General features: G+C 41.9%; 1 protein-coding gene and 1 pseudogene across 1 annotated transcript; both read right to left on the bottom strand.

Moving 5' to 3' along the window:
- Positions 1–333: 333 nt before the first annotated feature.
- Positions 334–41,729, bottom strand: LOC147436248 (gibberellic acid methyltransferase 1-like; annotated as a pseudogene).
- On the bottom strand, positions 15,691–16,767 carry LOC147436249 (uncharacterized). Its single transcript, XM_086489171.1, has 3 exons — positions 16,142–16,767; positions 15,947–16,048; positions 15,691–15,845 (listed from the first exon to the last, which is right to left on the bottom strand). The coding sequence occupies exons 1-3, from the start codon at positions 16,559–16,561 to the stop codon at positions 15,801–15,803; spliced, it is 567 nt and encodes a 188-aa protein (XP_086345297.1). The 5' UTR covers positions 16,562–16,767; the 3' UTR covers positions 15,691–15,800.
- Positions 41,730–72,089: the final 30,360 nt, after the last annotated feature.

The raw sequence follows: 72,089 nt of genomic DNA on the forward strand, positions 1-72,089 counted from the left end.
TGGAGTATACTCTGTGATGTAATTGTGATCTAAGAACAATAAATGGAAGATAATATGAATATTCAAAAAAATTTATGAACTTGGAATTGGTTATATGAACCCATAAAATCAGTTTGATTTCAAAATGTCATTATACAATCAAGCCGAATTGGTGTAACCAATTAACTCTGATCAAAAAAATTATTGAGGATTATTGAGTTTCTTATTGATGTGCGTACACTCTAGGGCTTTGAACAACCACAATAACTATTCCTAGGAAGGCCAACAAAAAATATGGACACATATGTGAAGGTCAATCACAAAAAAAGAGTGGAAACTATAATGGATTTCACTCTAGATGACCTTGAAGACTTGGAGGGCTATTGAAGAAGACCAAGGGTATACCCAATAGGATTCCACACTTGATTGATTTGGTAAGCTAGTTTTCAAAAGAAGTTCAAATCTTTTAAATATAGCCTCACATTTTGTAAGGCCAATATGTCTCTCAATCACATTCCAAAAATATACTTTTGTAGTAGTCATTCATGTTGGTTGCCCACTTGTTAGGGTCGTGACTCCATTTTCGCCAATAGTTGTCTCCAACGGCCTCTTCAATTACCTCCAAGCTTTGTATTCTAAGATTTCGCACTTCCAATACTGCATTTATGATCTCTTGAATAGTTGGAAGATATATTGGAATATTAAAAGTATCCAAATCACTTTAATTTGTTCTAATTTTCCCTACAGATTCCAACAATTTCCAATGAGAATTTCTTGTGGACATTTTATGTACATGCAAGAGTAAAACATGCAAACCTTGAAACACTTCAAATGTGCTCTAGCTTTTTAAAAAATTACAAGTGACATAAGAGCAGATAGTCTTTTAAGTACCTCTTGGATCAATTGTTGCCAGGAGAGTTCCAAATTCTTGAAGCAACTCTCTTCTTGCATTTGATGGGGAGGAAATGAATTGTCTCGACAAGGTATAAGTAGGATCATCATGCCACCATTCACCATCTCTTCATTCCTACATCTAAAGAATACTTTTAGGTCTTGCTGCCATTGATGAGCATATGCCCTCCCTGCAGCTTCATTTGCAAGTGGTCCATCTACCCAAATATTTTCCTTGTTCCATTCCATAGTTCCTGGTGTTGAAACTGACTTTGGAGTCTGAAAATTTGGAGCATATTCCTTATGGCATAGATACATATTTGCTGTGTCATAGATTGCAATTTTTTAAAAAAAATAATGGCACGGAGATGCAAGTTTTCAAGATAGCCAAAAGGGAATTTTTTTTGCAAAAGATTTGAAAATAGAAAATTATTTACATGATAATTTTTGTTCACTTTCTTTTCCCTTTTTTTTCTTTGGGGGGAGGAGGAAGATTGAGACCCTTTTTTTTGTTGCAATACTATCTACAATAGAGAGAGTTAGATGTATTTAACAACAACCACTATACATAACTCCATGCTCAAATGAGGAGCCATGGAGACATGAAGTAGCCACCCACCAAAACCAAGTATATAAACCCTAGAGATACAAGAGTTATTACAGGAGCCACTCAACCATAGAAACTAAGATCCGTAGAAGGACAGAGGTATTGCCTCGATCACTTGCATGTCCTGCCACCATCATTGCAGAGGATGCTGCAGCTTGATCAGGCTACCACCAAGAAACGAACCTCCATCTAAGGGAGCCAGTAGAGCATGTCATATACTAGAGACAATGCTGTAAGCTCACATGACATTTATGACAATTTATTGCCTCTTTTCATTGGTGGACAATCAAAACAAAGAATGTAAGCTCACATGACATTTATGATAGTTCATGGACTATTTTCATCGGTGGACAACCAAAACAAAGAATGTAAGCTCACAGGACATTTATGACAATTTATTGCCTCTTTTCATTGGTGGGGACAACCAAAACAAAGAGCAAAGAGCATACATAAGCCGAGGAGAGACCAGCACAGCCAACATAGAAGATCCTTGCATCATGAGGACCCACCAACACTCCATCCTTTTGAGCTCATACGTTGCTAAAGGGGAGCTTAGAGCTATACTGCCCCTGCAAACGAGATTCCCCACTGCCAGAGGGCATGTGAGGGCTGAAATCAAAAGCATTGGCTACCAGTCATCCTCCAAAGGGAGGTGGGAGTAGCAGACCCTCTTGCATATCAAAAAAATAGGGACCCATGAGCACCCCTGCTCCGTGGCCTTGCAAACTACAAATTGCAAACACAGAGGGCCCCGCGAACCCTAGGAGTCCTTTACAACACCCAAGGATTTGTTGATTGATCCTTTGTTATTTTGAATCTAGTACTATGAGATGCAATTCAAGCCAACATATAAGGTTGATACTTGACTCTACCAAGAGCCTCAAGTGTTAACCATGCTGCATTGCCATTATAAAGATGTTTTTCCTTATTTTCCCATAAAAAATTATAAACGTTTAGATTATTCGTGCGTACACGTCTAATAATCAAGAGAAAACCTTCTCTAGTTTGTAATGGAAAGGAAATGTGAGCACTCCGTCTCTTTGTTCATCTACATTGCATACACAGTCTTTGAGGAAGACAAATTTTTTCCACTCACTTTGAGGCGTTTGTGTGTGTGTGTGTGTGTGTGTGTGTGTGTGTGTGTGTGAGAGAGAGAGAGAGAGAAAGAGAGAGAGAGAGAGAGAGAGAGAGAGAGAGAGAGAGAGAGAGAGAGAGAGAGAGAGAGAGATTATTATTATCATCCTTGGATGTCAAATAGGACCAAAGATACATATGATGTACTATGTATGAGGCTGATAAGTGATTCTCAATGCTCCATGATTGTGGTAGAGCCCACATCATGGCTTGAAGAGGAAAGTGTGTAGGTCTAAGTCATGACTGAAAATGTGAGGGAAGCAAGTTTGAATGTGAGCAAAGGCTCAACACTCTAGTAGTGTGTGGTATCCAGACTCTCGAACTTCAAATGAGCATAATGCGCAGAGTTGATTTGACTCTTCTCCATTGCCCCAACACCCTGTCTCACATCAAACGGAGTGCAGCTAGGCTGAATCGTTGTAATAGTATTGTTGATCGTTGGGTCAACAACACCATAACTCAAGTTTCGTACCAAAGTCTTATCTTTTGCGAGTTATGAAATGTTGCGGATTATGGCTATAAATGTCATTTGTAATGAGTAGTTATTCTAGTTTCAGAAGCCGGGGTGCAATGGCACTTCCAGATTGTAAATACAAAGCCATTTGACCCTTTCAACCCCATTTTTGGTTAAACCTAAGGTAGCCTTAGTATATAAGGTACCTAGGTCATTTTGTAAGAGAGGACTTTAATCATAATCAAAACTTTAGCGCTGCCTTCTACTGTGTGTGAGAGAGAAAGAGAGTGAGTGTGAGCTTTATCCTCTCGCTACGCCCGGCTCGCTCAACACATTGGAGATCCGACTGCACCATTTTTGTAGGCTCGAGGAGAGCTACGCGACAACGCCAAGCATTCCACGTGAGACCAAGCGCACACGCCGACGCATCTACGAGCTATTTGTGTCCGTAAGTGTATCAAACGATGTCTGTTTTCTGCGTGCTAGTAGTCCATAGAATCGTGGCGACATAAGCTACGCATAGGTACTCATAAATTTCAGTTTCGGGCACTTTCAAAATTTTGCTCTGTCATCCTACGCGTTTTCCGCAGATGGGTTTAGAGTGAGGATTTTGAGTGTAGAAGCTTAGGGACATGTGTATCCTAGTGAGGGGATGGTGTTCCTTAAGTTTCGTACAAATCTGGCATGATTAGGTGAGTTACCTTCCGTATGTGTGTATGTGGCTAGGTGGTGTAGTTGAGAGCAGTGAAGTTCTTGATTGTGGTTTAGTTGGCCTTCCAGAGTGTTGTATGTGTAGGATGGTCTCAGCCTGACAAGCTAAAGAGATTTCCTCCGTGTGCCTATCGTGTCAACTGTGTCCTCGATTGAGATTATGTTGATCTAGGTAGTGTTTGCATGCACTTCATGGGTGTGTGAGTGGCTCTCCCTCCAACAAGTATGTTTCACCCCGACAAGGGGATAGGATGAAGCATATAAGGTTTAGTATGGTTTCCACTTTGGATGAAGAATATGGTTTTGCAGTTTGGGGAAATATGGGTGGTGTAATGTCGCAAAATTCCTCCCAAACCAAATACATTGGATTCCCATGCTCAAGATGTTTCTTTTATGCGTCTTTTCAACTTTTTTCTTGCTTTCCATGCAATTGTAGAAAGTCAATGTGAGGGGTTTTGATGCATCTTTATCATGTATACCACAACCCTATCCATGCATATGGGAATGGGATCGTGCTAGCTAGGGTGGATGAAAGATAAACCTCGTGCACACAAGTGAGTGTGTGCAGGCTAGGTTGTCACTCAAGCGAATTAGGTTCCAAGATTAATCAACTTGGATGCATAAACACGATCTTGAGTTGTTGCTAAGCCATCACAAGCTCACCATAAACAAGAGAGATGTAATGCAAAATAGACTTGTGTTTATTCATTCATGAAATGAGCTTTAAGCAGCTCTACAACCTTGCACCACTTCATATAGGATAATTCCACATTTTCTCTCATAGACTCATACCCTAGGACTCTATGACAAAGCTCACACCTTAAAATCCTCCCCTTGAGGTTTGGACTAGGACAATACAATGAAGGTTCTTTATAGACTAAGGATGGCACATGATATCCCCTAAGGATGTCAATACAAGAGGAACCCTCCCCTTGAACTTTGGGCTACAACTTGATGAAGAAAGACAACGCTCCAATCCAGGAGCACAGACAACATACATCCCCAATCTAGGAGACTGTTGTGGGAGCGAATCACACCACCCATAAAGTGCATTCAACACAACCTAGATCAACATAATGTCAATCAAGGACATAGATGACACGATAGGCACACGGAGGGAATCTCGTTAGCTTGTCAGGCTGAGACCATCCTACACATACAACACTATGGAAGGCCAACTAAACCACAACCTAGAATCTAACTGCTCTCAGCTACACCACCTAGCAACATACACACAAATGGAAGGAAACTCATCAAATCATGTCAGAATCGTGCGAAACTCAAGGAACACCATCCCCTCACTAGGATACACCTGTCCCTAAGCCTCTACACCCAAAACCAAAGCTCTAAACCCATCTGCAAAAAATGCTTATAAAGACAGAGCTGAATTCTGAAAGTGTCCGAAACTGAAATCTACGAGTACCTATGAGTAGCTTATGTCGCTACGATTCTAATGACTACTTGCAGGCAAAAAACAGAGTCTTACAAGATGGCGAGCGAGTTTTTTTTAGCGATGAAAAGAACGAGCGAGTTCCTCAATAAAGTTATTTTTGAGTTCTTGTGTCATTCTAGAGGGTCGTGTCTCGAGTTTGGATGTGGGAAAGCTCCCATTTTGTCAAGATGTTTGGCCATTGGCCGTGTGTGTGCCTCTCTGTAATCGAATGATGCAATTATTTCTACTTACTTGTAGACCTTGCTTTGGTAAAGAACCTTTGGGGGTGACAAGGTGGGGCAGTGTTACTTGAGTGGGAGAGCTAGAAGCACTAGGGGTAGGGGCACTCTTAAGGCAATCTTTGAAATGATTGCAATTGCAAAAGCCAGTACAAATTTCAATCTTCAATGCAATATCTTATTTGATTCCAAACATCTTGAAAGCTGGCTTAATTTACAATGCAAGTTTTCAAAATTGGCACTAGCTTAAAGGAGAGTCCTCGCAGGGTTGCTCTCTTCTCTCTCTAGATGATCCTACTAGAGTTTAGACTAGTGTTGGGTTACGTTTGTGAAGTCTTGTTCACCACAAGTTCAGGAGTATAAGTACCACGCACTACTAGAGTGCTCAGGTTTTGGTCACATCTAAACTTGTTTCACTCACATATTTAGCCATGACTTAGACCTACACATAGCCACAATGCGGGCTCTCCATTGCAACTCTTATCACCGCAACTTTGGAGAATCGAGCATCACTCATCAGTCACACACATACAACATCACATGTAACTTCAGTCCCATAGGTCATGTTTGACCTCCGAGGTCGATAATAAAATCTCTCTCTCTCTCTCTCTCTCTCTCTCTCTCTCTCTCTCTCTCTCTCTCTCCCCAAGATCATAGGAGTATCCCCCCATTTCCCCATATAGTTTTATGTAATTACAACATCATGGTTCTCCCAAGGAATTGATACTCATAGAAAAGAATACTTTATGTATCAACCAATGGAAAAATTTGTAGAGAAAAAAATAAATTATTTTTCCTATTTTTAGCCAAAAAAAGAGAACGCAACTCTAAAGTCTTTGACCTTTAGGCCGCAATCCCGTTCTGATAGTTTTTTGGCTTCTCTAACATGCTCTGCATGTATTTTTTTCATAGAAAGGTGATTATATATATATATATATATATATATATATATATATATATATATAAATCATGGCACGTCCAAATCCATCATCAGTGATGACGGGATTGCCATGTGCTAGAATCGGTTCGCTGTGACACGGATTGGCTTAGACTAGTAACAAGTGCTCAAAGAAAACTTACGTTTAGTATAATTTCGCTTAAATTTTTGAAATTCACCTCTACAATTTCAACTTAAGGAGAGGAAGCCTACAAATTTTAATGCAAAAACTTTCAAATTTATTTAGTTTACCTGTACTATGTAGGTTTTCCAAGTTAAAAGTTTTTTTTTTTCGAGCAATGGACTGGGGTGTCGATTTTATGCTGGAACCAGTCCGCGCTGGTGTGGACTGCTTTCGACACGTTTCAATAGGGGAGGTTGGAGTAGCAGAGGTTCTAGCAATGGACTGGGGTGTCGATTTTATTAAACAGCAAATACCCAAAACATGATGGAACCAGTCCTCACCGGCGCAGACTGGTTTCAACATGTTTCAACAGGGGAGGCTGGAGTAGCAAGCAGCCAGTTTCAAGTCCGATAGGGGGCTGCTTGAGTAGGTAGGAGGGTTGCACACAGTCAGAATCCGCCACCCCATCCCGTGCGCAGAGTGGCAGCCTCCGAGAGACCAAGGCCGAGGACCCAACTCGAGAGACATAGCTATACGCACGCGCACATACACAAGCACACACCTTCATACTGAGTGTGGATATGGAAGCTTAGTAGAACTCAAGAATGCTGCAGCATTGCGAGAACTCAGAGGGAGAGCTCCATGAAGACTTAGTGAAGCAAGGACACTCGCAATGGAGCAAGGACTCTCGCCTTACCCTGCTTACAACCTCATATTCTGGAGAGAGCCTTTGATATGACGGTCCTTTACAGCCGTTGTAGTCCATTCGAGAAGCACAAGCAACTGCCTTCTTCTTGCCAGTGGGACCCGCAGTTCTTCTTCTGTGACCTGCCCTCCACATGAGTCTTAACTCCTTGGGTGGAGAGGGATGTGGTCTTTGGTAGCACGCTGCAAGTTGCCAAAATCTGAGGGGAGAGAGAGAGAGAGAGAGTCAACAATGAGCAGGAAGAAGAGCGTTTTGAAACGCTAGGTCACCAAGTGAGGGTGACGGTTCAGGTTGTTTTAACTGAGGAACAGATCCATGCATGCACAACGTGCGTTTCAAATAGGTTCTCTCTCTCTCTCTCTCTCTCTCTCTCTCTCTCTCTCTCTCTTATGCGACACTATAGTGGGATGTAAAGCTCTTCTTGGCTAGCTTATGCAAAGACCTTGAAGAAGAAGAGGATATAGCAACACAGGGGATATTTTGACCTTGAGGCTGCCAGCAACCGTTTCATTGCGTGGCTTCCAATCCTCCTTGTTGAGGCCATGGACAGGAGAATGGGCTACCTAGAGACTAAGGGAGTGTAAAAATTGTTTCGTGAGCTCCACAAGCAAAGAGATCACAACTCGAGGGTCCATGGATACATCACCACTCCTAAGGACACAAAAATTATTGATCCTGAGAGGAAATTGATGAAGTGGATAGAGAGAAATGCTACTATTTAAAAGTCCACTAGACCCAAAACACGTCTCTATTACTACACTTTTCACTTTTCATGAAGGCTTTCGTGGAGATTCACTCCAGCTTTCCTCAAATCAGTACCTGCATGTTATTTGATAAGTTGCCAAGGTTTTAATGAGATGCAAACATTGAGCATATAGCTTTAAAAAAAATGAAAACATTCAAATCATGCTAGCATATGCAAAATGTAGCTATATACGTATTTTTCAGTCACTAGTTTTTGCACATGAGTTTTTACAAAGTCTCCTCGTATTGAGCTTTCATGTGCTTTGCTATACGGGTAGCGAAAATGAAGAAGCTTGTGGAGCAAGGAAAGGTGAAACATCTAGGGCTATTCGAGCCTTCAACATCAACCATACAACATGCCCATGCGGTCCAGCTAGAGTGGTCTTTGTGGATGTGTGATGTGGGGAATGCCAACCATTTCCATACATGCATGCTACATTTACTATGGTAGTCAACCGCGAAAATGGGTGAACATGAAAGAATAAGAATTCCATTTCACATTGCTCCTTTTCTCACATTAATTGTAGTGAACTCGGGATTGGCATAATTGTGTATAGCCCTGTTGGTCAAGGATTCTAACTGGCGTGAAAATTATAGAAAGCGCAACATAAACAAAATTTTGCAAGGCATGCTGTCATTAGGAAGAGGATGGGATCTAGGAGGGCCTCTTTATTTGCCATGAGCTTATGGAAGTGATTAACATTTTGACAAATAGGTGTGTGTATGTGTGCAAGAATGGTGGGTGTGTAAGAGATGTGTAAGAGTGGTCAAAGGATGCACTTTTCCCCCGAAAAATGAGATGGGCAGTTTTATGATTTTCGGCCTTCCATAACTCCCACATATGATCTTTGATTTGAGTGGAGATTATAGATCTTCAATTCTATGCGTCAAGCTCTTTCCATAGATATGCTACATGATATGGTTTTACCCGCTAGATTTTAAATCCCATTTTCGGGGGAAAATTTGAATTCAAATAAACTAGCCGTTTAGCTTGTTTGAATTCAAAAGCTCTCCTTTGATACTTTCTTAATACTAAAGGTATGACTTCCTTAAACTGCCAAATAAAGAGGTCCTCCTAGATCCCATTCTCTTCCTAATGGTTATTGGATAAGCTTGTCGAATGTTGATAAAATGCTGAATAGACCTTGTAGAATTTATTTATCAAAATTTATCGCAATCACAATTTCTTGCATTGATTGGCTTGTAAATTGTGTAGCTAAGGATGTAAGGGAGAAATCTTGAAAATTATTAGATTTTGTTTCAAAAATTACAAGACTTAACTTCAAATAAATTGTGTCGCTAAGGATGTAAGAGAGAAATCTTGAAAAGTATTAGATTTTGTTTCAGAAATTACAAGACTTAACTTCAAGACAAGGGTGCACGCTTGGGCAACTCTCACTTGCTTTGGTTCTATGACTTGGGATTTTTTTAGATACTCAACATGTAAGGAGTTTTGAGATTTTGAAGCCTCTACTACTTCATGACAATTTTAGATGTACGACCCTTTTGGGTCTAGGTGTTGGGTGGTCGAAGCCAGCATGACTTGATTATTTTCTTCAATATATCTTAATCTCACATTAATGCCAAGGGTGCTGCTCATATTTGCTGGGAATTTGGCTTTGCTTGGTTTTCTTTGCTCTTTGATTGGAAACCCTCCAAAAAACAGACATCGTTTGATATACTTATGACCACGAGTAGCTTGTAGATGCACGAGCGTGTATGCTCCGTTTCACAAGGAATGCTTGGCATTGTCGCGTAGCTCTTGCTGAGGCTAGCGCGATGGTGCAGTCGGATGTACAATGTGATGAGGAGCGGGGAGTAGCGCCAAGATGAAGCGTACGTTCTCTCTCTTTCTTTCTCATACACAGTAGACGGCAGCGCTAAAACTATGATTATGATAAAAGTTGTGTGCCCTTACAAAAATGACCTAGGTACCTTATACCTAAGGTCACCTTAGGTTAAACCTAAAATAGAGTTTGAGAGTCAGATGGCTTTGTATTTACAATCTGGAAGTGCCATTGCACCCCGACTTCTGCAGTTGGACTACCTACTTATTACAAATGATGTTTATGACCATAATCTGCAGCATTCCATAACTCTCAAAGAATAAGGCTTTGTTGAGTTATGTCGTTTTGTTGACCTAGCCGTCAACACTCCCCCCCTCCACGATCATGTCGTCCCTGACATGACCTGGTTGTCGATGTCGGTGTCGTCTTTGTTGTCGTGATAAAAGTATAGGATGTAGCCTTTGCATGAGCTCGTTCGGTTCATCCAATTCAATGTATATAGTCTTCACATGATGAAGGAAAATCATAATTGAGGACGAACTTTATGTCTTTCACATCCATGCTCCGAGTTGCAACATTTTTTTCTGTCATTATAGGTCTATTGCTAGATCTAAATTCAAAAAGAACCCTATCTCATTCATCTTGACTCTTATCATCATGCACGATAGAGAAAGCTCCATCCAACACTTGCTCCAGTGAATCTGTCAATTCTGAGTATTTGTGATGTGAGTTCTGAGAAACAACTTCTACAATCTGTAGAATTGAGTGATTGGCTTTCAGATCTTGTGAGCCAATGACAACTTTGTAAGGATTCTGTAGAAATTATCTGGCTAAACTTTCAAGTACTTTAAGCCAAGTTGTACTTTCGAACCCTTGTGTCTGCTCTTCGTCATTGAGGACTTCTTTATTCCTGCATCAATGTGATCAAAGCCGCATTTGCCACTGCTAGCTTTTGTGTGTTGTGTAAATCATTACACTGCTTCTACTTGATACATGACTTAATTAAAGCCCGACAAACCCTAGTTAATTCCCCAAGTTAATAACTTGCATCAAAAGGGCTTTAGTCGACATCATTCATCATTGATGAGCTATCATTGTACCTTTGTCTTTAAAACTCATATACATTATGTATAAGGTATGTAGGTGGCTATCATGGCTTCAAATTTGAAAAACATTCCAGCTTTGGCTAGGGATCATACTCGAATTTATTTATTTTTTGTTTTTTTGAACCCTTAGCTTGTATTCTCTATTCATAGCCTCCTGACAAAGTTTGGCTTGATTCGGACTTGCGTTTGGCTTTCCACGCTTAACTTTTTGGATTTCAGTCTCAAGAATGACTGATGGGCACTCTGGCACCTTTTGCTCTTGTTAGTATTGTTAATCCCTTTTGTTTGTTTGGATTCATTAAGACACATACAAGATAGAAGATTACAATATAATGATATACGTCCTATATACGGACTTGTAGTCTCATGAAGTGTCTGATAGGCAATTTTACACTTGATGGGTGCTTTTGTTTAGTTGATCACCAACTTCCTTTGTCCTTGTAGTCCATCCCAGATTTTTATCCTCATGTTGTTGTTGAAGGTTGATCAGCATTCCTTCTTACCTCTGGCATTACCCATTGTGCGTATGGCATTTGAGACATGCTTCCTGAAGTGTCGTCATTTTCTTAAACCTTCTTCTCTTTGTACTGCTTTTTATCTCTTTAGTCTATTCTTCATCTGGATTATGGATTTTTCCTGCCTTTTTTTTCCTTAAGAAAATCTAAAAAATAACAAAATAAACCAAAAATCAACTCAACTCAAAAAGCAAAATCATTTTGATAGAATTCTAAACACTATGTACACTGTACAATATCCCTAGGGGCTCATATATGGCTTTTTTCCCCATACTCCTCTTGTAACTTTAATATGAGGGCATGTACTCTGAATTTTGTCAAAATATGTCACAATCAAACGCAAAAGTTCAATACAACTTACAAAACATTGCCCCCGAATATTTATATATTAGGTCCACATTTAGAATGCCTCCCCCCTCCTATTTGGAGTCCTCCTTGACGACAGGGTATCACCAAGGGTATGTGTTGTGCTTGGGCAACCAAAAATTGTGCCTATACAGGCCTTGTAATGTAGCCCTATTATGCATACACAGTAAATGCATGGAAAATATTTATGTTGTGCAAGATGTGGGTATAACCAATTTGCTTATTGGCATTTGGTGACGAGGCTTCCTATTCAAAGCAATGTGATTTTTGTCGAAGCTCCTGTGACGTTTACTTGATGGAAGGTTGTAGAGCTTTTTTGAAGGCTTACTTATCTGTTTGATGCTTCTTTGGAATCCATTGGAATCCAGTTAGCCTTATTGTTGGTTGTCGTATTTGGCATGGTTCCTCAGAGTGGGCTCTCTTCTAATTGTACCGTAGTTGTAGGAGGAATTGAAAGAACTCAAGCGACAGTGCATTAGCAACATTGTTTTTGGTTTACTTTGGGACCCACTTCTTTGTGATTTTTGGTTGTTTTGTTGGTGCTGCTCGTTTGGGAACCCATACTTGTCCCTGCTTTGTTTGTATTTGAAGAGACTTCTTTGGGATCCACCTTGTCTTTGTGTGAGTCCTCAGCGATCTTTGCTTCAACTCTTGTATTCTTGGTCGAGGAAGAGATCTAGACTTTGGGAGTTGATATTTTAACTGTTTTGGAATCCAAATGAACTCGTGATCTCTTTGTGCTTGAATCAACTTCTTTGAAACCCAAATCTGTGTTGCAGAAGCTTGCGACTTTGGGATTTTTTGACCCATTCTTGCGGAATTTGACTATTTTCCTTTTGGCATTGAATCTTGTGATTTTTTGATAGAGTTCGTCTTCTTGATCCATGCCTACTTTTGGCCAATCTGGCTCTTTGGTATCCATATTTTTTGAACTTTTTGGGTCAGACTTGTTGTTCTTTTCCTTAGCCTTCCTTGGTTGTTACTGAAGCTGCTAGTGATTGTGATGACCTGAGTTGTTGGTAGGGGATGTCGTAAGAATCATCACCATCGCTGCTAGTGGTTGTTACTGAAGTTGCTAGTGATTGTGACCTGAGTTGTTGGTAGGGGATGTCGTAAGAATCATCACCATCACTGCTATCCTTGGCAAGGTTACATTCTAGCACTTTCCCTTTGTGGTTTGAATGTTTATGGAAAGTTACTGTCTCTTTGCCCTTGGATTGTTGTTTCTGGGATGACTTTGGTATTCACTTGATTAGAGCGTTGGTAGCTTGTTGACTGGCTGTGTTCTTCTTGGTTGAGTCTTTTCTTTCTGTATAGGAGGTGTTAAGTATGGAGCTTGATTTACCCCTTGTAATTTTCTGTGTTAAAAACGCACATTTGTAAGGCCCCCATTATGAGGAGAAGCCATCGTGCGTGAAGAAAAATAACTCGTCGGAAAATAAAATCACTCGCTGGAAACCAAAATTTTGACGCCTAGTCTCGAATATTCCTTTTCGTCGGAATATTATGGCCGGACGGTGGCCAGAAAGTGGTCAAAAAACGACCGGTCGGTAGGCCGTTTGGACGGTGGTCGGTCGAAGTCAATGCCCGATGGCCAGTGGCCAAATTAAAAAACAGACTTGTCTTCTCAAGGGCGGCCACGATTGGAGGGTCCAATTTGGACTTATCTACACTAGGGCGGCTAACATGGCTGCCTCTCATGAGAGAGGGTAGCCCTTTTGGCCCATAAAAGGAGGCCATTTCTACACACATTTCATAGTGTGAAGTTGATACAACAAGGTGGGTGTGAGGTGGTGAGAGTGAAGCAAGGCGGGAGCTCCAAAAGGGTATAATCCCTTTGTAACCTACTTCTTGTTTTGAAGTACTAAAGCCATTGAGTGGCTGCTTTCCCATGGACGTAGCCCACATTGGGTGAACTACGTATATCATGTGTACTCTCTCTCTCTCTCTACTCTATAATCTCTTGTCTGTGAAGATTGTCTCTCTCCATTAAGTAATCTACTCAATTATCTACTTAGCTACGTCATATTTCCTAACAGGAGCCACATATGAGGGTTCTTGTTGCGGTTGCTTTTCCATCGCAGATTTTGGAATCCACATTTGTTGCGCATTATTCTTGTAGTGATGACATTGGTTCTTGGGTTTCTGATTTAGACAATCATAAAACCACACATTAGTTAAAGTTTTGTGCTTATCACCTATTGGGTCGTTCAGATTTCCGTTGTCGGTATCTTCTTGAAGCTCCAAGTGTTCTACAGAGTCATAAAACTCGTCTTCTTCTTTGTCTTTGTTTTCCTGGATTACACTCACTGCAAAGTAAGGAACGACATCAAAGCCATCTTCATCATGGAACTTCATTGTTGGACTTTCATGAATAGCACACACATCTAGAGTAGCCAAGATGTGTTCCCATCCATGTGGCTCTAATTCTTCCTCAAGAAAGGGTTCTGGGATATAATCCTCATCTTCAATTTCCCTTTCTAAGATGCCTTCCTCCCGTGTTAAGCTTCCGCATTGTGAAGCTCCACATATCCACAGTTCTTTAGGCTTCCCCAACCATGCTGAAAGTTCTGATCCTGCTATAGTAGCGGAATCAAACTCCTCCATAGGTGTTCTTGTCACACCCATGTAACTATGGTCTTTCAAATTTATCTTTGTCGTGGTTTCCATATTTCTCAAGTAGATATGGTCATAACCCCAATCTTGGACCATTTTCAGTTGTCTCATGAATGGTCTTCCTAGAATGATATCATACTTGTTCTTCTTGCCAAAGTCAACAATAGGAAAGGTTTGCTCATATTCAATGCCACAAGAAGTAGCAACTACTTTTTCCAGTAGTCCCATGGGCCTTTCCATGTGTCCGTCTGCAAATTACAGTTTCATCCTTGTAGCCCTCACTGCTGGTTTTCCCCATGTTTTCCAGACCTCTTTTGTTGCGATGGAAACACCGGGTCCATTGTCAAGGATTGCCATGGTTTTCACACATTGGAATTCCACGGGAAGAGTTGTGCTTCGATCCGTTTTCTCCCTCATAATACTTGCCTACCTTGTTTAGTGGCACTGGCCGAGTGTTTAGCTAAGGCATTTCAAGCTCTTTGATTTCTTCCTTGATTTGAGTCATTGGTTGTTTATAATACCAAATTTCTCTAGGCATTTTTCCATAGTAGCCCACATCTTTGGTTGTATTCTAAGAAACTCGGCTAAGGTTATCTTCATACAAGTGATTGGGGTAGATAGAATATCTATCATCCCTTTTGAATCTATGACCTTGTTCGGAGACAACCTCTATGATGGGACTACAACAACATCTGACTTGGACTCATACTCTCCCATATAGGAGGGTAGTGTTCTTAGCGAATGGGGTTGACTATTCATAGACTGTACAGATCCTTTGTCTCCCCAATATGATTCCACTTCTAGCACTACAAGAGGTTGTGTGCTCTTGTGACGCTGTTAGCGACGAAAATACACTGGGTTTTTATAACCCCCGTCGTCGCTAAAACCGTCGCTAAAACCGTCGCTACAAGCGTAGCTACGAGAGCGTCGCTATATGCGTCGCTATAAGCGTCGCTATAAGCGTCGCTATATAGAGACGCTCATAGCGACGCTCATAGCGACGCTCATAGCGACGGTTATAGCGACGTTTACACAGAAGACTATAGCGACGCTACAGAGCCATAAATAGCGACGGTTATAGCGACGCCCGCGAGAATTTTTTTTTGGTGGCAGGGCATTGAATGCCCTGCCACCCATCAACCATATTGTACTTGATTCACTTTTTAAAAAAAGTGCAAGGGTAGATAATAAACCCAAAATAGTCACCCACAAGACGCATTGTTTGCAAAATTGACAATTGTACACATCATAGGCAAAATGAATTGATTGGCAAATGTAATAATGACAATTGTACAACATCATAGGCATAAAGAATTGATTGGCAAAAGGAACTGCGGTGACAAATGTAATAATATACATGGTTCAAAAAGACGTATAAAATCCGTCTCATGATACATAAGCTATGAGAAACCCTAAACTAATGCTATCTAGCTGCGGCTAAACTGACGTCGTCTAGTCAGACGTCTCATCGCGTCCAAGCGGCGTATCTGTCGGATTCTGCAAAAAAAGACAATAAGACAGCTTTCAGTAAGTATAAACATATAACGACATTTATAAAACAATACACAAAATAGAAAAGAGTAAACCCTAATACTAACCATGCCGCCGCGAGAACTGAGAATGTCCATCAGGGCGTTTAAGCCCTTCCTGCCTGCGTACTCGTGCTCGTATGGTGTGGGATCACGTCCTGTCATCGACCACTGTCAAAACATACAAAGATTTCATTATATTAGAATTAAAAAACTCATAAACCCTAAACTATCGAACATAAAGAGCAATGTGAAAACACTTACAAAATCGGCCTCAAATGATGTCCATCCACCGCTCCCCAAGTGGTGCGAGCTCCTTGCCTCTACTCGCGCTCTGGCTCCATCCTTTTGTTGCTTCCACTTGTCGCGATTCTCGCGCGCTGCTTTCTTCGCATTCTTCCAATCTTCTTTGGCCAGCCAATCTGGCCTGTTCCACCCATTCTTGATTGCTTTTTGCACTTCGGAACGCTTGTGTTTGCAGTATTTGCGCATTCGAATCTTCATCAGGTCTTCATTGAAGCGCTGATCCCATGTTGGAACGGGAAACTCATCATGAAGTATGCTGATGACTCTGTTTTTTAAATCACTTGGTACTTCACTCCATTTGTTTAGTATGTAGTGTCTAAACAGCTGAGAGCAAAGACCACGCATGCGCGAGATCACCTTCTTGCCGTCATCATCCATGATGATGCCGCCGCTGAAGTCGACGAAGTAAGACAAGCCCTCTGGCCGGTGACGCGTGAACCTGGGTGTCCCGGCAGGGGTCTCTAGCGGCGTGTCGATGGGGGTACGGACGTCAGGTGTCTCCACCGGCGTCTGGGCCCCGAAGCGAGGAGTGTCGAGTGGGGTGGCTCCTGGCGGAGTAGGTAGAGGTGTGTAGCTTCTAGGAACAGTCAGTCGTGCAAAACCTGGCGTAGATGGCGATTCTGTGGCTGGTGTGGGGGCGGGCAAAGAAGGAGAGGGTAAAGAGCCTCGTCGAACACGAGGCGGTATGGAGGCATCGGTGGCGGAATCCCCACAACAACCGCCACCGCCACCACTAGAGCGCCGGTGTCTTGACGAGTGTGAAGCTCGTCTCGTCGACGCCGAAGCTTCGGAGCGCGCCGAATGCTCCGAAAGAGAGGGAGATGTGGATGGAGTAGGAACGCGCGATGATGCGCCAGAGCGATGACGCTCCACGTACCACTGTCTCTGCTACGGTGACAAAGAAGAAAGAAACTCCTCATCATCCATACCTGCATTAAACACACGAATATTTAAACTTAATATTGAATGAACAGAGTAGACAATGACGCAAAGACCATTAAATACAATGACGTAATGACGCATATAAATACAATGACGCAATGAATTGAGTGATAGAAGAGGCAAGTCAAAAACTCAGAATTTTCAATCAAAAGATGTGAGCGCGAGTAGAAAAGAGCGTTATACACCATGGAAGGTACTTAGAGAGCCAGAGCTTTTACAACACGGAGCAAAATTGTTCAAATACAATATTTGTGGCTTTAAGAGATCTCTCTCTCATCCTCGCATAACTCAGCATAACTTCCTATATCTATATAGAGCTCTCCGTTTAAACACATATCCTCTGTTTCATTTTGTAGCTCCTCTGCATGCACCCCATATAGAGTAGTAGCATCTTGATGCTCGTCTGGCACCACCGCAGCGGCTTCTGATTGAGCATCTTCTCTGATCTCCTCCATTGATGCCGTTGTGATTGGCACATGGTAGCCTTCATACGTCCTTGCACTACGAGGGGCTACCTCTATGACGTACCACCAGTTTGATGTAGACTTTGTAGGATGAAATATTACCTGCCAGAGCCACATAACTTACATGAGAGCTTTCAAGCACATAACTTGTAAAAGGGGGATGTTAACTATTTACATACTTACTTGTTCACAATGCTCGGGTAGTACGAAAGTGTCTCTTAGGTCAGTCCATTTCTTAGTAGAATCCACCTCAAGAAAACCAGACTCTCCTCTACGCACAGTAGCGTTGCGACCCTCCATGATTATCTTGAACCATTGCACGTCGAACAAGTCGACAAAAAATCCTCTGTAATCGATCCTCAAAATCTCTTGCAGCGTGCCGAAGTAAGTGAGTTCCGCCACCACAGGATCTACATCAGAGGAACGTCGTCGACTAGACTGTTCAAATTTTGCCATGATTCCACAATCTTGAGTAAAACGCTTTTTGTCGATTCGTTCCACCCTAAAATGTCGACCTTTACACCATGCTGCTGTGTATGACTTATACTACAACGAACAAAGATTATGAGTGGCCGTTCAAACGTTTATAAATAAAGTCACTTGCTAGTCGTACATTGCAAACTTACCTTGGTCGCGCAACCCCGAGAGTACTCCCACTCTTCCTCAGTCACTTCGTCACCGCATTGTTGTGCACTTTTCAATTGGTTGTGCAACCATCTTAAGCTCATGAAGGTTGGTAGGCTCTCCAGAACCGCTGGATAGTGCATCGGTGGTCGTCTTCCCCGTCTCCACTTGATTCGTGCCCTTTGTCGCTCTTGCTTTGCATCCTCATATTGTGAAATCCACTTTTGCATCACTGGATTGTGAAGCATGCAAAATCGGTTGATTTTAGCCTCTAGATCTTCCGTCATCTTCTTCTCAACACCGAGATTGCACATGACAATCCCAGATATGCGCTCATCATCTATGGTTCGCCATAGCGTGTCCCGGGCTTTATCAAATCCGTCTAGCCACTCTCCAATGTACACTAGGGACTCTGATACCAACCAACCTTCTGCCATGCTACCCTCCGGACATGCCTTTTGACGCACATATCCCTTAAGCGTTTTCATGAAACGTTCTAAGAAGAACATCCATCCGTCGGGGCCAGTATGGTAACTCGTACCATAGAGATAGTCTCTTCATCCCTGGAGGCAATCCGTCATCGCACATCTCCTTCTGCTCTAACCATGCTTGTGCAGACATCCTTGGTGGCTCTCTTCCCAAAAAGCCGTCGCGTAACACATGATTCTCTGGAAGATACGCTTGATGACCTTCGTAGATTTGCTTCTTCAGTGAGGGTGCCCTACGTGCATTCAGTCTAGGTCCACATGTGACACATGCTCTATATCCGCTTGTTTGAAGCCCTGCATGTATACACATGATAATAGATCAACTATGGGAAAAAACAAGATTTACAGTGTCTGAGTGAGGAGTGTCAATAGATCACCTGAGCATTCTGTTAGCCCGGGATAGTCATGCATGGTCCACATTAGAATTCCTCTGATCGAAGCATTCCGTCGTCCTGTGTGTCTGCTCATATCCACCACCTCTATGCCAATCCACAATTGTTGTAGCTCTTCCAATAGTGGACGAAGATACACATCCATATTCCCCACTTTATATCGCCCTGGCACAATCAAGCTTAGCCATAGGTGCCCCTTCTTCGTAGTCAACCACGGGGGAATGTTGTAGTTGACGATGACAACGGGCCATACACTGTAAGATGTTGATCTTTGACCAAATGGATTTACGCCATCCATAGCAAATCCGACCATGTTCCATCTATATGTTTCCAGGCTGCGCAATCTGCAGGAATTCGTAGCACACCATCCGAAGATTTATTCTCCTCGTTCCATGATGCTAGGGTGGCCATGGACTTACATTCGAAGAAATGCTTGATGCGAGGAAGCAGAGGAAAATGTCGCAAAACCTTTTGTGGAATTTTTGTCCCGTGGAGATCTACTCGATATCTTTCGGAGTCACATTTCGGACACTTCTCCATGTCTATGTATTCCCCTCTGAAAAGAATGCAATCATTAGGACAAGCGTGGATAGAATTGTAATCCATCCCCAAGTTTCGCAAAATCTTTCTTGCTTCATCTCGGGAATCTGGCATCACATTGTCAGCTGGTAGTATGTGCTCTTTTAGCAATCTACACAACATAAAAATACGATACAGTCGTGTAAAAATCTATCAGATCATTATACATTTAGAGATTTATTAAAGTAAACTAATTGTAATAGATCACCTGAAAAGCGTTGTGACGCTAGTGTCACTCCATCCAAACTTTGCCTGCATGTTGAGAAGAACCAGGAGTGCTTTCAATCTAGACATACGTGCTCCATTATACAACGGCGTATCGGCTTCACTTTTCATATCATCATAGATAAGCCTTTCTGAATCCATGATCGTCTCGATCATTTCATCAATCTCGGGCTCAAACATTGCCTCGTTGGGAATGTGCTCTGCATGATCATCCCCCGAGCTGTCAGAGGCTACATCTTGTGGCCTCACATATGCTGCTTGACCAAAGCGCCTGCGAACACGTCTATTGGGTTGCAAGATTGCTGCTTGTTGGCCAGCGTCAGAGTCCGACGAGTTATAATTGGCAACAACTCGCTCTATAATAGATGGATCGAACTCGCCAAATTCACGAATGTGCTACAAAGAAACACGTCTTGTCCGTCGCACAGCATGCTTGCATTGATTACAAGGACATAAGACCCTCGTTGAGAGATAGGTGTTTCGGTTGGACGGTCCCACATCCTCGTCACTACTCATAATGAGGATAAAAATCTTATAACCTGGACAACAAATTTAATATTTTATTGGCATTCTTCGTCTTATCTCTCTCTCTCTCTCTCTCTCTCTCTCTCTCTCTCTCTCTCTCTCTCTCTCTCTCTCTCTCTCTCTCTCTTTACCTCACATTCTCTAGTCATGTCCAATCCCCGCACACCTCGGTCTAGAGGTGCACGGAGATCAGAACCACCGGGTTATAATCTCGTCTTTATTGGTCAATACCTATATTTGTGGGTACAAGAAATCTACACACCCACGTCTACATGATACTGCATGTAGTGGACAAAACCCCTTTGCCTCTTCTCTAGCTGTAGCACTTCACAGCATCTTAACATCTTTTCACAGTAGAGTAGATCTTTTCATTGTTCGTCTAACTCTAAATCCTAAACCGTAAGTAATTCTTGCGTGGACTCGATCTAACGTAAATAAGCGTAAATCTAAATAAACGTAAATCTAACTAAAAATAAACCTAAATCTAATTTAACGTAAGTCTACATCTAACCTAATCTTTAACGTCTTTTGGGATAGTTTCCTACGACATTAAAACTCTCTTCTTCTTGTGTGTGTGTGTGTGTGTGTGTATGTGGGTAAACCTAAATAAACCTAAGTCTAATCTAATATAACATAAATCTAAATCTAACGTAAATTATGTTATATTAAAAACAAAGAACTAAACTAACAGGGATTATAAGAACCTTAAAACTGATTTAACACATAATTTTTCACATAACTCGGCAAGAGTTGGCATTCTCATCACTAAAGATGTGAGAGTTAACTTCCGACGGTGACGCTGCCTCATCTCCATCCACATCTGACAACAGCCATTGGCCCTTTAGACCGTTCTTGCTCTTGTTACTAACTTTGAAGTTGCTGTTGAATGACTAGAGGTTGTCTAGATGGTCATTGTGTCGGGGATGTAGTGACTCTTGCCGCCCTGAAGATCCACCTTCTTCCCTATCTTCTGAAGACATTTCACCAGTACTTTTGGATCGACGGAGCCCACCATGAGTGAAGGCAGCAATACCCTATATTCCATTCAGGGCTTTCTTCACCCGCTTCATGCAGACATCGCAGTCTATGGAGACCTAAATCTAATCTAATATAACGTAAATCTAAATCTAGCGTAAATAAACATAAATCTAGTTAAAAATAAACCTAAATCTAATTTAACGTAAGTCTACATCTAACCTAATCTTTAACATCTTTTAAGATAGTTTCCTACGACGTTATAACTCTCTTCTTCTTGTGTGTGTGCACGTGTGTGGATGTGTGTGCCAATAAAAAGAGATAAATGGTATAACCTTTCTATCACCCATGCCAAGTATGATAGATTGATTATGCCATTTCCCTCTTGAATAATAGGTCTTGAGTTCAACTCCTCGTCGGCTAGATCTTTAGGTCTTTTAATTTTAATTTGTTTCGTACGACGTTAAATTAGTTTCTCTCTCTTTCTCTCTCAATGTGTGTGCGTTTTTTTGGATCGTATGCATGTTTTCTCTCTCTTTTCCTCTCTCAATGCGTGCGTTTTTTGTTTATGCATGCTCTCTCTCTCTTTTCCTCTCTCAATGTGTGTGTGTGCATTCTTTGTGTATGTATGTGTGTGTGCGTTTTTGTTTTTGTTTGTACTCTCTCTCTCTCTCTCTCTCTCTCTCTCTCTCTCTGTCAAAAACACTATGTGTGTGTGTGTGTGTGTGTGAGAGAGAGAGAGAGAGAGGGAGAGAGAAAGAGGGAAAGGGAACATGAGAATGAGGAGAGGGAAGGAGCATACCTGGCTCTCCTTCCTCTCCTCGTGTGTGTGTGTGTGTGTGTGTGTGTGTGTGTGTGTGTGTGTGTGTGTGTGTGTGTGTGTGTGGAGAAGAAAAAGAGAGAGAGAGAGAGAGAGAGGGAGGGAGAGCGTTACCTGCTCCTTGCTTGAGGGCGCCGAAAAACTCAGATCTGAGATCTGAGTTTTTGGGCGCGCTCGGTTATTTTTTTAGCCCAGCCGGCGTCGCTATGAGCGTCGCAAATTTACAAAGAAATTTGCGACGCTCATAGCGACGCCGGGAAATTTTTTTTTGAGCGTCGCTAATATGAATAGCCTCTTGTAGTGTAGGCTCATTTGAGATCCAATCTCAATTTCCTCTATTGGTGGAAGAGACACTCCTCTTCCGTCACCCGATTGGTTTACTTGTCTACTTAGATCAATTCCTTCTTTGGCCTCTCTGACTTGTTTCCACAATTCATCAACACCATCTATTTCTTTACAGCTATCAGTTATAGTTATATGAAATCCCTCAGCAGAGTTATCTGTGGTATTCAACACTATCCTTGGATCTAATGCGGGGTCTTTGAGATTTGATCTATACTCATGATTGGAATCTAGCTTTTTTCCTTCTTGTCTTGGTGAGATTACTTGTGTAGGTGGGACAGGGATCACACCCTCAGGTTTTCCAATTGGTGGTTCTAATAAATCTTGGGCTTTTTGAATCATTTTATTGCACATTTCAAGCATGTCCTTTTCTAGGAACGCATATATATATGTCATCCATCTTTGTTCTGGGTTTGGTTGTTTTTGAGCCGTGTTTCATAGTCTTTTAGGAGGTCGTCTAAATGCTCATTAACCTTCTCGACCAACACTGATCCTCTTGAGCTAGCACTTCTTGTCTCACTTTTCGTTGATGGTTCTGTTGTTGAGGTTGAGTCACCTCTGTAAGAGAGGTGCAACCCTCTCCTCGTGTTGTCTTATCTTCTCTTCAACTTAAGTAAGCTTCTCAGCTAGGGATTTTTGCTCTCATTCCTTACGTGCTTTCATCCTAGCCTTTCTAGCTTTCCAGCTATTCTGTTTGCTCTTAGTTTTTTGACTAGGTGCAACAGTCTTTGGTTCACCCGTCTCTAGACTCGCGTCAGTTTTTGTTTTCTCTGTCTTTGGGTTCTCAACAGCTTCCTTTTGAGCTCTCTCTCTCTCTCTCTCTCTCTCTCTCTCTCTCTCTCTCTCTCTCTCTCTTAACTACTTGAATTGGTATGACGTTGTCATTTTTCAAGCTACTGGGTAGCTGAACAATTCCTGAGAATTTCGTCGTGATCTTTCTGACTCGGTTTGGGTTTTTTGGACATTCAAGGATCAAGCCTGAATGATGCCACAATCAAGACAATATGTGTTCACTTGTGTGATCTCCGTCTGAGGACATTGTTTAACCAAGTGGTTGCCATGGCTTTTGTGACAATCTGCCTTTGGTTGAGGAGCTTCTTCTTGCAATTCCTGTTGGCAATAAACAAGCTTTGACCTTGCTAAGCCTCTATTTGCAATGAACCGCAATGTCCTTTTGTCCATCTTGTATCTTCTTTCTTCATGTCGAAACGCAAGAGGTGGAGGTTGTACATGCCTCACCACTCCGTGTGTTTCTCTCATCTTCTGTCGCTTCGAAGGGCAGTACCCATTTTGGTTGTTATAATACATTGTAGCTGGTACTAGTGCGGCTTGTTTGTTGGATGGTTCCATCATCTGTGTATATCTCATGTCTATATGCATTCTAGCATCTGGCAGTGTAGGTTGTTGTCCTAAGACGGGCTATGTCCTTGAAACTCCTACTGGACCGGATGCATTTCTCATAGCGTATCTAGGTCGAGGAGGTGCTACTGGAATAGGTTATACATACCTCTCCCTAGCATATTCCATGCCATATTAACACTCTTCCATTGTATGGTTTGTCCATTTTCTCTCAATTTCGCACCATATAGGTTTTTGGAGGTCAAATTTGACTAGAGGAGCAAGTCTCTAAGCTAATCCTTCTATAAGCTTCAATTGCTCACTAGATACCTCTGGCTTTAATGTGGATTGGGTTCCTGTTGAATCACTCCTTTGAGATGATGTGTCACTCTCACTCTCAGTATCATGTCTTCTCAAGGTTTTTCTCTGATTTGGATAGGAGTAAGTTATAGGGGGTAGTGATGGTACAGATGGTCCTTGAGAAGGCATGTCTGCCCTCTTTGTGATCATTATGTCTCTCGTTATCGCTATATAAGGGAATCCAGGTGGCTCCTTCTTTGGAATTCTCATAGGAATTCTCATGTTTGTTGGAGATATATGTGGTCCTTCATTGACCAAATATCCACCTCTATAAAAGTCATATTCTATGGTTGCATTTGGGTACACCATGGTGGCAATGTAGTTGGGCTTGTGTCAAGATGTGGATAGATTGGCATTTCAGCACTTCTAACTTGGCTTGTCATACCTCGGTTCATATCTACCAAAGGATTGGTGGATTGGCTTTCCATCATGATGATCTTAGCTTTCTTAAAGTAAAATCCACTCTCTACTTTGATAGTCCTTAACAAGCATCTTGGCTTAGTGCAAGTTATCCCATTTTGCCCTTGATCAAGACTCTCAGAAGTTAGGAATTTTTGACTCTTTTGGTCTCTGGAAACTAGTTTTGGGTACCCTAAAATTTTGGCTTTAGGTGTATCCTATTGCCCGCAAGCTTTCTTCCTGGCTATACCTGACTCAATTTGGAGTTGTCTATCAAAAGTTAGAGCAGTTTTGGTGAACTACACTTGAAACAGCACTTAGAACAATTTCAAGATCAAGGATTTCTGCATGTATCTTGACCAAATGTGACCCAAATTTGTTGAAACTTGATCACTAGGCTTCTTTTACAGTGCTTAACGCTTCTAGAAGCTCACTGTGAGTTTTCACCTCCAAATTAGAGCTAGAGACATTATACGCGTATGATGTCTTTTTGCTCAAAATTTGGTATGTGAACTTTCCTTGATGTCCTCTACCCACTGGTATGCTCAGTTTGTAGTTTTGACCTTTATTTTGACACTTGAGACATTATACGCATATAAAGTCTTAGCTCAGAATTTACGAAGATTTCTACCCAAGGTACTCCTTGATGCATACAACAAGAATATGTGATTTCAGCAAATTTTGGATGTCAAAATTGCACAAAATCACCTCTTTTCACCTTTACAGTCTCATATCTGCAAAATTCTCTTTAAATGCAAAAGTATGTGTCCAAATGAGATGAAATTTTTCAAGCAAGCTTAGTGCATGATTCCCAAACCCCTTATGTGCTCAAAAGTGAAATTTGACTTTCAGATATGGCCTTGAGACTTCATGCGTGTATGATGTCTATGTGCTCAAAATTTGACAAAATTTGGTTTGTAAGCTTGTTTTGTTGTGCTTAACACCCTGGTAAGCTCAGATTTGAATTTTGGTCTCTAAGTGCCCTTTAGACTTCATACGCGTATGAAGTCTATCGGATCAGAATGAAGTGAGTTTTACTCCAAAGGTTCCTAACAACACTGGCAACTCACAGCAAGTTTCAGAATTGAATTTTGACACTTTTTGTGCAAGTTATGGCCACTACAAGCATGAATCTGTCCAGATCTGGTCTTGTGATCTTTGCAAGACCAAAAGTGATCCAAATTTGATGAAATTTTGCCAATATTCTTTCTAGATGCTGTATATCACAAGGGTACACTCAGTTGCAACTTTTGACCCTTGATCTGGACTTCATATGCACTCAACAGAACATGCAGAAGATGGGTATAATGTCAAAAGTTCAAATTGCTGCCAAAATCACCCTTGAGACTTCATACGCGTATGATGTCTACTAATGAAATTTTGGATAGAACTCATTCCCAAGCCTCTAGCACTTCACTTCTACCAATTTTCATGCAAAAATGTGCTCGCAATCTCAACTTTTTCTTTTTTCCGCTTCAGACACTCCGTCTTTTGTCTTTTGGGTGTCAGGAGTTGGTCAAAACTCTAGTTTCAATGTATACTTGAGGTAAAACCCCCCTTCTGAACACTTTGGTACAGTCAGATTTTCAAAATTTTATCTCAAGATGGTGCTGGAGACTTTATACGCGTATAAAGTATACTGTCTCAGATTTCAGATCTGTTTCTATTCTAAGTTCCCCTTATCCTTAGCAACATGTGCATGTGTTTACAGCAAAATTTAAAGCTCAAAAGTGCTCACAAACACAAGTTTTTGCTTTTGCAGTCACAACCACTCTATCTTTTGGCTTTTGGTCCCCAAATCTATGCCAAAACTCCCCACTCAAGGTGTTACTAGGGTATAATGACCCTTCTGAACACACTAGTGCAGTCAGATTTTTGAAATTTGGTCTCCACATGTCCCTTGAGACTTTATATGTGTATAAAGTCCAAGTTTACAGAATTGCAATTTTTCTCAAAAGCAGACTTTTCAGAGATCATGAATGCAAACAAGCACGTTGCAAATAATTCAATGATGAACAACTCTAGATCAGAATCAAATCACGTACCTAAATCTACTCATACAAATAATATGGGGTTTTGCATCTATGAGTAGAAAAACGCTTCAATGCCACACACGGACTAGCAAACCTTTTATCACCTCACAAAGATCTTGACCACCACAATAACTACTCTAATCTACAAATCCTAACTAAATCTACCTAGTCGCAGACCCTCGGCAAGATACACGCTTCCTGGCTTGATCTCGGAATAACCTCTTCCGGATCCACGGACTAGCAAACCTTTTATCACCTCACAAAGATCTTGACCACCACAATAACTACTCTAATCTACAAATCCTAACTAAATCTACCTAGTCTCAGACCCTCGGCAAGATACACGCTTCCTAGCTTGATCTCGGAATAACCTCGGCAAGATACACGCTTCCTGCCGAAACTAAAGCAGGCAACCATCACACGAGCGTTAGTAGGAATACCTATCTAAGTCCTTGTATCCCCAGCAATGGCGCCAATGTTGCGGGAGCGAGTCACACCACCCATAAAGTGCATGTAACACAACCTAGATCAACATGATGTCAATCAAGGACACAGATGACACGATAGGCACATAGAGGAAATCTTGTTAGCGTGTCAGGCTGAGACCATCCTACACATACAACACTCTAGAAGGCCAACTAAACCACAATCTAGAGTCTAACTGCTCTCAACTACACCACCTAAGCCACATACACACAAACGAAAGGAAACCCATCAAATCGTACCAGAATCGTACGAAACTTAAACAGCACCATCCGCTCACTAGGATACACTTGTCCCTAAGCCTCTACACTCAAAATCCTAGCTCTAGACCCATCTACAGAAAGTGCGTATGAAGACAGAGCAAAATTGTGAAAGTGTCTGAAACTAAACTCGATTAGTATCTATGCATAGCTTATGTCGCTACGATTCTAACGACTACTTGCAGGCAGAAAACAAACATTGTTTGATATACTTATGACCACGAGTAGCTCTTAGATGCGCAAGCGCGTATGCTCCGTTTAGCGAGGAATTCTTCGCGTTATCGTAGCTCTTGCCGAGGCTAGCATGATGGTGCACTCGGATCTCCAATGCGATGAGCGAGCGGGGAGTAGCATCAGGACGAGACTATCCTACACATACAACAGTTTGGAAGGCCAACTAAAACACAACCTAGAATCTAACTGCTCTCAACTACACCACCTAGCCACATACACACAAACGGAAGGAAACCCATAAAATCATACTAGAATCGTACGAAACTTAAGGAACACCATCCCCTCACTAAGATACACCTATCCTTAAGACTCTACACCCAAAACCCTAGCTCTAAACCCATCTGCGGAAAACACGTATAAAGATAGAGCCGAATTTTGAAAGTGTCTAAAACTGAAATCTACGAGTAGCTATGCGTAGCTTATGTCGCTACGATTCTAACGACTACTTGCAAGAAAAAAATAGACATCGTTTGATATACTTATGACCACGAGTAGTGCGTAGATGCGCGAGCGCGTATGCTTCATTCCGCGAGGAATGCTTGGTGTTGTTGTGTAGCTCTCATTGAGGCTAGCACGATCGTGCAGTCGGATCTACAATGTGATGAGCGAGCGGGGAGTAGCGCCAAGATAAAGATCACGTTCTCTCTCTTCCTCTCTCACACACAGTAGACGGCAGCACTAAAATGATGATTATGATAAAAGTTGTGTGCCCTTACAAAAATGACCTAGGTACCTTATACTAAGGTCACCTTAGGTTAAGCCTAAAATAGAGTTTGAGAGTCAAATGGCTTTGTATTTACAATCTGGAAGTGCCATTGCACCCCGACTCCTGTGTCAAGTATGGAGCCTGATTTACCCTTGTAATTTTCTATGGTAAAAGCGCACATTTGTAAGGCCCCCATTATGAGGAGAAGCCATCGTGCGTAAAGGTAAATCACTCACCGGAAACCAAAATTTTCACACAATCAAAAACCAGGGGCAACTTTAGGGGTCTCGGGGGCAGAAGCCCCCGAGACTTTTTTTTTCCCTCGCCGGAATATTGCTTTTCGCGGAATATTATGGCCGAACGGCGGCCGGAAAGTGGTCGGAAAACAACCGTCGGTTGGTCGGAAGTCAATGGCCGGTGGCCGGTGGCCGAATTCAAAAGCGGACTTGTCTTCTCAAGGGCGGCCACACATGGGCAGATTGGAGGGTCCGATTAATTGGACTTATTCGCACAAGGGCGGCTACACATGGCTACCTCTCATAAGAGAGGGAAACCCTTTTAGCCTATAAAAGGAGGCCATTTCTACACACATTTCATAGTGTGAAGTTGATGCAACAAGGTGAGTGTGAGGTGGTGAGAGTGAAGCAAGGCGGGAGCTCTATTAAGGGTTTAATCCCTTTGTAAACTACTTCTTCTTTTGAAGTACTAAAGCCATTGAGTGGCTGCTTTCCCGTGGACGTAGCCCACATTGGGTGCACCACGTATATCGTGTGTACTCTCTCTCTCTCTCTCTCTCTCTCTACTCTACTCTATAATCTCTTGTGTGTGAAATCTATCTCTCTCCATTAAGTAATCTACTCAAATATCTATTTAGCTATGTCTTATTTCCTAACAACTGGTATCAGAGCAAGGTTTGCTCGTAGCTAAATTATCTCAAGGAAAGGATTCCTTGAATTGAGTGGGAGTTATGGTGGAGGAAGGGAAGCTCAAGATTGAGAAGTTCAACGGCAAAAACTACCAACATTGGAAGATGCAGATTGAAGACTATCTCTACCAGAAGGATCTCTATTTGCCACTAGGCGGTCTTGCGAAGAAGCCCGCAACAATGGCAGATGAAGCATGGATTGTCCTTGATCGAAAGGCACTGGGAACAATCCGGTTAAGCTTGGCGTCAACAGTGGCCTTCAATGTTTCGGAGATGAAGACTACGGAGGACTTGATGAAGTCACTTGACGACTTTTACGAGAAACCATCGGCATCAAATAAGGTATTTCTTATGAAGCGCTTGTTCAATCTAAAGATGGCAGAGAATGGTTCAGTTGCAAAACACCTAAATGACTTTAACACAAACATAATTCAACTTCGATCGGTGAAAATAAATTTTGATGACGAAGTGCGAACTCTCCTTATACTATCATCTCTACCGGATAGTTGGGACAGCCTTGTGATGGCTGTAAGTAATTCTATTTCTGGCACAAATACTCTTAAGTTTGATGATGTTGTGGGTGTTCTCCTAAGCGAGGAAATACGAAGGAGAAGCACAGGGGAATCATCAAGTGCTACACTATCAGTGGAAACAAGAGGAAGGCCTAAGGAGAGGTTCAAAAACCAAAAGGGTCGTGATCGCTCAAGGCGGAGCAAGTCATGCACAAAGTCAGTTCTTGAATGTTGGAACTGCGGCAAGAAGGGCCACGTCAAGAAGGATTGCTGGTCCAAGAAGAAGAAGGAGACAGAGTCTCAAGACAACAAGCCAACATCGAAGGCCAATGTGGCAGGTAAAGTAGAGCAAGATGCTCTAATTCTCTCATTAGACAATGTGTTTAATTCCTGGATAGTAGATTCCGGGGCTTCATTCCATGCGACACCACACAAGCAACATTTCCAAGACTACACCAAAGGTAATTTTGGGTATGTATACTTGGGAGATGATGAAGCTTGTGAGATTGTCGGCAAAGGTACATTTTCTGTCAAAACTGCTAATGGAAATGAGTGGAAGCTTAAAGATGTTAGGCATGTTCCTTCTCTTTGCAAAAATTTGATCTCTACAGGACAATTGGATGATGAAGGTCACAACATTGCATTCGGAAACAAAAGGTGGAAGATCTCAAAGGGATCTTTGGTGGTTGCCAAGGGAGAAAAAGTCGGTACACTTTACTTGTGTATTGTTAGCACGCAACCTTCAGCTTGTGTAGTAACTACAGAAGTTGACAGTGTGGTGTGGCACTACCGACTTGGGCATATGAGTGCCAAAGGAATGCAAATCCTTCAAACAAAGAAGCTTCTACCAGGTTTGAAAGAAATGGACTTAGAGTTCTTTGAAGATTGTGTTTATGGTAAACAAAAGAGGGTAAAATTTCAAAAATCAGGAAATGAAAGAAAAAATAAAAAACTTGAGTTGGTTCATTCTGATGTTTGGGGTTCTGCAAGTACACCAGCACTTGGTGGCTCATTGTACTATGTAACATTCATAGATGATGCAACTAGAAAAACATGGGTTTATGTCATGAAGAATAAATCCGATGTATTTTTCATATTTCAAAGGTGGAAAGCCTTTGTGGAGAATGAAACAGGTACCAAGGTTAAATGCCTCAGATCCGACAATGGAGGCGAATATTGCAGCCAAGCTTTTGAAAGCTTTTGTGCTAGCAATGGCATTCGGAGGAAAAGGACAACCCCAAGGACACCTCAACAAAATGGGATTTTGAAAAGGATGAACAGGACAATCATGGAGCGAGCACGAATCATGCGGCTACATGCAGGCCTACCGCTTAAGCTTTGGGCGGAAGCTGTAAGTACGTCTGTGTACTTAATCAATCGGTCACCCTCAACGGCATTGGATGGGGGAGTTCCATAAGAGGCATGGACAGGTAAACCGGTGAATTATTCATTTCTCAAAGTGTTTGGGTGTGAGGCTTTCATGCACATAGATAGAAGCCTAAGATCAAAGCTAGATGCAAAGTCCAAAAAGTGTTTCTTCATTGGCTATGGATAAGGTGACTTTTGGTATCGCCTATGGAATCGTGAAGATGGTAAAATCTTAAGGAGTAGGGATATAATTTTTAACGAACAAAATATGTACAAAGATTACTTGGAAAGAAAACAAACAAAAGAAACAGGTGATGAGTACATGGAGCTTGAGGACGGTGAAGACTCAAGGACTCCAAACGGTGACAATGTGCAACAACGTCAACCAAATGAGGAGCCTCAACCAATTCCCCAAAGATCTACAAGAGCAAGTAGACCTCCAGAAAGGTTTGTTCCTTCCTTCAACCATCTCTTGATCTCAGATTCTGGAGAGCCGGAATCATACGAAGAAGCTATGCAACATGAATCCAAAGAAGAATGGACAAAGTGCATGCAAGTGGAGATGGACTCACTACATCGCAACCAAACATGGGAATTGGTTGAGTTGCCTAAAGGTAAGTGGCCACTTCAAAACAAATGGGTGTACAAGGTGAAGGAAGAAGAAGGTGGGAAGAAAAGGTACATGTCTAGGCTTGTGGTAAAAGGGTTTTCTCAAAAGAAAGGTATTGACTTCAATGAAATATTTTCTCCTGTTGTAAAAATGAACTCAATTAGGCTTGTCTTAAGCCTTGTGGCTGCTCATGATCTAAATCTAGAGCAAATGGATGTAAATACGGCATTCCCTCATGGTGACTTAGAGGAGGAAATCTACATGCTTCAACCAAAGGGGTATGAAGTAAAAGGTAAGGAGAAAATGGTTTGCAGATTAAAGAAGAGATTGTATGGTTTAAAGCAAGCATCAAGACAATGGTACTTGAAGTTTGATCGATGGATGTTGGATCATGGATTCACACGATGCAACTCGGATCACTGCATCTACATGAAGAATTTGGGAGATGGGAAATTCATCATCCTAATGTTATATGTTGATGACATGTTGATTGCAAGTGCTAACATGCAGGACATCAAAGACCTAAAAGAGGAGCTGTCTAAATCTTTTTCAATGAAAGATTTAGGTGCTGCAAAGAGGATACTTGGTATGAAAATATCAAGGGACAGGACGAAGAAGACAATAAAGCTATCTCAAGAAGATTACATCAAGAAGGTACTAGAAAGGTTTGCAATGCAAAATGCAAAACCAGTTTCTACACCTTTGGCTGGTCATTTTAAACTAACGAAGGATATGTGTCCAAAGACACAAGCGGAGATAGCCTATATGTCTAAAGTTCCATATGCTGCAGCGGTACGTTCTCTAATGTATGCTATGGTCTGGACAAGGCCAGACATTGCACATGCAGTGGGAGTTGTGAGTAGATTCATGGACAACCCAGGTAAAGAGCATTGGCAAGCTGTGAAGTGGATACTTAAGTATCTAAAATTGACAACAATAAATGCTTTGTATTGTGGAGGAACTGATATTTTTCTAGAAGGATATGTTGATGCAGATATGGCACGTGACAAAGATACTCGAAGGAGCACTACTGGCTATGTGTTCACGGTTGGAGGCACAGCAGTAAGTTGGGCTTCAAAGTTGCAGAAAGTGGTTTCACTTTCTACCACGGAAGCACAGTATGTAGCAATGACGGAGGCAAGCAAAGAGATTCTGTGGCTTCACAGATTCTTAGAAGAGCTTGGATTCAAACAAGACAATTGTGTCTTGACCAGTGATAGCCAAAGCGCTATCCATCTTGCGAAGAATTCAGCCTTTCATTCAAGGACAAAGCACATTGAGGTGAGATATCACTTCATACGCACTCTTTTGGAAGAGGGATAGCTAAAGCTAGGAAAGGTGCATACAAGTGAAAATCCTGCAGACATGTTTACAACGGTGGTCAACAAGGAGAATTTGAGCTTTTGCTCATCTTCAATCGGCATTCAAGGATAAGAAGCCAGAATGGAAAGCAGTCACAGGTTTGGTTTGGAGATCAGTCTCCAAGTGGGAGATTGTTAAGTATGGAGCCTGATTTACCCTTGTAATTTTCTGTGGTAAAAGATCACATTTGTAAGGCCCCCATTATGAGGAGAAGCCATCGTGCGTAAAGGTAAATCACTCACCGGAAACCAAAATTTTCACATTCCGTCCCCGAGACTTTTTTTTTTCCTCCTCGGAATATTCCTTTTCGCGGAATATTATGGCTGGACGGCGGCCGAAAAGTGGTCGGAAAACAACCGTCAGTTGGCCGGTGGTCAGAAGTCAATGGCCGGTGGCCGAATTCAAAAGCGGACTTGTCTTCTCAAGGGCGGCCACACATGGGCGGATTGGAGGGTCCGATTTGGACTTATTCGCACAAGGGCGGCTACACATGGCTGCCTCTCATAAGAGAGGGCAACCCTTTTGGCCTATAAAAGGAGGCCATTTCTACACACATTTCATAGTGTGAAGTTGATGCAACAAGGTGAGTGTGAGGTGGTGAGAGTGAAGCAAGGCGGGAGCTCTATTAAGGGTTTAATCCCTTTGTAAACTACTTCTTCTTTTGAAGTGCTAAAGCCATTGAGTGGCTGCTTTCCCGTGGACGTAGCCCACATTGGGTGAACCACGTATATCGTGTGTACTCTCTCTCTCTCTCTCTCTCTCTCTCTCTCTCTCTCTCTCTCTACTCTATAATCTCTTGTGTGTGAAATCTATCTCTCTCCATTAAGTAATCTACTCAAATATCTATTTAGCTACGTCTTATTTCCTAACATTCTGCAGCTGGACTACCTACTTATTACAAATGATGTTTATGACCATAATCTGCAACATTCCATAACTCTCAAATAATAAGGCTTTGTTGAATATGTCGTGTTGTTGACCTAGACGTCAATAGAGACAATCAACATAATGCTCCAAACCAGGAGCCACACTCCAATCCAAGAGCAAAAACAATGCTCTAATCCAAGAGAAAAATCTTGAAAAATGTGTGCTTCGCTCTAATCCAAGATCACCTTTGTCTTCTTCAATGCTTTGTCTTCAACTACTTCATGGTCTCTGTCTTCTAATTTGTCCGATTATTGTTCTTCTGGTGCTTTCTCTTCATGTTGATGGTCTTCATGATCTTCAGAGTTCATGTTTATGGGCTCCATGTATGTGCTCGAGGCAAGTGAGTGAGAGGTAAGTCTTACCATATACATAATGTATAGGCATTTTTTAAACCCGTACATGATTACAACAAGAAAATCATCTCCATAAATGTAGATCGTGATATACTTTGCAAAAGAGAAAAATTTTGTGCTTGGTTGTAAAATTTAAGGTTTAATGTGTATGTGTGTGTGTGTGTGTGTGTGTGTGTGTGTGTGTGTTTGTGTGTGTGTGTGTGTGTGTGTGTGTGTGTGTGTGTGTGTGTGTGTGAGAGAGAGAGAGAGAGAGAGAGAGAGAGAGAGACATTTTTTTTGCTTCAATGTTTCTATGTGATGTACTCCTCCACTTTAGAGGTGAAGTCACCCTTCAATAGAAAGTACATGAAGCTTGAGAGCTCAAAAAAGAAAGTTTCCTTTTGATTGTTGGATGTCGAGAATCCCTGAGGAAGGTCTTTGCTTTGGTTTTTTGTGGGAACGATCGACAACAAGGGGCTCTACAGTTGTAGGGACAGAGGTTTGTGCCTCAGGTCCTTTGTTCAAGATGTGGGAAGCTCCTCCAAGTGAGGAGGGAGCTAAATAGATTGCCCGTGAGAAAGGCCTCTAGGGCTCTCGTCTTTGGAGGCCTCGAAGTCAAGTGAGCGAACCAATTGCACACACACAAAAAAACTTTTGTTTGTGGGTACGCTGGATTTGATGGGGTTACTTCAAATAAAAGATATTATCAATTGAGAAAATGGATGCAAAGCGCGGCAAGGTAAAACGGTGAGGGTGAGGGTGAGGGTGAGGGAGGTGTTGAAGGGCAAGACCAGCAGGTGTAGGTGAAGGCAGTCAATGGAGATGCCGAGAGCGAGGTTTTCAGGCAAGCATGAGAGCCAAGCACTGGACAGGGGCCACAAGCATTGAGTGGGCTTTGCAGGGTGTTGAGAGGCATCACACGTGTTACAAGCAGATGACGAGCATGAGATGATGAGGTATCAGGCCTGGGCAATGGCGATATGGGACTTAGGAGCCAGAAAGTGGTACTGTTTCCTCGGCTGAGGCATGAGCAAATCACGTGCTAATCACAATGCAAGCACAGGTTCATATGGCGTACCCAGATTCTTTATCAAAATGAGTTGAGTGCATTTAGCCCCTTTGGGTCTTCCTTCACCTCCCAGGCTCCCACCCACGTGCTTGGATAGAACAAAAGAGACAACCTTTTTTCTTCTTCCCTCACCAAAAATGTCTTAAGCACTTCAATGCACATGCACACACACACACACACACACACACACACACACACACACACACACACACAAGGGTGATTTTAAAAAAACTGTAGCAAGATGCCACAACCTTTTTTCTTCTTCCTTCACCAAAAATGTCTTGAGCACTTCAATGCACATGCGTGTGCGCGCACACACACACTGTGTTACTTTAGTACTCTTGGTCTTTCTTAGATTAATTAAAAAAAAGGGGGGACCACACATAAACCTAGCCCTTGGATCGGAACCTATTGGCGTTTGTTTTTCTGATAATTACACACACACACACACACACACACACACACACACACACACACACACACACACACACACACACACACACTGGGTTACTTTATTAGTTCTTGACCTATTTTCTCTTATAAAAAGAGAGCTTCATAATATTTTTTGAGCCTCCTCTATGAGATTTAAAAACCCTTCGTTAAAAATAAAAGCGTGATAAGGCATTGGCTAGAAGGACTACACACACCACCTCACTTGAGGGAGTTGGGTTCTGCTGTCTGCGTTTTTGTGACTAGTTTTTTAAAAAAAACAGAAATGGGGTTATTACTTTGGCTTCACCTTGGTAAAGAAAGCTGTCGAAAAGGCATTGGGTTACGACTTTTTGTGACTGTTCCCTAACTCGGGCTGATTTATTATTTTTTGCATTAGCATCTTGTTGTGTAAATACAAAAAGATAAGAGATTCACCCTATGGGTGTTGAAAGGTTCTGCTTCTTTTGGGTTTCCAGGGTACACACTATGGTTGTTCATGGTCTTTTCATTAGAAAGGATGGGATATACATTATAGTTATTTTTGCATGTACTCAAGAGGATGTTGCTCATGTGATAGCTTTGGATATTATTATGGAACTAGCACTTTAAATATTGTTTAACCTTTTCTTTAAAACTTCAAGGTACGGGGTATGGCTTGGCTTTTTTAACAGCACTACTTATTACTGGATTGCTTAAAGAGATGTATATGGTTAAAGATGTATGATTTGGAATCCACTTCACTGTGATAGGTTTCTAACCTAAATTCAAGCTTATACGAGCTTGTCATTTTATAAAAACTGTAATTGGAAAATTTATAAAAACTTCATTTGGTGGAGCTTTCAGGACTGATAAAACTATTGAAAATAAATGAAGGGGGGATTCTGACACTTGGATTAGAAGGGGTGATGGCCTTCTAATCAAAATGATACTCTTTTACTAAAATATTTGGGATTCTTTAAAAATAAGAGAAATCATAATTTTTTGGGCTAAGCTTGTAAAGGTTTTGAAAAGTTTGTAAGATGGACATGGATAATAACTGGTATAGTCCATCGATACCTGTAAAACACATCCAAGGCTAACTGAATTGTTTTCTTGTTTGGATGGATGCAGGTAAGTGTGAGATCCCCAACCCGCCAATACCAAGATCGGAATGGAATCCTTGACAGGTCTCTAGGTCTGATAAAAAATCAAAGTTTCTAAACAAGAAAAGTCCAAGGAATAGACCTTTACCATTGACAATGGCATGGGTCTATAGCCTTAGCAAAAGACCTAGTCCTGTCTCGCAGCGGAAACGGGACAACGTATTGAAAGTCCAAAAAACTATTTCGATCCTATAACTGCCACAATTGGGCTAAGGTATCCTCAACCAACGCTTTTATTCCCCTAATAGATGTGAGGGCACAGCCGCTAGTGGACTCCTCTTCCAAGTGAAGAAGTTATCTAAATGTTTTAGTGCGCAGGGATGGATAGTTACCTGACTAATCAGGTCCACCCGTCCATGATTGACAACCTTAGTCAATCCCCACTTACCACCCCGCACTCACACATGATTCTTTTGTTATTTAATTACTACCACGTTCTTATCACAATTAAAATAATGATTCCTTTTATCCTTCATAACAGGATTTTATTAAAACAGCCCTTGAAAATAGTATTGAAAACATTCTTTTAGCAAACAGACATCTTTAAACTTAAGATAAGGTACTGTCAAAATCAAAACATTGTCCATAATAACCATGACCAGTACTCTTCTTGTCTCAAGACCACCTAAGGGTGAAAAAATGGCACCCATTCCTTATTCATAATTCGGAGTGGATAAACTCCCACCCAAAGTTCCGGGTGCCCATGCACCAAACCAATTGCCCATACAACCGGGTGGCTCCCCTACGATAAAAAACGGTATCCTAACTTATGTAGAAACATCAAGACATGACACGGAGTAGAAACTCAACGTTCATGGGGGTAACCGACTTATCCGTGGCTGGAAAGCCATCATTATTATCAAAATATACCAAGGAGTCGGAGGTGTCTTGAGACAAGCTGTCTTAAGGATGATCAATCATATCTTTCCTAAATCAACCAATTTTAACTCAAATAATTCTTTCCTACATTACAAGCAATGCACATTGGAAGTTACCCTCCGTTTTTGGTCAATTATTCATTTTCTTATTCTTACTCACTCCTTATGTATGCAATGCTAACTTATAAAAGAACTTAAACTATTTAAAGGCTTCATTGAATAATGGGAAACCCACTTGGGATTGATTGGCCATATGCTGCTGCGCTGCCGCTTGAAGACTCTCCTCCGTAGGCCTACTACTAGGCCCGGCTTCGTCGTCGTGCGATGCTCAAGTTCGTTTTGGAGCTACGTCCTCATCATCAGATGTAGGACTTGCTCGGGTCCTTATAGGTGCCATAACTTCTTATCCTTATAAAAAGGACGTCTCATTAGGTAAATCATTCAAAAGCTAAACTTAACTTTTGTATCCAATTTTACCCAAATCTAGGTTAAATTTATAGTCTTGATTGGTAAATTTTTGACCTTGTAATTTCTTATTTTCCTATATAAGCATGATAACTTTTTTCACAGCTTCCCTAAGGGTTTTCTAAGCTATCCTAATTTTCTTGTAATTTTGTATATCTTTTTCTTAATTTTTCCATCGAATTTTAAGCTTGGAATCTGTTTATTTTGAGCTTAATATTTATTCTATTTATTTTCTCTCAAAGAGTTCATTTCCTCCACTTTATATTATAGGTTTAAACTTACTATAACTTTCATAAAAACTTTTGATCGCAAAGTCTATTTATTTTAATTAATCTTTTACTAAAAATTGAACTTTTGGTCAATTATAATTTTGTAAACTCACTAATTAACTATGGTATAATTATCATAAAGAGATAAGGACGTTTGTGACCTCTAGTAATTATCTTTTAATTTTCCAACTCAGTTATCTAATTTTCATCTTTAATTTTCAGCTAAAATTAGTATAATTTGACTTTGAAAAATATCTATACTGACTTTCTAACCTTGACATAATTATCACGGCCTCTTTATCGTTTAATCTAACTCACATAAATAGCATGTAATCATATAACATGATTTACTATTTTTTTCCTTTAGTTTCTAGCTAGAATTAGTGTTTTTGACTAAACTAAATATCTATACTAACTTTCTACCCTTGACATAATTATCACGACCTTTTCATCATGTAATCTAGCTCTGATAAATAGCATGTACTCATATAGCATGATTTACTAATTTTTCTCTTTGGTTTTCAGCTAGAATTAGTATAATTTGACTTAAATAAATATCTATACTACTTTTCTAACCTTGACATAATTATCGTGGTCTTTGATAAATAGCATGTAATCATCACATGATTTATTAATTTTTCCCTTCAATTTATCCTCAAAAATAGTGTTTTTCTATTAAGATAATTAGTTAAATTAATTATCTGTGGTTAAGATAATTATTACGGGTTTGTTAGGATGTGATTTACCTTTGATAATTATCTGTAAGCTTTTTAGTTTAATTTACTATTTTCTCCCATTCAGTTTTTCTTAAAAACAGTGTTTTTCTATTGAGATAATTAGTTAAACTAATTATTTGAAGTTAAGATAATTATCACAGATTTTTTAGAATGTTTTTTTTCTCTAATAATTATCTCAAAGCATTTTAGATCAATTTTTTATTTTCATTTTTTTATTTTTTCTTAAAAACAATGTAATTTTGTCGAGATAATTATTTAAATTAATTATCTGAAGTTAGCATAATTATCACGGGTTCCATAACATGTGATTTTCCTCTGATAGTTATTTCAAAACATTTTGGATTAGTTTGCTATTTTTTTCTTTGTATTTTCTCTTAAAAACAGTGTAATTCTATTGAGATAATTAGTTAAATTAATTATCTAAAGTTAAGATACTTATCGCGGATTTTAAAATATGTGTTTTTTCTTTGATAATTATTTCAAAGCATTTTGGATTAGTTTATTATTTTTTCTCTTCTATTTTCTTTTAAAAACAATGTAATTTTGCTGAGATAACTAGGTAAACTAATTAGCTGAGGTTAAAATAATTATCACGGGTTTCATAACACATGATTTATCTTTGATAATTATCTCAATACATTTTGCTATTTTTTTCATTTTATTGTCTCCTAAAATTTATGTAATTCTGCTGAGATAATCAGTTAAACTAATTATTTAAAATTAAAATAATTATTATAGGTTTCATAAGATATGATTTATCTCTGATAATTATCTCAAAATATTTTGGATTAATTTGATCATGTCCTTCTTTAGGTTTCTCTTAAAAACAGTGTTATTCTTCTTAAATAATTTAAAAAATTACTCAAAAAATTACAAGATAATTTTCTTAGCATAATTAATTTGTTTTAAGCAAATGTGTATGTGTATGTGTATGTGTGTATAATATATATACATAGAGAGAGAGAGAGAGAGAGAGAGAGAGAGAGAGCATAGAAGTGGATCTTTTTTTTTGTTTCACTTTACATATTAACTCACCAAAAAAAAGCTTTGTGATTTTATCATTTGTTGTAAATCCTCCTATAAAGCCAATTTTGTATATTCACCCAAGCAAGGCTTCCATGCCTTAGATAGATGTATTTATTAGCCCCTTCTAATATAATTCAGAACCGCTTCTTTCTCTGCTTAAGAAAAAAGAAACAGAAAGAAAAGCTAGGAAATGCATGTCACACCATGTGCCTACATTATAAAGCAAGACAAGGCAGAAAAAGAGGAGTGAGTTACTTGAGAGAGCCAATGGAGGCACCAGGAGGAGAAGACAAGGTGCAGAGAGGATGCCGGGAAAAGGCGGCCATACACGGTGCCGCCGATGATGGCCCCGAAGCAACGCCGGCGGGTGCTGTCACCTTCATCTTCACCTTCCCCATCAGCTGCTACATGCATATTGTTATAGTGGGCATGCTGCAGCTGCAAGAGCGTGTTGAAGTCGTTGGAGGGCAGGTCGCAGAAGAACTGCAGCTCCCTTTGATAAGAAGAAGGCAGCTGCTCGTGCTTCTTGATTGCCTCCAGCATGAACTGCATGTTGGCCAGGCAGTTGGGCCCGCTGGAGGAGCCCATATCCGGTATGCGAAAAACCTTCTCATCATCATTATCATCTTCAACAGCAGCAGAAGTGGCAGCGGCAAGTATCTGATCGTCGCGATGGGAGCTGCCTTCAGCAGTACTCGTCAACTGCTTTAGCTCTAGCAAGCTGGTCTGGTGCATGGCCATGGCGTGCTCTATTATGGGGCGGCATCGCAACAGCACCGAGTTCTGGGGCCCCGAATTGGCCGCATAGCTTGCCCGCTCCACACCAGAGAGCATCGGGAATTCTAACGAGCTCATTTTCTCTCGTTGCCTACTCGTTGCACTTCTGAGTCCTTACCCACTTTCCCAATTCAGATTTCACCGTCTCACAAGTCGTACGACGTAGGGGCGACGCAGCCCTCTCTCTCTCTCTCTTTCTCTCTCTCTCTCTTTCTCAAGGCTGCAGTCTCCACGTAATGTGTCTATCGAGGCACGAGCTCCCTCTGTCCCTCCCTCCACGCCCATACCAGGCTGTCTGGGAGAAATCACGGTGTGCCTAGTAAAGGGGGGTAAGGGCAGGCCTGAGCAGATCGATATAAAAGGTGAGGGACAGGCAGTTAGCCAAGGGCTGTCAGCCTGTCACCCATCCGTTGAAAGAAGTTCTCCCCACCCTCTCTCTCTCTCTCTCTCTCTCTCTGCCAGGCCAGGGGCTTCCGCCCATGCGATGCCCTTTCAGCACATGATGGCGGGCTGTGGATTGTGTTTGCATGTTCCAGCTCCACCAGATTCCACGTAATGGAAGTAATGGAGCGAATAGGTGTTAGCTGTAGCGAAGCTATGACTCACTACATCGCCAAGCGCCAACTAAGCAGCCGTTTCTCTACTGGCTCTTCCAGTTTATTCGATTCATGTTGACATTCATGAGGAATCTCAATTTGCTTTTAAGGTAGGCGGATTTCTTCATGCAGTTTCAAAATGGAAGGCAGGGTTCGAACCCATACCACCAATGAAATGATTCTTCAAGCATCTACTCTAACCATGCGAGCAACCCTCCTCAGTTGTCGTAAAGCGTACGCCATGCACTATAAAAAAACTACATGCGCGTCTGCTACTACTCTGCCCGTCCCCCTCAACCTCCGCGTGCATCGTGCTCATCCACCCATCGCCTCACTCGCACCTGCTCGTCCTCTCTTCTCCTGCTCTATGTGTGTTGCATCGCCCCACAATTTCCATTCCCGTTCAAAAGGGATCTTGCTTGATTTCCATTCTTTTTCGAATTAATTCCATCCGGTATCCCTACTAGCTCCTTGTTTTGTTTATTCATTTCTATAGGAGATCCTTGCGTTCAACAACTACCTAGGAACTCAGTCCTCCCACCTCTAAAGCGTTAGGAGGGTCGAACTCACATGGGGATGTAGATGCTAGCGATCCGCGTCGACCCTCATGACCATCCACACGATGTTGTTGTACCTTGCAAGCATAACAATAAATTAAAAAAACCTCACAACAAGCGGATCCACTGCATGCACACACTCCTCTGTCCATCGCCCTTGAGCATCGTTTGCTCGTTGCCTCCTGCACTTGGTCGCCCTCGATCTCCTGCTCTATGCTTGCTTCGACGCCCGGCACCTGCGATTCCCTTTTCGCTCCGATTTCACTCCCCTGCTTCACGCGTCTCCTTTTATTCGACTCCTATTTTCTTTTATAAAAATGGTTGCACCTATTTTTGGTCCAAAACTCTACAAACCCAGTACCATATCCCCCCCCCCCCCTTTTGCCTCGCTCTCCACAAACGCATAGGCCAACTAGGACTATCACAATCTCCAAGTGTAGCAGGGCTACAATGTCATTGGTGCAGGACAGGCAGTTAGTTGCAGTTGGGCTTGAGTTCATTGGATGGACTCTCGCCCGGGCAGTGGCACGTGGCAAAGTGATACGGATGGTGGTCGAGTGGACACCTTGGCCAGATCACCACCACCTCAGTTTGGAGATAGGCTTAGCCATTGTGGCTCCTTAGGAGATATATATGAGTGGTTGGTTCCAGTCGTCGACGCTATCATTATCATCTACTTTGTGTTGTCATTTGTCTTGAGTCTAGCATCTTGAGTTCATACACAACACGTTTGCACCGACAAGGATTGCTACTACCTCAAGGGATTGCAACAAATACAACAAAGTTTTGGTGCTACTCTTCAACAAGGTCCAACACTTGCATCCAACATGGTTCCCCCCTATGGCCATCCAAACCACATGCCACCTTTGCTGACAGTCCCTCCTATGCAAGGTATGCAGAGTACTTTTCCCTCTCAGAGCTTTTATCATGCCCATGCTCCTTCATCCCCTCAAAGTTTCTATGCCTCCACATCCAACTCCATGCACTAGGAACAAGGACCACCTCACCCTTCAACTCACCCGTTGAATCGGCCATTTTGTGCTTCAGATCCGGGGAATATGGACATTACCAAATCAAATGACCTTTTGCCAGAATGGAGCTCTCCCTGTCGTCATTGCCCTGAAGAGGAGGTTCACTACAGTAAGGATTGTTCCAAACTTCGTGCATCCACGGCTTCGAGCCCAAGTCAAATCCAAAACGAGTTTACCTTTTCCAAGATCAATCTGATAGCAGCTAGCACCATCCCTCAGCCGCCCGCTTCTACCCATGTGGTTACCCCTCAAGACAAGCTGTAGTTGGTGAAGGAGCCAACGGGCGTCTCACTCTGGCCCAGAGGACAGCTCTCGGTCTTAGCATTCCAGCAAGTTTAGGTCCCCCACAAATTCTTACACCAGTACGTACCCCGCTTTCACCTGTTGACAAGCCATCCCCCATCCCTGCCGTCATTGCCATGAAGCGAAGGTTCACTACAATAAGGATTTTCCCAAACTTCGTGCATCCACGGCTTCGAGCCCAAGTCAAATCCAAAATGAGTTTACCTCTCCAAGATCAATCTGATATCAGCTACCACCGTCCCTCAACCGCCCCCTTCTACCCATGTGGTTACCCCTCTAGGCAAGCTGCAGTTGGTAAAGGACCAGCGGGCGTCCTCACTCAGGCCCAGAGGGTCGCTCTCGGTCTTAGCATTCCAACAAGTTTAGGTCCCCCACAAATTCTTACACCAGTACGTACCCGCTTTCAGCTGTTGACAAGCCATCCCCCAGTGCCAAGGAAGGATCCAAATCTTTGCTCTCCTATATTGATGAGGCTTTCTTGGAAGCAGATATTGATCTACAGCAAATCAACGTACCAGAGAAACCACTGGTAGAAAAATAAAATCTTATAACAGAGACAATCTTGAAGAACACCTTCTAACAACTGTCGCTCTATGACATGCTGCGGCTAGATGCGAGTTTTCAAAGAGACACCCTTGCACTTATTTAGTCACTTTACCCCGAAGCAGGTCCTAGTGGTGGGCACCTCCCAACACAACCATCAGAGTCTTATATGATATCCTATCATCCCATTGCTCCCCTCACTGATTATCAAAGCCCTTATCTCACCATGTCCATCTTGGGACAAAAATTCTCAGGAGTGATTGTGGATAGTGGATCAGGCATCAACATGATGGCTGAGTACACTATGTTGGCCTTAGCCATGCAGCCTACTCGTCCTAGTCCCTTCACAGTTACATTGGCTGACCAAAGTAAAATCTACCCTGTGGCCATAGTGGACAAGGTGCCTCTGTAGGTACAAGACACCTTTAGCTTACATTTTGTTGTGGTTTTTCTTCCCTTGTAACATTTCGTGGTCTAGTAAATTGTGTGTAGCGGAAAATAGCATGAACATAGTGAGCATTTCATTAGAATAAATTCCTAATGAGAATAACAGGAGTTCTTGGGTGGAGAGAGCAACAAAAAGGATAACACCTAGCTAGATAGCATGAACAATACTTCAAAAGAGAGAGAAATTAAGCAAGTGACAACAGTTGAGGACCGGATTTGCATGGAGCCGGTCCCCCCTCCAAAAGGCTTTGTATTTTGGTTTCTCCCATCAAGAGAGACATTTTACAATACAATTCTTTGTGTTCCTTCAATACTACCTAGTGCAATGAAGATGGAAACTTCATGCACTAAGCAAAACACTTATCAAACACAACATAAATTCCCTCACTGTCTCAAACCCAAGACCTCACACACCTTCGAAGATGGTGAGAGCTAGCGGGGTATGAGAGTAGATTGAAAGGAAGGAGTATTCTATGAGAAAGATGTACATCTCCTCACATAATCACTCATATTATCATAGCTTAGCTTAGTAATTAGCATGGTAGAGGAGATGAGCATGCATTGAAGCTTCGCTCTTGGTTGGATTTGCATCACAAAGCCAAGAGTTGTTGGTGTAGGCCTCCCTTCTCACAAGCTTGGAGTAGGTGGTAAGCTTTCCATTAAAGCTTGAGAAGGAGAGAGAGTATTCCTTTCTTCACACATGAGATTGTGTGAGTGTGTGTGATAATGCCTTGCAAAAATCAGCCCCTTCTCTCTCTTGGTCGATCCCTCTTGCTATTTGCTCCTCCTCTCACCTCATTGGACCTCCCCAGGCCTACTAGCCAATGGAAATTAAGCAGCATAAGTGATAGTCTTCTGACATGTGTCCCCCTTTCCCCTTTTGTGAGAGATTTAGGTAATTATTAATTCAACTAAACTCTCATTGGACCCCTTTGCCTCATGGCCAATAGGGATCAGGCAAGCCATTGGGCCGCTGAATGCTCATTGGACCCCTTGGAAGACTGTCCAATAGTCTTCTAAAGAGCTTAATTCTTATTGGTTCTTTTATCAAGTGTTTTTTAAATTAATTAAACTAGATTTACTCTAGCTTAATTCTCATTGGTTCACCTCCAAGGCCATCCAATAGGAACTGAGTACACCTTGTAGGCATCTAGGCTAGGGAGCTGACATGTGTCCCTCATTCCCTTTGTGTAAAGGGAGCTTGTGTGTGTGTGTGTGTGTGTGTGTGTGTGTGTGTGTGTGTGTGTGTGTGTGTGTGTGTGTGTGTGTGTGTAAGTTTCTCTCTCATCTCCTACTTCTAGGGCTCGTCCCCTACTTTGTAGGGATGATTGAAGACTATTGGGACATACACCAAGCATCCAATTTTCCTAGGCTTCGACCTTTGGACACAACCTTTGAATTTTGGAACCCTAGCATTTTGGAAGTCTTAATGGGCTGAACTTGTTAACTCTCACGGCTCACGGACACCCTATCACCTACGACGGATGATTGTATTATTTACTTGGTAGAGTCATGTACCGGGCTTGTTGGTCCAATAGGAAAAGGGTAAGAGTGATCGCCGATGAGAGACGCACTCTAACTGGAACATTCAAGGGATTAGTTGGCTAAGCATAGACGCCCAAGTGTGAATGGGGTGAGCTCATGTAAAAGTCAACTAAACCTAAAATTCACTCATTCTCTCATTTGTGCAATTGAAGAGTGCTCTTGCTCCATCTCCATCTTCTTCTTCTTCATCTCCTTGTGTGTGTGTGTGTATGCATGAGAGAGAGAGAGAGAGTGTGCGATCAAGCATTGCGACAGCACGACGGCGGCGAGGCGGTTGAGCGCGGCGTAGCGGCGTCTCCCTCTTCTTCGCGGCGAGGAATCCTCCACGAAGCAAGCGTAGAGCAGTGAGTGACACACCAACGCCATCTTTGAACTTACTCGTTTAGGCTTGTTGTGTGCTTGGAGCCATTTGTGGATCGCACGCGGTGTATCGGAAAGTTCCTTGCATTGACACGTGCGACATATGCGCACATTTTTGGTGCCCCTGCCGGGGAATGCCATACACTAAGCTTGAATGGCACTCTGTGCTTCTTTTGTGGTGCAATTTCTATTGTAGGAAAGGTAAGGAAGGAGGGTGTGTGTGTTGAGAAGAAGGATTCTATGTTATACTGTGTATTTTGTTGTTAATGGAGTTTTCAAAGGTACTGTGTTTATTCTCTGTGTATTAAGGTTGTTAGTTTTCTTTGTTAATGGAGTTTTCAAATGTACTGTGTTTATTCTCTGTGGATTAAGGTTGTTAGTTTTCTGTGTACAGTAAGTAGGAAGTAGATCTGTGAGAGATAATAGAGTGTGTTAGTGTGTAACAGTAGGTGTATTAGTTAGAAGTAGGTAGATAGAGTGTGTGTGTGCTCTCGCGCAGGCCGCGGCGACCTTATCCTTTATTATTAAAAAAACTAAAAAAAAACTAACAAAAAAATTTAAAGGTAGGACCGGGATCAGGAATATCTCCTAGACCCAAGCCCAAGCTCACGCTCAGGCCTAGGCCTCAGTTGCCTTTTAAAATTACGAATTTTAGCTTCACACGTAGCTAAAAATCGATTTTTTGAGGACCAACGGAACTTCAGATGCCCAAAAATTGTGTTGTATAGCACACAACGACCCTCTAAGTGATACGCTCGTTTCGATCTATCACATACTTTAATTAAAAAAATCAACTTAAAAAAAACATTAAAAACGTTAAAAACACGAGTGAAAACAGACGCTTAAAAAAGGTAAGCGGTTAACCTTCGAGATAATTCGCCGACGCTTGTAGGGTGCCAAAGGCACATGCATCTGTGCTCTGGTCGTGTGCTAGATACAGAGCAACTAGAGAGAATTTCGACTTACGCGAGTTCTCAATATCCACCTACTTTAGGTTCCAGGCCCTTGGCGGGGACCCAAGGTAGTACAAACCAAGACCCGAACATAGCGGCTAGTGACTCCTCCTCTGACTACAACGTCATGGAGGGTTTCCCAATGCCTTCTCTCGATAGCTCAAGCCAAGACATGCATGTCATGGGCCCGCGGTCCGGGCCGAGCATGCTTAGCCGCCTGAAGGAAACCTTTAGTAGAGCCACTTGCTCCGAACATGGAGCTAATGATGTAAATGAGGGGGGTGGGGAAGTAAATTCTCCATTCTTGACCAACGTAGACCCTATACCCTTAGAGAATGTGCACGTGAATACTTCATTCACCGCACCTCTTGACTCTTCAGAGTTATTTCCCTCCGAGGTCATATTACCCAATGGTAGAAGCCTTGCCAAAGTGCAAGAGGTTGAGCGATATATCCTTGCAGCGAGGGAAAAGGAAGTGGAGAGCTTACGTAAGGTAGAGTACCAAAGAGAGTTAAAAGTGAAATCCCCTATGTCAATATCCTTGCTAAGAGAGCAATCGAGTTCTCCTGACTTAGCAACCGCTAAGGGCCAACCCCTAGAAAGCAACATTGCATCTAGCTCAAAGGACACCCCTAGCACCTCAATCCTAGATGGAGTGTTCTTAAATGAGAATTGGGAGTACGAACTACAAACGGAAACTCTGACCGACCTATACACAGTTCACACCTATCACATAGGTTGGTTAGATGTCCTACAATCCACAATGGGTGCTACTAGTGGGGAGGATCAACAACAAAGCGTTTGTGAGGTCATCCATACGGTCATTGAGTTAGAGAGACAGAAAAAGGGGATCAACATGCCTTCAACGGGTCTCATGAGATTCTTGGATACAGGAAAGGCTAAACAACCAACCTTATCGCAAATGGAGACTCCCTTGGTAATTCCGATGGATCCTCCATATGTTGTTTCTCCAGGGGTCTCAGTGCAATCTGAGCCCACAAGTGATAGCTTCACCTTTCCAAGTCTAGCTCATCTTTCCCTTGATGACACCACAGCTACCATGCCTATCCCAATGATGGGCATGCCAAGAAACACGCCATGGACCTCATTTGTTAGTAAAGAACCACTACATGGTAGCTCAATGCTTGCAACAGTACCTACAAGTGTGTACCAATCGTATACACCCATGGGTCCTCATACTCATGTAGTCCCTACCCCTCCCATTGTTTCAACTACCTATGCTCCACAACCACAACACCCAAGTTCTTATTTCCATGGGACTATACCGGCTAGCATTAGCATGTCACATCCGACGTCTGCTATGCCTAGGGCCACACATATGAACTTTGGACCACCACATGGCACAACATCGTACCCAACGTGGAACCCAAGGGCTTCCTATGCGCCAAGCCCGATTGCAATACCTACTCCACATGTAGTCTCTGGAGCGCCTTCATCCATGATGCCTGCTCACTTAGGTGACTTGGCAACATTTTCTCAAGCTCTTGGTCGATCTATTGCTGAGAATATGTGTAACGCGCCTGATAGAGAGCCTAGAAGAAAGGCAGTACAAATAGCCAAGCTCACACAAAAATTTAGTGAAGACGGGGATGTGAGAAAGCATATCGAAGTTTTTGAACAAATATGCAATTCTCTAGGAGAACACAATGACCTACATAATAGCAATGCTTTAAGCCGTAACCTTAAGTGGAAAGGTTGGGGATTGGTATAGAACCCTAAGGGTGGAAGAAAAAAAGATTTACCCTACTCTTAGGAGACTGTTCTTGAAAGAATACATATGAGAGGGAGTACTTTGGGGTGTAGCCTCTCAGCTCCAGAAAGCCCAACGAGAGGAAGGAGAGTCGGTGAGAGACGTTATTAGTCACTTGAAGCATTTGAATTCTCGATGTAATCCAAATGAGTGCTTCAACAATAACCAATTTCTTGATAGATTCATTAGGGGATTACGACATGAGGATATCTACAATGGCTTATTCATTAGAGGTATCACCACTTGGGAAGCAGTCACCACCAATGCAATCTTGGAGGATAATTTAATGATTCAAGGAGAAAGAGTGTCTATTGAACCTAAATCTATTAGCTCGCAAGCATCAGGGCATCAACCAATGACCCTAAAGCCTATTGCTAAGGAGCCAAAAATATCTGAGATGACTTTAGCAGATCTCACCAAGGCTATTCAAGAGAGTCTTAGAGACAATCATGCTCCACAAAACAATCATATGTATCCAAGAAGGGATCAACAATGGTGCTCAGTATGCTATGGACCTCATAGTACCAGTGAATGCCCTATTTTTAGAGTAAAATTCAATGGGAGTTGCAATGCATGTGGAAAGTATGGTCATCAAGCTAAGGATTGCATAGTATTTAAGCGCGTGATGGCCAATAGACCAACCTTAGCATGGATAGACACACCTCGAGTGCCTGCATTGATGCCGGCCCCACCTCTTGAACAAACATCATAACACATGGTCCCTAGGGCCCAAAATGTTGTTCAAACAACACCTTTACCACCTCCAGTGCTAGGACCGCAACCACCACATCCAAGAATCACTTGTGTGGATCAAGTGGGTTGTGAGTCATCTATTTCTTGTTTGGAAGGCTGTGAGGAAGATATAGATCCTAATATTGCCTGGGCTGGAAAGTCCACAATACTACATGGAGGACTATTGGGGACAAGTCAAACCTGTATATCAAGTAGCTGCTCTTGCGGCAGGAGGCCAAAATATTAATTACACTGCTAAGAGACCACCTCTTCAATGCTATGAGTGTGGAGGTCCACATCGTGTAGCCGAGTGTCCTATTAGGCTACAAAAGAACGCCACACTAATGCAAACCAATCAAGCGAGCACGTCTACAATGCCAATACTCATGTGTAATCGATGTGGCATAGATCATTTGATTGCCCAATGTCCAAATAATCCAAATGCACCGAAGATCACGCCAGTAAACTTGATTGAAGTTACCGAGGAGCCATCACAAAGTACCCCTGTGGTACCAATAAACGTACTCACACGATCGATGCTCCAAAAAAAAATTTATATTCTTGAGGAAAGAGACACGGCATCAATTGCCCAATCTCAGAAAAAGAAGAAAACACAAAGAAAGAGACCGCAAAAAGCAGCGAAGTCAAACCCCAATTCAAAGACCAACATAGGGACTGGTGACGACCCCGTATATATGAACGATGCTGAAGAGGATTCTGATTCAAGTGAAACCATGGAGACCAAAACAACCACTAAGATAGAAACCAACAAGGAAGATCTTCATGAGCCACAATGGCCAGGATCCAAAAAGAAGATAGGAACTTACCCAAACCCTATAGAGGAGATTGAGCGAGTCAAGAAATTAAGGAGTTTGGTAGACGATACCCAAAGGGATCTAGAACAAGCACCTAGGCAGATCCAAATTACAGACACCGTGTTCCCTATGCAACATCAACCTCACCAAGTCCATAGACCCTTAGCCATACCTAGTTTCATCCAAGAAGAAAGTGACTTAAAGTCATGGGAAAGTGGGCGTACTTACTTTTTGATGGAAAGAATGTTTACAGAGGGACTACTTGATCCTATCAAAGAAATGGAGGTCCCATCTTCCCCACGTCAAGGGACTGAATTCCAAAAGGTGCCGTTAAACATTGCCAAATTGATGGATTTCATGTCTTCAGAAGTTAGAACCACAATCATGTCCACACTATATAAAGACCCTGGGCTAGTCTCAGCTCTTCGAGCCTTCTCAATGGAGAATTAAAGATTGGGCTACCACAATTTGCACAGATGGATGGAGCTGGGGAGATTCCAATGGAGGAGGAACACTTAGATCCACAACCCAACCTAGGTGAGAACCTTGTTATAGAAATACCTATTAACAAGTTGGGACAATACTTTGAGGGTGATGAATCTAATGCGACCATACCAATCACTACTAAGGGATTAACTGTGAAGTGAATCCTTGATGGTGGCATTGGGGTTAGCATTGTGACTAAAAAATGATGGGAAACTATGGGAAGACCTCACCTTGCGACCACAACCATAGTAGTGAATATGGCCAATGGGTCTATTGTGAAACCTATTGGGATGCTAGAAGATCTCAAGATCAAGGTCTTTGCCTTCATTGTTATGGATTTCTCCAAACACACTATGGCATCGGAGATGATCTTAAAAGTCCTTTCATGAGGGAAGCAAAAATGGTGCATGACTGGTCTAAGAACCATGTCTACCTACCATTCTAAGATTCTGTCATTCGAGTGGATCTTGTGACGGGTCGAGCACATCCTCTAGGAAACAGGTTTATAATTGATCATAGATCTGACACCACAGTTCACTCGGCCCCATTGCAGTATTGTTATACGTGTAAAGCGGACACTGATGTTGGAGAAGATTCTCCTTATATGGATGTACTACCTGGGATGACTGAGTCAGACAATGTGGATTGGGTCCACCTAGCAGCAACCATAGACACTTGGGGAAATAGGGGGACAACCTGGGTAACACCTGAGGGGGATGAAATGCCCGTACCCTTAAATATGCTACAAGCAATGCATATAGCTTCTGACAAGACTCATCCTAATATAACGAAGAAAACATACAAGTGGATCCCTAAATCTTCTTTAGCAACCATAGCTAGTGCTAAAAAACACAAGCCTTGTAAAAAATCTCCCACTCGCTCCAAGAAAAGTAAGAAAATGTTGTGATGGATTCCTAAACGAGTATTGGAAGCCCAAGTCTACTATGAAGGAAATGATCAAATTTGGGTGCCAAAACGTAAATTGTGCTCTTACTTGTCGTCGGGTCCATGTGAGCTCAATCCTCTGGCTCCAAAACGAATTGAAGATCGCGGAAAGGAAAAAATCACGGAATGTTACACACCCGCTCCAAAGCTAGTTTGGGTACCGAAGAAAGAACAATTTGTTCCACCTAGCTCAATAAGGGGGGAGTCCCATGAAGCTTCTAGCTCCTCATGTAATGCATCCATAGAGGTAAAATCTTCTCCGTGCAGCCTCCACCTACAATAGTGGACCTCCATGAAACTACAAACAAATCCACACATCCCAGTATTCATGAATCACCTGATGAACCACTTCAAGTTCGATCCTGGGAGAGTACCTTACCACCCTTGCAACTTGACGAGGCACCTAAGGTAAGAGAAAACTACTGGCAAAAATCCTCACCTATTACCAACTGGAACAATTGGTTTCAAGGGGTGATGAGCACATTTCAAACGGTATGATCTACCCAAGGAAGGGGGGAGTGTTTGCTGATAGTCATCATTCACTCACTCCCCTCTCAACCTTCCTCCTTGACCTCTCAATCTCCCAATCTTAGGAAATGTACATATAAAGCCTTATAATCACAAAAAACAAAAAAAATAAAGAGCAAGAGCAATTAGCGAACGAGTACACAATAAAAGTCAAAACATTGACTCAGACCTACACATTCGCATCCGGTACACTGAAACAGAAACCTATGCCATAAAACACCTTTGATCCTCATCACTCAATGATGGAGGGTAGGTAGAATTAGTACGATAGGAGTGTTTCTGTTTTAGATTTGAATGATTAGCAAAGTTCCTTTTTCCCACTAATGTGCCTCCTAGAGGTATTCTTTGTGTTTCCTTGTGTGTACAAGAACGTGTTGTTGTGGTTAGGATTTGGACCTTCATGGGATCTTTCTCTCGTTCACACTTCAAATCAAGCGAGACCATCAACACAAACAGGTGTTTCTTGTCCATTAGCATTGCCCCTTATCTTTTTTGCATCCATGCTTGTCTGCTTTGATTGTGATTGGTAGCATAATATTCAGTGCCTTTGTTTAGTATCAAACATTAAATTCAATGTAATTTTTGTCATAATCACTTGTCTAGGTTTAAAAATCAAGCAGTCCGACTAAGCTAGTTTGACCAAGCTAGGTGTTAGAGATCTTCTCTTAATACCATGGGGAATGCCTTCCTAATAATCAATGGTTACTTAGGTTCTTAATCCGATTTAGGCAGAATTGTGTGAAACGTACTAGGGTTTTCTAGTGGGCTTGACCCTATTGATCTTTAGCTTAAGTATTATAAAGGGAGTTTACTAGTGTGATGAGCCTGGGGAGGTGTAACAGTGTTATATGACCCCCCAAAGTTACAAAATTAAAATGTTGAAAATGAACAAACAAAAAATCAAAGTGTCACAATGTAAAATTTTAAGCTGGAAGAGAAATCTCAGCTTGAATTGGTACTTCACTCACATGTATCACATATGGTACTAGAGCCCTAGAGGTTCCCAGTGTGGGCGCTTTTCCTTCAAAAGCAAAAAACCCAAGGCATACAAAATAAGCACACACATCAAAATTGAATCACTGTAAAGACTTTGGGGGGTCAAAGAAAAGGTAATCGGTCAGGCGATGATTTCATGAGAAATTTCTTTTATCGTAGCTTAACTACAAGGTCTTCTAGGTATAGCCTCTAGTCAGCCCTCAAACATGAAATACTTGGCTCTCGTGATTAAACAACTTAATTGACCAAAGAAAATTAAGAAGCTTATCCATGGTTTTAATAGTCGATCTCTAGTACCTTTCGATCGTTAAATTAGCGACCCCAGACTTGTTTCATTTTTACATTTACATCTGTTTATGCATTTGATTATATTTAAATTTAATGTTTATTGCTGACAAATGGTTTAAAATTATGTTACCAATCAAATTGTCTGCCTACAACTGCATATGCTTTTTAATTGCTTATGAGAATGCAATTACTGTGCCAATGTTGTTTGATTTTGCAGTGACTGAAGGAGGCTAAGGACATTCATCTCAGATGCTCTTCCACCTCGACGAACGAGCTTCAACTCAATAGCTTCCAAGGACGGAATCTACATCAGGAAGGGGGGCATGTTAACCCTCACGGCTCACGGACACCCTATCACCTACGACGGATGATTGTATTATTTACTTGGTAGAGTCAGGTACCGGGCTTGTCGGTCCAATAGGAAAAGGGTAAGAGTGATCTCCGATGAGAGGCGCACTCTAACCGGAACATTCAAGGGATTAGTTGGCTAAGCATGGGCGCCCAAGTGTGAATGGGGCGAGCTCATATAAAAGTCAACTACACCTAAAATTCACGCATTCTCTCATTTGTGCAATTGAAGAGTGCTCTTGCTCCATCTCCATCTTCTTCTTCTTCATCTCCTTGTGTGTGTGTGTGTATGCGTGAGAGAGAGAGAGAGAGAGAGAGAGAGAGAGTGCGATCGAGCATTGCGGCGGCACGACGGCGGCGAGGCGGTTGAGCGCGGCGTAGCGGCGTCTCCCTCTTCTTCGCGGCGAGGAATCCTCCACGAAGCAAGCGTAGAGCGGTGAGTGACACACTAACGCCATCTTTGAGCTTACTAGTTTAGGCTTGTTGTGTGCTTGGAGCCATTTGTGGCTCGCACGCGGTGTATCGGCAAGTTCCTTGCATTGACACGTGCGACATACCCACACATTGTTTGCCTACAAGTGCATATGCTTTTTAATTCTATATGAGAAGGCAATTACTGTGACAATGTTGTTTGATTTTGCAGTGACTGAAGAAGTCTAAGGACATTCATCTCAAATGCTCTTCCACCTCGACGAACGAGCTTCAACTCAATAGATTCCGAGGACGGAATCTACATGAGGAAGGGGGGACATGTTAACCCTCACGGCTCATGGGCACCCTATCACCTACAACGGACGTTGTATTATTTACTTGGTAGAGTCAGGTATCGGGCTTGTCGATCCAATAGGAAAAGGGTAATAGTGATCGCCGATGAGAGGCACACTCTAACTGGAACATTCAAGGGATTAGTTGGCTAAACATGGGCACCCAAGTGTGAATGGGGCGAGCTCATCATAAAAGTCAACTAAACCTAGAATTCACGCATTCTCTCATTTGTGCAATTGAAGAGTGCTCTTGCTCCATCTCCATCTTCTTCTTCTTCATCTCCTTGTGTGTGTCTATGCGTGAGAGAGAGAGAGAGAGAGTGTGCAATCGAGAATTGCGGCGGCACGATGGCGGCGAGGCGGTTGAGCGCGGCGTAGCGGTGTCTCCCTCTTCTTCGCGGCAAGGAATCCTCCACGAAGCAAGCGTAGAGCGGTGAGTGACACACCAACGCCATCTTTGAGCTTACTAGTTTAGGCTTGTTGTGTGCTTGGAGCCATTTGTGGCTCACACACGGTGTATCGGCAAGTTCCTTGCATTGACACGTGCGACATACGCGCACAGAATCCTAAGGTGTCTGGAGCCCATTGTTGCACATAGCTCTTTTGCAGATGGTCCCCCCCTTTGGATCCCTATTTTCCCTCCTTTGGATCCCTATTGTGGTCGGTCTGCTAACTTTAACCAATATTCTAGCTTTTTTTCCCTGGCACTTCCCCAGGTTAAATGATCAGTTTAACATGAGAAAATCGGTTAGGAGAATTAGATATTGATTATTATGACATTACCTCTCTCTTGAAATCATAGTCATCATTGACTATGGGGTAGAGAAGATAAAGCATATTCATTAGTCCTTTTTCTAGAGGGTAGAGGATCCCTATTTTACCCTACGACATCGTTCCAGAATGGATGACTAATCCATTTGGTGCTTGAGAGCTTAAGCTGCCGCAAGCATGTCTGCACACTAGTCCTATCAATCTTCCATAGTTGAGTGACAAGATCTACTTGGTGTTTGGGAGACGTCGTCTCCGCAAACTTGATCTAAGTATACATACTACTTCATTTTTGTGCACAATAAAGAAAAAGAGAGTCTTATAAGACAAAAACTTTGTTCATTTTCAACATTTGTACATTTGCTTACTCTAGGGAAGCATTGTAAGCATTGACAAGGTTTGAGTTATCCTTTAATTGTATGCCTTGTATCCATCTAGCATCTTCAAAAGGATAATTTTTTAACTTAATAAGATATCATTGGATAGTCTTACCGCCTCTTAGTACCTTGTCTTCATGTCAGAGAATGGACTTTGGCTCCAGCACCTCTTCTTGGTCCTCGATCTCCGGTGGGTCTTCAATAGTAGATTCTTGGGGTGGCTCTCCTTTGTAAGGCTTTAATAGTCTCACATGAAAAGCATTTTGTATGAGCCAATGGCTAGGCAACTTGAGTTGATAGGCCATCTCATTGGCTGGCCTAAGAATCTGGAAAGGACCATAGTACCTTTTTGCTAACTTAGCATAGTACTTTTGGTGCCCTGTAGGATTCTTGCCTGTCGTGTGCCTTAATCGAGCCTTGGGAAGTTTGAGTAAGACCCAATCATTTTCTTTAAAGACTTGGGCTCTTCTGTACTTGTCAGCAGTTGCCTTTTTCCTTTGCTGTGAGATAGAGATAGCATCCTTAATCTTTTGGAAGGATTCTTGTAGGTCTCTGCTATACTCATATGCAGTGAAGATCTTCCCAAGTACCTTAAGTAGCAAGGGACCTTTTGATCTTCCCTCAATTACCTCGAAAGGTGATTTTCCCGTGGAAGTATGTACAGTGTTATTGTAAGCATACTCCACTAAGGGTAAGTACTTCTCCCATTGGGATCTTTGATCTACTTCCGTTACGTAGGCTTTTAGTAGCTCGAGGATTGTTAGGTTAGCTATTTCACTTTGGCCATCCGTTTGCGGGTGATAGGCCGAAGAGAAATTTAGCCTTGTTCCTAAATTCTCAAAGAGACCCTTCCAGAAATTACTGGTCATTCTAGGATCTCTATCCAACACTATGGACATTGGCAAGCCATGGTACTTGAAGATTTGTGAAATGAAGAGGGTTGCCATTTGATGGGCTTTGATAGCCTTTTTGACAGGTATAAAATGAGCTTATTTACTGGAACTGTCTACTATCGTCCCATATTCTTGTATTCCCATGGATAGACTTAGGCAATCCAAAGATAAAATCCATGGATGTGCTCTCCCATGGTGAATTAGGGATTGGCAAAGGTTGAAGCAATCCAAGTTGCTTCCCTCTATCAAACTTCGTCTTTTGGCATACCACACATTTAGAAACATACTCTTTTATGTTTGCTTTCATGGTAGGCCAATAGAAATATGTTTCAATCCCCTTTAGGGTAGATTGAATCCCTCTATGCCCTGCATAAGGAGGAGCATGAGATTCATACATTACTTTCTCACGTAGTGAGCTAGTAACGCATAGTCTATTTCCATAGAGAAGATAACCATCTTGTAAAGTAAATGGTTCCTCTTTCTTCCCTAGTGCAAGGGCTGAAATCACATCTCTAAAATCGGGATCAATAGCATACTCATCTCTCATAGAAGATAGATCATTGTGAATTGCTATGAAAACCGCATTCACTATCGGCTGTCTTGAGAGTGCATTGGCTACTTGATTATGCTTGCCAGCAATGTGAGCAATATGAAAATGAAATTGTGAAAGAAAGTTTTCCCACCTCATTTGTTTGTCGGAGAGCTTGGTCTACGTCATGAAGTACTTTAAACTTTGGTGAACCCTTTGCAGAATGAAAGGAGTCCCCAATAAATACGGCTTCCATGAGTCTAAGGCATGTAGAGCTGCGAGGAGTTCCTTTTCATATATGCCTAGAGCTTGCTCAACAGGGTCGAGCCTTCGATTTTCATAGCCTATGGCGTGCCCTTCTTGAAGAAAAACATCTCCAAGGCAATCACCACCAGCATCACATTGGACCTCAAATGGCTTTGAGAGATCCGGTAGTGTAAGCACAAGTTGAGAGATAAGCTTTTGTTTAAGCTTTTCGAAAGCATTGTTCTCCTTGAAAGACCATGTGTACCTAATGCTTTTCTTTGATAGGTCATGTAATGGTCCTGCTATTAGTGAGAACTTTTCTATGAAGTGTCTATAGTATGCACACATACCTACAAATCTTCTTAACTCATGAAGATTCCTTGGTTTAGGCCATCCTTTTGTTATCTCTAACTTTGATGGATCCATTTGGATGCCATCTTGAGAGATAATGTGACCTAAATATTGAATCTCTTGTAAGAAAAATTCACTTTTCTTTCGATTAACATAAAGTTTATTCTCTCTTAGAAATATTACCTGGAGGTGTTGCTTGTGTTCGTCTAATGAATTAGAGTAGAAGATGATATCATCAAAGAACACTCCAGTAAAGGTTCGGTGAGGCCTGAATAGCTTCTCCATTAAGCGGTTAAATGTGGCTGGTGCATTGGTCAAGCCAAAAGGCATGACAATGTATTCCTAAAGACCAAACGTAGTGCAAAATGCGGTCTTTCCAATGTCTTGATCAACTATCCTTATTTGATGATAGCCACTTTTCAGGTCAATCCTATTGAAGTAGGTGGACCCTTGTAGCTTATCAAATAGGTCTTCTACTCGTGGACTGGGAAACCTATTTTTGATAGTGATCCTATTTAGTGCTCTATAGTCGACACATATGCGATATGTGCCATCTTTGTTTTGCACTATTAGCACAGGAGAACAAAATGGAGATGAGCTAGGCCTCACCATGTCCTTCTCAACTAACTCATGCACTTGCCGCATAATCTCCTCTTGTTGAGCTTGAGAAACTCTATAAGGAGGTTTGTTAGGCGGTGATCTTCCTGGAAGAAGTTCAATTGCATGGTCATCATTGCCTCGTTTAGGAGGTAGCTCACAAGGGATGTCGTCAATAAAGACATCTTGAAACCCCTTGAGAAAATTGGATAACTCTAATTCCTTTTGATTGTGTATATTTTCTTCTGCTAAAACATTAGGTTCATTTTGAGAATCTTTAACAAAAATCATGTACACGGAAATAAAGCTCTTTATATTGGCTTGTTAAAAGCTTGTGTATGTACAATGGGTATAGTGTTACCCATTTCCTTAGCATCTATATACATATCTTTTTCCCTGAACTTAAAGGAGATTCTCCTTTTAGGGAATTTAACATTGGCAGCCATGCATTCAAACCATGGTGCCCCTAGGATTACATTCTCATGCTTGAGAGGAGAGATAAATAAGTCCTCTTTGTCCACATAGCTTTGGACATGGAGCCTCAATTTCCCGATTAAGGGAGTGACTGAAGCTTCTTGCCCCTTGAAAGCATCGTCTGCGGGTAGGACATCTCCCATCTCGTAGGCTTGTATGCCTAGCTTGGTGGCAAACTCTATAGATACAAAATTGTGAGTAGAACCAGGGTCAAAGAGAATAAAAGCATCATGTTCTCTTACCTTTTCCCAAGCATGGCATCGAGGAGATCCTTTGTGGTGAATTTCCTCCTGTTGGATTTTGACCAAGGTAGCTCTAGGAGGTTCATGGTGGGTGCTCTTTTGGGGACAAGCGCGGTACGCATGCCCTTGCTCGCGGCACTTGAAACAGCGGGCGGTTATCCTTGAGATAACACTCAAGCTCTTCAAGAGAGAGTTTATTTTTGCCTTTATAAACTCCCTTCTCTTTAGCTTTGTTCAAGTTGCCCTTAGGAGACTTTTGGACATTGTCCTTCCCCTTAGGCTCATTGGAACCCTTGTTCTTCGTGGGCTTAGAATTTCTTTTAGCCCCAGTTTGGAAATTGAGTCGAGAGGCCACCATAGTATGGTGTATAACCGCCAATATGGTGCGTGGCCTTTGGGAGTTGACATACTCTGTCATTTCTTCAGTTAAGCCCGCACAAAATTGTTGCTTTTGCTCTCCAAAATCCAACTTCTTGAAGACAGTGGCTTTGAGTTGTAAATCCCAAAACTTGTCTACATATTTGTGAATGGATTCGTAGGGAGAGAGCTTCAAGCTTCGCCATTCGGTGAGTACTTTGTCTTTGGAATCGGTAGCGAAAAACTGCTTCATAATGGAAGCTCTTAAAGCATTCCATGTTTGTGGAGCTTCACCGTTGGCCCATAGGCTAGACCACCATTGCCTGGCGGACTTTTGAAAGTGCATAGCTACATGGTGTAGCTTAGAGGACTCCGTGAAGCCCTCATCTCCAAACGCCGCATCAAATTGTTGGATAAAGGCCAAGACTTTGTCCGTAGCACCAAAAGTGCCATCATAGGTAAGGAAAGAGATGCTCTTCCCTCCCTCTTTGAATTTCTTGAGCTTGGACGACCTCTTCCATGTGGCATAGGATTTCTATGGCCTCTTCTTTTTGATGGTTCAAAGGTTGCACCATCACTTTCTTCAAAAGATGAAGAATTTGAGGAAGATGGAGAAGAGGGTAACCTCTTTCTCGCCTTTTTCTTGCCTTGATCTTCATTGTCTTCACCATTACTTTCATAAGAGGAAGAGGATGAAGAAGATGGAGAAGAGGGTGTTCTCTTTCTCGCCTTTTTCTTCTCTTTCTTTTTGTCATTCCTCTTTGAAGTATGGTGTGGAGAAGTATGCGATGGTCTTCTCTGTTTTGGAGGTGATGGAGAGCGTTTAGCCTGCCGTCTTCGTGGAGCCATCTCCGTCGACGTGGTAGGAGACTGACTTATTTCTCATTCCTTTGGTGGAGGCTCTTGAATTCTTCTTTGAGAAGGAGATGCGTCATCAAGGAGAAAATTTTTCAGCCCTTCATATGGATCCTCTTATTCTTCCCAAATCGGAGAGAGGCCTCTTTTGGAAGTCTCGCAAGGGTGCTTCCTAGGTGCTCTTTCGTCATGGTGGGGAGCTTGGAGAATCCCATGAGCACGAAGCTGCCGTTGCACTTCACTTTGGAGGGATGGATTTCTCATCGCTTGTTGAAGCCTAGAAATAAGATAGTTAACAAGCATTGGGGCATCATTAGTAGCTTGATCATTAGCAAAAATCAAAGTTATCAACATTAATTTCAGTCTCTTTACTATTGTCAGCCATTCTAACAACTTTTAGGTGTAAACGTTTTAGGTGTAATTTGGCACTTCACGCCCTAGTTGCTACTCCTCTTTACCCCTTTAGAAAAAGCACTCAAGCTACTATACCCGTGGCTCAAATACCATTAATTGCAAGGAATAGAAGAGAGGGTCGTTCAACACCAAAACAGCACTGGATCCTGTCAAGCTTCTAATAGCTCAATAGTGGTTAAGCCGTAGGCAAGCCCCATAGGACTCCACTATTAAGACCATAGCTCTCGACGGTAATGCCCTGTTAACTGCACAAAGGCAGGCACACTGCAAGGATGAAAAATTCCTATTCTACTTACTCACATGCAATTAATAGTACCAACCATTTATAGCTAGCTTGAGGACCTTCCTTCTTGAGCAAGAAAAGAGAAACATTGTGCTCTGATACCAATGTAACATTTAGTGGTGTAGTAATTTGTGTGTAGCGGAAAATAGCATGAACATAGTGAGCATTTCATTAGAATAGCTTCCTAATGAGAATAACAAGAGTGCTTGGGTGGAGAGAGCAACAAAAAGTGTAACACCTAGTTAGATAGCATGAACAATACTTCAAAAGAGAGAGAAATTAAGAAATTGACAATAGTTGAGGACCAGATTAGCATGGAGCCGGTCCCCCCTCCAAAAGGCTTTGTATCATGGTTTCTCCCATCAAGAGAGACATTTTACAATACAATTCTTTATGTTCCTTCAATACTAGCTAGTGCAATGAATATGGAAACTTCATGCACTAAGCAAAACACTTATTAAACACAACATCAATTCCCTCACGGTCTCAGACCCAAGACCTCACACACCTTCAAAGATGGTGAGAGCTAGCGGGGTATGAGAGTAGATTGAGAGGAAGAAGGAGTATTCTTATGAGAAAGATGTACATCTCCTCACATAATCACTCATATTAGCATAGATTAGCTTAGTAATTAGCATGTAGAGGAGATGAGCATGCATTGAAGCTTGGCTCTTGGTTGGATTTGCATCACAAAGCCAAGAGTTGTTGGTGTAGGCCTCCCTTCTCACAAGCTTGAAGTAGGTGGTAAGCTTTCCATTAAAGCTTGAGAAGGAGAGAGAGTATTCTTTTCTTCACACATGACATTGTGTGAGTGTGTGTGTGATAATGCCTTGCAAAAATAAGCCCCCGCTCTCTCTCTTGGTCGACCCCTCTTGCTATTTGCTCCTCCTCTCACCTCATTGGACCTCCCTAGGCCTAGCCAATGGAAATTACGCAGCATAAGTGATAGTCTTTTGACATGTGTCCCCCTTTCCCCTTTTGTGAGAGCTTTAGGTAATTATTTAATTCAACTAAACTCTCATTGGACCCCTTTGCCTCCTGGCCAATAGGAATCAGGCAAGCCATTGGGTTGTTGTATGCTCATTGGACCCCTTGAGAGACTGTCCAATATCTTCTAGAGAGCTTAATTCTTATTGGTTACTTTATTAAGTGTTTTTTAGATTAATTAAACTAGATTTAGCTTAATTCTCATTGGTCCACCTCCAAGGCCATCCAATAGGAACTAAGTACACCTTGTGGGCATCTGGGCTAGGGAGCTGACATGTGTCCCTCATTCCCTTTGTGTAAAGGGAGCGTGTGTGTGTGTGTGTAATTTTCTCTCTCATCTCCTACTTCTAGGGCTCGCCCTCTCCTATGTAGGGATGATTGACGACTTTTGGGACACACACCAAGCATCCAATTTTCCTAGTCTTTGACGTTTGGACACAACCTTTGAATTTTGGAACCTTAGCATTTTGGAAGTCTTAATGGGCTGAACCCTAAGGTCTTTGGAGCCCATTGTTGCACATAGCTCTTTTGTAGATGCCCCCCCCCCCCCCCCCCCGCCCTTTGGATCCCTATTTTCCCTCCTTTGGATCCCTAATTTGGTCGGTCTGCTAACTTTAACCAATATTCTAGCTTTTTCTCCCCTGGCACTTCCCCATATTAAATGATCAGTTTAACATGAGAAAATCATTTAGGATAATTAGATATTGATTATTATGACATCCCTAGGTTGAGGGAGGATTTCCCTTGCTCATCGGTAGCCATGGCTATGACACACTAAAGCTCTACATGATTGGGGAAATTCTCCCCAATACAACCCATTCGCCTAGAAGGAGGAACTGATCTTGTGGTGCAGTATAGTTCTTTGTCAATGGAAACCAACCATAAATTAGAACATCCTACTCCACTTGATAGGTCAGACGAGGACAAACTAGAGTGTTTGAAAGCCACCAAGTCTATGCCTTGTTATGGGGTCTCTATTCAATCTTTGTCTAAAGATACATCCTTCTACAATGTTTCTATTGTAACTGAACCCAATAATCCAATTGAGCTCGTAGCCAGTGTGGAGATCACAGAGGCTGTGTAAGCCTTTGGCCTTGGCCTACAATGCTTTGAAACTGAGAATGTGGAGGTTTTCTTTTCCATGTGTGTCCTTGTCTGGTCTTTCGTTATGGATGGCATTGGCATCTTGGACATCTTCAAGCTTAGTGTGAGCACCTTTCGGGCATTCAATCCCTACCTTCACCCCTACCCACCCTTCCTTCCCCTCTCGCCCCTACTCACCCCCCCCCCCCAGACCCTATCCTCATCCCCTATCCCCCCTCCCTTCCCCTCTCGGCCCTACTCCCCCCCCCCCCCCCCCTCCCTTGCCCACCTTCCCTTTCCCTCTCGTCCCTACTCACCCCACCTAGACCCTACCCACCCCCTCTCACCCCTACTCACCCCCCTAGACCCTACCTAGTACCCACCCTCCCTTCCCCTCTTGCCCCTACTCACCCCACCTAGACCCTACCCACCCCCTCTCGCCCCTACCCACCTACTCTCACCCCTCCCTACCCCCCTCGTCCCTACCCACCCCTCCCAGCTTCCCTAGACCTCACCACCTCCTCAGTGCTCCCCACCTCCTTGGTCCGACAAATTTTCAAAGAATGGAACCAGTTGGAGCCCTAAAACCCTTGTTAGATTTTTAGCTTGCATCGAAGAAAAGTGGGAAATTTTCACAAGCTTAGTGGAATTCCCTACAGCAACTTCCAATATCAGCCTACACGATAAATGTGTTGTGAGTATTTGGCATAGTTCAGAGCTTCGTGACTTTTGAAATTTTTTATGCTTGGGTCTTCTTCAGTTTCTGCTTTCTTGGACAGATTATTTCCTTGAGGCGGAGCTATTCGTACTCCTTCATCATTTCCTCCTAAAAATACCTACATCATCTTCTTTAGTCTGGTTGGCTACTTTTTCCTTTCTTCCCAGTTTCAATATTCTCTCCCATCGGGACAATGAGTGGTCTTGTGACGGGCAACCTGTAGAAGCAGGGCTACAATGTCACTGGCACAGGCTAGGCAAGTTAGTTGCAGTTGGGCTTGAGTTTACAGGAGATGGACTCTCGCCTGGGAAGTGACATGTGGCAAAATGATACATATGGTGTTCAAGTGGACATCGTGGCCAGACCACCACCACCTCAATTTGGATATAGTCTTAGCCATTGGAGGCTCCTTAGGAGATACATATGAGTGGTGGGTTCTAGTCATCAACGCTATCATTATCATCTACTTTGTGTGTTCATTCATCTTGAGTCTACCATCTTGAGTTCATACAGGGCACATATGCACCATCCCTGCACACTTGAGCCTCGACACCCCCATTGTACCCGTGAGTTCTGGCCTGGAGCTGATTGTGTTGTCATGCCAGAGTCTATACTGGCTTCTTTGAGTTAGTTGATGTTCATGCTAGTCAGGTTCCACTACTGAGTCTTGGTGTTGTTACTTTGTTATTCATTGTCTTCTCTGTTTTCATTATGTGGAGTGAGATATCACGCACATTGCAGTGGGGAGCACCCACTATAGAGAGCACGCCACATTATCTCCGCTACACCATAACTCTAACACACACACACACACATTATATATATCTATCTATATATATATATATATCTACACACACACACACATATACATATATATATATATATATATATATATATATATATATATATATATATATATATATATATATATAGAGAGAGAGAGAGAGAGAGAGAGAGAGAGAGAGAGAGAGAGAGAGAGAGAAGTCACGTTCAGTTGCAAGTGTGGCAACCTGCAGGCCTCCAAGCTACCCATGATACATCAAGGTGCACCCATGTTATATGAAAAATCTTTTTCGCTAGCAGCGTTATGTAGGTCACTTTCGTCCTCCTTTGGCCATGCCACCTCCTTTCAAAGCAGCTGTTGATAGTCCAAAAATGCCCACAACCTTAGCTCTTTCCCTGCCATGTTCTTGTCTCTGTGCCCTCTCATCGCTCACAAATTCCATTATACCTTCGTCCTTCTCCTTGATCCAGAAGGCATATCATGAGATTCCTATTAATACATCAACTTTCCAAAATTAAAGAGACCTATTTGATAAAAAAATAAATTGCCACCTACCTAGGTCTCTTTCTCTATTTCATTACATAGAATCTTTGCAAATTCTCTTGCATCCCTCCCTTTACACCCCGATTAACCAGCCCCTCCCCCATTGCTGCATTGGTCGCATGCACCAAAAAAGAAAGGTACAATCTATAATACTGTATAAGAAAGTACCATTTTTAGGCTTGCTAGGTGGCATCAACCTGGAGACGTGGGAGGCGAGCAGCTTGCAGTGGGAGAATCTAGATAGAGAGAGACCGCAACATCTCACTGCCATGTGGCACCAAGGATATCCATCAAAGCCTCTGAGGAAGTTCGATACTTGCTCATTAGATCTTGTTTTGAATCAATTCAAAATAGTACATGCAAACGCTGGCATATCCTTTGCATAGGGGTTTCCAAAAAGTGCAAAAAGGTCAGTCCAATGGGTGAAAACCCCCTAAGATGATAGCAGTGCATATAATCAATAGGTCGCCTAGTACACCATTGAGCTACAAGATTCCATAAGAGATGTGGATAAGTTGTTTTAGGTGTGAGGCATTCTCACGTGTCTAAAGATATTAGAAAGAAGCTAGACCCCAAATCACACAAATGCATCTTCATTGGCTATGGTGCAGAAGGAGAGATGGGTTATCATCTCTCGCACCTGGAACCTTTGAGAGTTATTCACACCTCACAAGTGAATGAAAGATGCATAGACAACCTATGAAACAGGTTGAGTATCACAAAGCAACATATGAGGATGTAGCCTCGAATCTAGTTACGTAAATAGCCTAGTCTACTAGCAATGTACCGAATTAGTAATGCTCTAGAGAGAGCTAGTGATGTCCTAAGAGAGCAAAGTCCAAGTTAGGCAATGAGGAGATCTACACATGTATCTCATACCCCTAAGTGATTTTAGCCAAGATTCGACTATCTATTGTTCATTGACTATAGAGAACCTACCTACTACCAAGAGGCTATTGAGATGGAATATAGCTTGAAGTGGGAGCAGGAAATGCAATCTGAGTATAACTCACTATGGCTAATGAAACTTGGAAACTATTAGATTTTCCAGATATAAAACAAGCCTTGCCTTGCAAATGGGTGTATAAGAAGATGTCCACGGCACAGAGAATTGTTACCATATACATGTGGTAGTGACATGTGTGAACACACTTAGGGCATTTTTTCCATCACTAGGAGGGTTTTCCCCCCGTGCATTGTACATACACCCATCAATCTAGGGCTATCTATCCATGAGTAATACGCTATTTGTTGTCTTTCTTGAGCTTCCTTCATCTTCTCCAAGCTGTGTGTGTTTTCCTGCAACCCTAATCCCAACAATTGTATCAGAGAAGGTTGGGTCCTCCCAAATTTAGTCGCCAGTAGCTCCAACACATGCCTGCTCACTTTCTCCAATTTTTGTGAGCTTTGGCGAGCGTTCACAGGGTTTTCATTTGGGCTCATTTTGGACTCTGTTTCCACTACAAGCAGTGCATACTATTTTGTCATTTTGTGCAAAATTTCTATCACTACCATTTTTTTCATAACATGTCCCTTACAGTCTTCTATGGTTTGTGCTATATAGCCCGTGGGTAAAAGCATGTATAGGTGGTACACTAGCTACCTATTTTTTGACATGGTAGCTACCACCTGGTAGCAAGCCTCTACTTATTAAAGTTGGTAGCTAGTGATACAAAGTGGTAGGTAGTAGCTTCAAAATAGAAACATTGCTTGGGGAACTTTAGTTTGAGCTCATAAGTAACAAAATTAGAGTTTGTATGATATGCTACTACCTAACCACAAAAACCTAGTAGCAATATGTCTCAAAAACAGGTATTAAGTCCACCTATTCATGCTTCTACCCACGTATTTTTCTTGCTTTGTTTCTCCTCTTTTTGAGAAGTTTTCACATTAGGTGTAGGCATTCGTCATGGCCGACAACAACACAGATGTGTTCAAGATGTTTGCTGCTGAGGATAGATTGGGATGGGGACAATTACCCTATGTGGGCTTACATGAAGCAACATGTCCCCTTGTGTCAAAGGGTGTCTATAATATTTTGCAAGGCATTGATGTACGTCCTAGTTCTGCAGATGTAGGCAATGTTGAGGATGTTGCAGGTTTTGGTAGCAAGATTTCTACTGCCATAGTTTCTTTGCCTACAGCTGAGAAAGCTCGTTGGGATGTAAAATATGCATAGGCTCATGCATTGATTGTGTTGTTTGTGAAGCACACTATCACTTCTCGCATTCGTTCAATGAAATCTGCAAAATAGGCTTGGGATATTTTGGCTAGTCTTTATGTAAGTCGGAATGAGACAAAAATTGCATTGCTACGTAAAGAGTTGAGTCAAAGATTATGGATGAGGAAGATGATATGGACACTTTCCTTACTGGTGTCAAGGATATCAATGAGAAACTTAATTCTACATGTGAAGTCATTTTTGACAGTTCCCTTGTGCAGACTGTTCTTGATGCTTTGCCATATTCTTACCAGACTTTTGCTAGTACTTAGAGACTTATGACCCAAGGAAATCTAGAAGCTATCAAGTTTGATGCATTATGCACATTGTTGTTGCAAGAGTCACTTTCTAGAAAAAATAGGACTAGACAACGTGCAATTGAACAGGCCTTTATTGCTGCTCAAAGAAAAGAGTAACAACAATGTAGCCACTTCTGATGGTTCTTCTACAAGTGGTAAATCACCTATTCCTAATGCTTCTACTGGCAGCAATTCGTCTTGGAATTCTGGTGATAAGGGAAAAAAGAAGATGTGTTGCCATTATTGTAAAGCTAACGATCACTTGATCAAGCAGTGTACTAAGTTGAAGGCATACTAAGTTGAAGGCAAAAGATGCTAAGAAGAAAGAGGTTGGTTCCAGTACAAATGCAACTATTGTTTTGTGAAAGGAGACTATGATGCTGATGTTGATGCAAAATGGGCTTTTAGTGCAAAAGTGCACAAATGCAACTATTGTTTTGTGAAAGGAGACTATGATGTTGATGTTGATGCAAAATGGGCTTTTAGTGCAAAAGTGCACTTATGATCATATTATCCATGGTGCATGCATGTCAATTGCTACAGATTCACATGTGTGGTATTTTGACAATGTCTCTACAAAGCACATTACCTCACATCGCGATTTGTTTACCTCTCTTGAGTCTATCCCTCATGGGAATTCAGTTGCTTGTGCCAACAATGCCTCTTATCCAATTCAGGGAGTTGGAAAGATTGTGCTCACTGCTACAAATGGCAGTTCTTTCACACTTGTTGATGCATTTGTGTATCTAGGATCAAGAAGAATCTTTTGTCTATATTTGCACTTGCTAACTTGGATTCGTAGTCAAATTTGTGAATGACAGATGTATAGTACATGATCTCAGTTTCGATGATGAAATTGTTGCATCTGGCATTTTATGCCATGGGCTGTATAAGCTCACTTTGTATGAAAAGTGTGGGTAAAATTTTGCAAATGCACTTGCGGATTCTAAGGCTATTTCAGATGAAAAACTTTGGCATGCGCGTTTTGGGCATTTGAATTTTGCCAGTTTGCTGCGTTTGCAGAAATGTGATACAGTTGCTTCTTATCTGTCCCTTGAAGCACCTATCAAACATGTTTGTGAAGGATGTATTTTGGGTAAGATGCAGTATTCAAAGTTTCCAAAGGATGGTTCAGTTAGGGCCACATGCAGGTTGCAGCTTATGCATAGTGATGTTTGTGGACCCATGAAAACTCCGTACTTGGGCAATTACCTTTACTTCATGACTTTCATTGATGATTAATCCAAGCATGCATGGGTGTATCCACTTAAAGTGAAGTTTGAATTGTTTATGTGCTCTAAACAATTTCTGGCTATGGATGAGAATGTCTAAAAATGTACTATGGGCACCATCCATTCAGATCGAGGGGTGGGAGAATATGCCTCATGAATTTAATGTATTTCTGGCTAGTTGTGGGATAAAACACCAATGTACAATATCGTATACACCTAAACAAAATGGTGTTGCTGAGAGGAAAAATAGGTCACTGACGGAAATGGCATGATGTATGGTCAAAAGTCAATCTTTTCCGCATTTGCTTTGGCTTGAGTCCATCATGTGTGCCACTTATGTACTAAATAGGTGTCCTACAAAAGCTTTGCAGTCTATAACTCCATATGAGGCATGGCATGATAGAAAGCCTTCTATTGAGCATATGCGTGTTTTGGGTTGTTTGGCATATGCTTTGGTGCCACACACACACACACAACGCTAAAAATTGGATGATAAGGTTGTCAAATGTATTTTGTTGGTTATAGTACTGAAAGCAAAAGTTACAAGTTATCATCCGCAAACAAAGCATATCTTGTTTTCACAATATGTTGTGTTTGACTCTAGTCAGCCTTTGCTATCATATACTAGAGATAGTAATGTAAGCTCACAAGACATTTATGACACATTGTTGCCTCTTTGCACTGGTGGAAGTTCAAATGTATATTCTAATGAGGAAAATGTATAAACTATGTGGGTTTCTAAAAATGCTACAAATCAGCCTATTACTGATGCAGATGTACATGATGTACTTCATGAGGAAACGGCTAAGAATGAGCATGCTATAAATATGCCTAAATGGATGGTGCATACTTTGCATGACAGTAAATTGGATGCACCTTTGTCTAGTTGTACTCGTTCAGGTTCTTGCCATGCATCTTTTGCATCAGATTGTTATGCTTTGGTTGTGTCTAGTTTATGTGATATTGAGGAACCTTTATCTTTTGATGAAGCACAAAATTCAAAAAATTGGATGGCTGCCATGCAATCAGAATATGATGCACTCATAGGAAATGACACATGGACTTTATGTTATTTGCCTCCTAGCAAAAACTCCATTGGTAAGAAGTGTGTTTATTACAAGTTGAAACGCAAGCCGCATGGTGAGATTGATCGTTATAGGGCTTGAATTGTTGCGAAGGGTTATGCACAGTAAAAAGGTATAGGTTATGAAGAGACTTTTGCTTCCACTTGTCGTATGACTACTATGAATTTTCTATGTGCATTGATAGCTCATTTTGGTTGGGATGTTCATCAGTCAGACATTGTTAGTGCTTTCTTGAATAGTGACATATTTGAGGAAGTTTATGTAACACAACCTCATGGTTTTGTCATTAAAGGGTAGGAAGATAAAATGTGTAAATGTAAGAAAGCTTTGTATAGGTTGAAGCAATCTCCTCGTGCTTGGTATGAGAAGGCTAACACGCATTTGTTCAAACGAGGCTTTCGTAACAATCCAATAGAAAGCACATTGTATGTAAAGTGTGAGGGTGATGTACCTCTCATTGTGGTTCTGTGTGTGGATGATTTGTTGATCATTGGACCAAATGAATGACATATTTTTCTTAATTTAAGATTGATTTGAATGCTACTTTCAAGATGAAATATTTGGGGCTCTTGCATCATTACTTGGGCATACAATTTAAGCATTGTGATGGTGGTATTGCCTTGTGTCAGAAAAGTTACATAGAGACATTAATATGTAAGTTTGGACTTGAGGATTGAAAACCTATTGCCACTCCCATCAAAACAAGTTTGAAATTGAGTCTTCATGATGCTGGTGATCTTGTTGATGTCACTCTTTACCAAACTGCTCTTGGTTGCCTTATTTATGTATGCAACACAAGGCCGGATGTTCAGTTTGCAGTCTCACAGGTCAGCAAATTTATGCATAGCCCAAGGTCTAAGCATTGACAAGACATCAAGAGGATTTTTCACTACTTGAGTGGCACTTTACATCTTGGCTTGTTTTATCCCAAGGGGGGATCATTGCTACAAGACTTACATGATTTTTTGGAATCAGATTGAGCTGGTTGTTTTGACACCCGAGTGTCCACAAGTGGTTTTTGTTCATGCTCAGTAGCTCATGCATATCATGGTTGAGTAAGAAGAAACCTATTGTGGCCACTTCTAGTTGTGAGGCTGAGTACAAAGCAGTCTTCACACCACCTATGGTTGAGTGTGTATGGCTCAAACGCCTTATGGCTGATTTGAGTGTTGGACAGGACATTGCCAACGTTGTCTACAATAACAGTCAGAGCGCATTGGTAATTGCAAGGAACCCAACTTTTCATGCTCGCACAAAGCACATTGAGGTGCATCACCACTATGTCAGGGAGAGGCTCTCAGCAGGAGAGATCGGCTTGGCTTATGTGCCAACACAGGACAACCTTGCAGATCTTTTCACAAATGAATTGTCTCATGAGAAGTTTGAAGATTTCTGCAAAGCTTTGGACTTACTCCCCTTTGTTGATTGGTCCTTAGGACAAGTCACTTCCCTATAATCTAGGTGCCGGCTCTCATTCACCGCATCACTCCCAGGGGGAATTTTTACCATGTACATGTGGTAGTGATGTGTGTGAACACAT

Source organism: Adiantum capillus-veneris, chromosome 18 (genome assembly GCF_014529385.1).
Source record: "Adiantum capillus-veneris isolate H3 chromosome 18, ASM1452938v2, whole genome shotgun sequence".
Classification (NCBI taxonomy): domain Eukaryota; kingdom Viridiplantae; phylum Streptophyta; class Polypodiopsida; order Polypodiales; family Pteridaceae; genus Adiantum; species Adiantum capillus-veneris.

Coding starts and splice junctions, on each gene's coding strand:
- LOC147436249 (XM_086489171.1), bottom strand. CDS start 16,561: ATGGATGATGACGGCAAGAAGGTGATCTCGCGCATGCGTGGTCTTTGC. Junction 16,049..16,141: donor CATCATTTGAGGCCGATTTT/GTAAGTGTTTTC, acceptor ATGTTTTGACAG/TGGTCGATGACAGGACGTGA. Junction 15,846..15,946: donor TCAGTTCTCGCGGCGGCATG/GTTAGTATTAGG, acceptor CTTTTTTTGCAG/AATCCGACAGATACGCCGCT.